Raw genomic sequence first — 60,948 nt, forward strand, 5'->3', positions numbered from 1 at the left:
TAGTACATAAATACGAGAACATTAAAAGTAGAGCTGGTATAGCTACTTTTATAAATCATGAAATGAAGATCGCTCGCACCCAAACCGCGACCTCATAAAGACGAAGGCCCGTGTAGGCATAGTCAGATGTAAAATTAACGTGCCCCTTTTAGTCCGGGAGCAGAGTTCCTGCTCTCGTGTTTTATTATGTCTTGTAAAACTCGTTGAAGCTCTACATTATCTTTCATGGCAAGGTAAGAGCTTTACGACCTAACCTTAGCTCACAATTAGTGCAGTTTAGTTTTAATCTGCAATAACAAGTAATAAGAGACGTATAAATCAGTTTAAGAGCAGCTTTGGAACCTCTGGCAATTTATCAAAAAATAATGTTTTTACGAGTACCTACTACAACGCAAAGGAATGTTTTACAGGCTACAAGTACTCGTAGTATGGCTTAAAAGTTACTAGCAGCTGCAGACCTTTTGGCATTATAAGTCCTGCCTTTTTATAATCAGTGCAATAAAGTTTTAAAAATGTAAAAAAAACATGGAAAGTTTAAAAAATAACGTTAATTACAACTAAATATTTTAACTCTTTTTTACACCACCAATAACACGCAATAAAATTAAAACAAGCAACAGTCGTCCGTCAGCTCTATACAAAGTAAAGTACAGTTGGGCCCATAAAAACCGTTCATTGAAATGGAGATCCGAGCGACACTTTTTTCCGCCGAGTGGGCGCGAGAGGCATGTAATTTCGACGAGTCGATAGTTTATTTTCCCTTAATATCGAATCTCAATCCGGGCTGATTGCAGACTAGCAGTTTTGAAAGCTCGGAAAAAGCGTCCTGAATAATTTTTCCCCTCTGAAATCGAGCGAAAGCGCAATTCAATGTTGCTTTTTCACAGTCAAATGCGAATTTTCTATGTGCGAACATGAATTATTACTTTTCCGAACGTTGTTTTTTATGTTTTGCAAGAGTAATGTTCATTTATTTTTAAAGGCTATGAACAAATCATATTTTGCAGGTTTTTTTTTTGTATTCGCCTTTCTTTTTTGCGTGTTTTTATTATACAGACTAATTTGATCTTATGACTTCATATTAAAATGAATAATGATTTTTTTCTTATTTTCATAGAATTTATTGTCTTGAGAACTTTATTAAATTATTCTTATTTTAACTTTTTATGCCTTTCGAGCTTAACTAATGCACACAACACAGATACATGAGTTTTTCATAATCTAGCACATTTAACAATTGGATAGCAACTTCTTAATTTCGTCAATAAAATATTTTAAACTTTTTTTTTTGTTGTAACAAAGAAGTATTATAAGCTTCATAATGTCTCCTGGCAAAGTTAAAGGCTCGTAAAGATTCATGGTAAAAGATAAGAAGATACTAGCTTTTAACCACCTCTGTGGTCTAGTGGTAAGACCACCTGCTTCAGACGCAGAGGTCCCGGGTTCGATTCCCAGTGGGAGCAGATTTTTCTGTTCGGTTTGGTTGGTGGTAGGGCTTGTTTTAAGTCCGCCTGGCTAGCTACCACCATCTTACCTAAGTCTGTCGCCATAACAACAATGTTAACAGCATTGTTGTGTTCTGGCAGTTAGAGGTAAGATAGCCAGTTCCTCTGTGGTTGAGGATTCCGGGTGAAGCTCGCTTCCACCTTCGGCCTGATCATCACTTACCATCAGGTGAGATTCTGGCCAAGAGCTTTCACGTTGTTGATAAAAAAGATACCTACTAGGTATCATGCCCAATTTTCTAATGGGTCTCCCTGGCATCCCGTTTCAGCTTCCTGAAATAGGACCGCAGTAAGCACCACAATCCTCTATTTCCCCTGGGAAATGCAGCAAGATTTATTGCAGGTGAAAAAATAATACGATATCCGCAGTAGAAATCAGTTTAATCGGTTCCCAGTTGCCAGTTTGGGTCTGAGATTCAATTTAAAGTTGTCCGAGGCAGCTGAATGGATGGGCATTTACGTCTTAATCTTGATAAGCTGAACTGAACTTATTTTGGCTAGCCGCTGGTCTAGTGACTACGGCTTAGGTACTGATAATAAGTTGGTCATGATAATAAAATTTGAATTTGAAGCCACGATAGCCGAACGGTGATGGGGTCGGACTGGCAAACTCGTGATCCGGGGAACACGGGTTCGGTCCCCGCCGCCGCTCGACTATTGTGGTGAGCTCACTCTTGATACAAGCATATTTAGCTTAGTACGAGGGGATAACAGGACTTAATCTTTAAAAAAAAACAGTTAAGCCCAAGATGTTGTGACTGTTGATAGTTTACTCCTTGCCTCGTTTTAAGTTCAAAACAGTCAAAAATCTTGTTCAAGTCAGTATGGAAATTTTAAGCATTAAAAAACAATTATTTTGATTGTATTTATCTTTCCAAGATTGTACCTACCTATACCATTGGAGGAGATTTGTATCACTAGCATTACCATTTACTCGTATAATTAATGTAACTTGAGGTCCTCTTCCAGCCCAGATCGTCCACCTAGTAGGAGGCCTGCCCACGCTACCTCTTCCAGCCCGTGGTCGCCACTCGAGAACTTTCCTGCCCCAACGGCCATCGTCTCTACGAGCTATGTGCCCCGCCCACTGCCACTTGATTTTATCAATTCTGCGAGCTATGTCGGTTGCTTTGATTCTCCTGCGGATCTCCTCATGTCTGATCACGCAGGGAGAGTGGGCAGGCCTCCTACTAGGTGGACCGACGATCTGGTAAAGGTCGCGGGAAGAGCCTGGATGCGGGCAGCGCAGGACCGTTCATTATGGAAAACCTTGGGGGAGGCCTTTGTCCAGTAGTGGACGTCATTTGGCTGAAACGAACGAACGAGGTCCTCAAAGCTAAAGCTTTTATATTTTTATAGAACAAGACTACAGCTTTTGTTATTTTTATATCAACGCCAAGCTTAAAGTGCTGACAGGAAGAAAGTATAAAAATTCAAACTAGACCAGCATAACAAAAATATAGGAAAGTAAATGCAAATTCGCGCAGTCTGCAAAATAGTCGGTTCACTATCAATAGCAGTCTGCGGTCCGAATGCTTCCGCCGACGATTATTATTCACAACTCTCAAGTATTTACACAGTAGAGTTGATGGAACTTCGTTAAAAATATATTGTTACACGCGAGTATATTATCTACGAGAGGTGGTGGTCCTCTTATACTCTGATGGAACCACATGGCTATGAAATTAACAAATACGTGAATTTGAGCCTTCCTCAATCCCCATCCGGCCAGAGGGAGTGAAGGCCAAGTCTTCCATTTGCCTCTGGCAAATTAGAGAGGACTTACCATTATGGAAACTAAACGAACTGATGATGATGTGACGTATGTAAGCTAATTGATTACGAATTTAACTTTACATTGAATGTGAAAATATTACAACAATACTGGTAAAGTTCCAAGATTAAACATAGACGGTCTGTTATGAGCACTAAATAATTCAGCCGCAATATCGTACTAATTGTAAATTATTTCAAACACTGGCACATCCAGCTTTCTAAAACTTTACATCCGTACCCAAGAACAGTCGAAGTTGGGAGACTCCGGATGGTCAGTGCGAACTGCTGACTGTTGGGACAGCAATTAAACAGAGCTATTAGATACAGTTTTTAATTGGACCGCAACTGTACCGCTGCCCGATATTTAACCGGGCAGGAAGTTGCTTTGGTTCATTGAAGGGAAGTCAGTACGAGTAGTTTATTTATTTATTTTAAGTACAACCACAGAATAATAATAAGTACTACGTACAGAAGTTTTACTTCACGAAGGTATTTAAAAAAATGTATGCTCAATGTCATTAACAATATGGTGTAATTTAGCCTGTCTCAAGAGTCAAGCACCATTTTGTTGACAAAAGTCAGTGATCGGCACTGCGCCGAAGCTATAGGGCTGACTTCGGTAAAATGATGTGACGTGAGGTGCCAAACTGCGGAAAATGGCGGAGGAAATACATGATTTAGCATGATAATAATAATAATAAATAATTTATTTCAATAATATAAAACGGTTTACAATAATTAAAATATTGACCAAACTTCCTTTTAGGTAAAAATATACCTGTGCCAGGAAGTGAGGCTCTTCTATATCTGGGTATTGTTACTTATCTAAACACTTGTTTTGGAATAAAATAAAATAAAAACTAAGTTACATTACATAAAACTTTTTTCTAGTTCGGGGGATGAATAATATTAACTACTTATTTACCTCTCAGTGTCTTGAGGCAACTTAAAAAAGTACATTCTGTGTTTTTATTATTATTTAGGCAGTTAAATACTGAACAGTATTTAGCACCATTTTCTTTATTTTCTTCCATCATACACAAGAATACGCGTGTGTGAGTCAATGTTCGCTCGTATGTGAGGCCTTGTCGAATAGTATCCTGTAGGTGGGCCATCGTGCGTGTTTTGTTTTCGATGTAAACTCGCGGAGATGAACAGGCCTGGTACAACCAACAAAGTTAAGATGATACGATTTATTTGCACTAAACTCAAGCACTTTGTTGTCGTTTCAGTAGCTATAGTGCAGGTACCAATCTATGTTAAAATTATGTAGTTTCTGTATCTCAGTAAAATGTTATCAATGAGAGTTTTTTTAATTGCGTTCACGACTTAGCGTCACTGGCGAATTATAATACCTTACTCGACAGTAGTGCTATGGTGATTGTAAATGCGCCAATGTCTTAGCCACAAGCAAGCCTATGACAGGTCAAACGTTTCTATCGACACCATACGCCCATGTCAACATCTGAAAGAGACCACAACAGTACATTACTATAGTAAGCATTGTGTTGTGACGTGGCCTGCGACGTTTATAAGGGACCACAGGCTTTCGAGTTGGCGTTAATGTCTTAGCCACAAGCAAGCATGTCACTAAACCTTACTCAATGGCGCCAACTATAGGGAGCGCAGTAAAATAAAAATACACGGTTCTAACGCGTCATTTATGAATGAGTTACATTCCTACACACGGCTTGACGTTTCGGTTGCTGTACTGCAGCCGTGGTCACTAGCAGACTAGCGTACTCATTCATGTCTTTCTATTTTAGTTAAAATGGAACGCGAAAGTTAAAATCCCTTGCTATCTTTAAATCCTAGTGAGCGCAATAAAGCAAACCCTCATTAAAAGAAAATGTAATTTTCCTACTTCATTCAGGTACTTTCCCACTAAAAGCACCATTACAAAGAGCACATTCGTTGGAAAGCTCAAAGCTTCGTCCGTCAGCCTTGTCACTTATTCAAAGCTAATTTGGAGAGCAAATTGAATCGGGTATCGGTTCCTTGAGCCCTGCTCGAACTGTCTAGTTAGCAGGATAATGGAGTTTGTGTTGTGTCTTTCTAGTGGGTAGTTCAATAACAAACAGTCTGGTGTATTTAAGAATTTTTTAAAGCTCATTTTCGGTTGAAGAGTGGCAATTCTAAATAATGGAACACTTAAGGATCAGATAGTTGAGTTGGACAACAATGTTATTAAAACAAAATAGTTTTAAGAGGTACAGTGAGCCACAGGTCGTGCTACTCATTTTTCATTTTTTTTCAGTCTCATCGAATAGTAACTTTTTGCGGTACGTTCTACTACCGCACGACATAATCAGAAATGGATAGCTGAAACTGTGACCCACTGCACTAACAGTTGCCGGTAGATGGAATTAACCTTTTTAATAAAAACGTATGTGGGCATTTCTACGGGGACGACCGATCGACCTACTGGGGCGAAAAAAGTACCTTTAAAATTGAAGTACGGACTTGAAAAAAATCACACGTATTTATAGGACTCTTGACTTGATGGAGAGCATATTTAGAAGACCGCCAGGTTTTACATCTCGCCTTGAAAAAATCCGAAAGTTCAAAAACGGGCGAAATTTGGCCTAAAATGGTGTGTCCGGTTTCCAGAATTTACTCGTTTTTGCTTCATAACTTTTGAAATAATAACTTCCCCATTATGAAACCCACATTCACAGAACTAGGGATAGTTAATAAAGCTATATAAATGAGTTTCTCTATTGCAAGTCCTTGGGTTTTAATACAGTAACACATTTAAATTTTGTCCGACGTGTGTGCCTCAATTCCGTGATTTTTACTTTTGTGCTCCTATATCACTAACAACGCACAATACGAACACCCACGCCTGATTCCCATAAACTAGCAGTTGCACTCGAGTGGTCGAGCATTATAAAAGAGGGATCAGTCGCTTTGAGGAGCATTTTTCAGAGGTTTGAAATCACTCAGAATTTTTGGTCACTGGTCATTTCTCAAACCGGTGTGCGACATTAATAATGTTCATGAAGTATTTAATGAGATTACTGCTGAATTAATTAAGTATTTAACTGATATCTGCCATTACGTTTGGTAGAAATCGTTGTAATTTATAATATTTTCGAGTAATTTGATGAAATGTGATTTTTCCTCAATTCCGTGGATCTCAATTCCGCGGAATATGGGGCTTCGAATTGAGAAAACACGTACACCGAATTGATATTAAATGAAAATAGATACTTTATTGTGCTATAAATTGTTTGTGTAACTTAAAATAATAATGAAATCAATAGAGCATAATAATAGGGTGAACTACCAATCATTGGACCGTACCAGTCATTGGACAGAAGACAATAAAACTAATTTTTTGAGGTTTCATTAAAAAAATACACTGCTATTGCTATCTTATTAAAATAATTCTTCCAGGTTCTTCCCTCGACCTTCACCAGATCGTCGATCTACCTAGTGGGGGGCTGCTCACTGGTCCGTGGTTTCCACTCGACAACTATTCAGTCCCAACAGACATTATCTGTACGAGCTATGTGCCCCGCACACTGCTACTTGATTTATGCAATTTTACGGGCTATGCCGGTCACTTTGGTTCTCTTGCCGATATTCACATTTCTGATTCTTATTAGGCTCATAGTAAGCGACCAAGTTTCACATCCATACACCATCACTGGCAACACACACTGGTAGAAGACTTTTGTCTTAAGACGCTGCGGTAGTTCAGACGTAATAGCGAAGCTTCCCGATCGATGCTTAGCTGAGTTGAATTCAGCGATAGACCTCTTTCTCAAAGTTGGACCTAACTATCTGGACTCTTGTCCCAGGTATACACAATTGTCAACAACTTCGAGTGTAGTACCTTCAGAGGAGTGGGTGCAACACGGACATTTGACATGATTTTTCTCTTGTCCATGTTTATTTTGAGACCCACTTGTTGAAAGGCTCTACGGAGGCCATGACTCCGATATCATCCCCGATATCGCGACTCCTTGGTCTTCTGTATAATCTGCCGTAGCGTACCTGTGTGTGTACCATAATACTAAAGCCTTTTCGGAAACAAGCTTGTTCGGAAGACTGGAAGTCGTCGAGTCTGCGAGCGAGATGATTCGTAAGGACTCTCGAAAACAGCTTGTAAACACGCCTCATAAGTGAGATGAGTCTATAATGCTATCACCACACTTCTGTGCCATGCCGGAGGCGTTTTTTCTTCGAAAATGACGGAATTGAACTGCTTCTGTAGAGCCTTTAGTACCGGCGAAGCTCAGCTATAATTGTTGTATTTCAGCTATTTGAGTGCCATTTTAATCGTGTACAAACTGACGTCCGATATAATATCTTCGGTATAGTGTCAGGTCAATCTAGCTCTTGGGTTTTGCAATATTTGTTTTATGTTTAAGGTTAAGAATAAAGAAACAAAGAGACCCTGTGTTATGTATTTATTTGTTTTATTTAAATAATATTAAAATAATATATAAAAATTAAGAATTTATTATAGTTCCTTATTAAAAAATTAAACATATTGATTAGGATTTTTGTTTTATTCCATTGGTATTTCAGACACATAAACCCAATATGAACCATCTAACTAATAGACCAGCAATCAGATGTCAAAACGTTTTAAGTATTTATTATATTAATTATTGAAATACATTAGGTATTTCTTCATAATGTCATCAATTCTAAGTTTGCGGAGCGATTTTTATATTTGGAGATTCATTTCTCAATTCCGTGATTCATTTTCTCAATTCGGTGCTCTCTCAATTCGATGCTTAACATTTCTCATAAACCACTTCACAATATTTAGTGACAATGCTATTTTTACATTTAGAATGGAGTAACATTTATTTTTTTGTATTGAAACTACTTAAAAAACTAAATATAAATTTTAGCACCGAATTGAGAAAAAATACACCGTACAGTAGAAATGCCCATGTAAATTACAAAGGAATAGATGGTTCAATCCTTAGCTATTGGTGCCTCATTCCCTTACATAAGCAATCCAATCCGACTATTAATTACGTCACCTCACCCGATGGCGCGTGCCGCAGACGCGATGCGGGGGATCACGGATCACTGGTATAAGCAGTAAAAACTGACTAGTTTGTGTAAGACTAGGGAGATTTACTGGAGATACCAACGAGGGTAAGCAAAACACTGTAAGATTATTTTCAAGAAGTAGGTTCAATTGGTTTCAGTTCAAGTCTATTGACTACTCAATTTTATGGGAGACTCTTTTCTCTTAAAGGTATTGTTTCTCATCTTCTACTTTCTCTTAAAGGTGTTGTTTCTCATCTTCTACCTTTCTCTATCATATCTGGAGAGAGCCAATCAACTTCGAACTCCTACTAGATTTCTTTAAAAACTTTGCTGGAAATCCAGTAAAAGTATAACTTTAGTCGGGGAATAAGCAAAACAGGACCTTCATTGGTTGGGTGGGATGCGGTCAAGCTTGATCCACACAGGAGTTGCAGCAGTGAAAACGAAGGATAGGTATAGCAGTGATGGCCCTTTATCTGACTGACGTCCAAAATCATTCATTACAGTTAAGATCATCGTGTCCCAACCAAATTGAAACAAAAATATTGTGGCTGAGTATACTTGCGGACGGACAGTTTTGTTAATTTCCGAAAACTTTCATTTCTTCACTAATAAGTTTTTAGCTAGACAAAGGCAAATGAGAAAACAAAGTTTAGTGTAGGTAGCTGTGAACTTTGTCTTAATCTTGGGTACAAAAGACCTAATTTTGTATTACCATTTTGCGACAAAAATTAAGACAGCACAAATTCCTAACGCAAAAAAAGCAAATGTAATTTAAGTTCATCTTGAGATAATTGCGAACGCCTTTGTGAATTATTGTGGTTTTCTCCGAAAAAAGTTCTAATTAAATATGATAGAGATTCATCTGTTAACTTACCTGAAATAAATAATATATCTCACGATAAACACTTACCAGTTCTAACGTGCCTATAAGTATACTGTGGTATAACTTAGTACAGTAGAGTATAAGTAATATGACTATACTTAAAAAAGTGACTTCATGCCAATGCCCTGGAAAGCTCTACCAGATCCCAAGAGACTCCGGGGACTATGATAAAGAAACCGGTCGAATACCTACAAGTCGTATTTAAGAATCTTTCCTACGAATTTACTTGTTTTACAATATCTTCATTGAGTAGGTAGTGGTACTACTAGTAAGAGATATTTTCCTTTATTCGTATATTATCAGATTCTTAAAATATTACATTATCGAAATAGCAGATTTTCTCTAATCAACAAGTGGTATCTTGGAATTCCTCCAAAATATAAGTATTTTATTTCATGAATTATTTTCCATCACATCCCTTTTCTTACCGTATCTTCTGCGTTAGTTAGACTAAGAGACTGTTGTTAAGAAAGTTTGACTAAAAACCCTTTCAATTCACAATATTTTTGTCTTTTTGACATATTTCCAATCTACGCTTCAACCCTCTGTCTCACTCAAGCACCGAAAATGAAAAGTTCGTCCACAGTTTTCAAACTATAAAATCACACTCGAAATAGCGAGCGACACAAAAATACACCCCCGTGAGGCGCATATCAGCGCACGCGGTGCACGCCACAAAGCCCGAATTTCGCTCGAAACTTTGTTTCGCATTTTCGGTACGGTTTTCGTTTATTTGTAACTCTTATTGAAGCTGGAAGCTGGGATTAAAACCTGAAAGGTTGTATGTTTTGGTCTAGATGAGGTAAACTTGAAAAGTAGGGAGCTCTTTAAAATCATCATCATTATGAATTAGTAGTGAAAAACACAGACGGGGTTTACAGCCACGATAGCCGAACGGTGAAGGGGTCGGACTGGCCGACTCGTGATCCGAGGAACGCGGGTTCGAATCCCGCTGCCGCTCGACTAATTGTGGTGAGCCGAGCCCACTCGTAACACAAGCATATTTAGCTTACCACGAGGAGGAAAAAAAACATGAGATAGAAATATTGTTGCTAGAATTCGAAGAAAGAAAACACAAGATTTCAGAAACAACCTACAAATAAGTAACTTTTCCTTCCACAGTTTTAACGCTGGTCATAAAATAACTGGCCAGTTAATAACGGTATAAACCAAAGGACCTAATTGCTATTGCTCTCTGGCGGCGTTCGAAAATTGAAAATAAAAAATATGGCGGCGCAATCAGCTCATTCCGCTCAGCCCGCGGGTTCATTACGGTTGCTTCATTTAACGAGTAGTATGCGATATTTTTAAAACAGTTTGATGGAATAATGATTACCTACCACTATGACTATTAAAAATTGTTGACTGAAAATTCATAAAAAATTCACTAAGTGGGTACTTTTTGTTAGTGGGCTTTTAAAGAACGTTTTTCATGCGTCTCAATAAAAAATGCACTAACCCTACCACTGCGTCGGGACAATAATACGGGACGGTGCTTAGAAGAAGCATCAAAAGAGCCAAGTCAACAGTAACCATCAACCTTGCCTTTGATAGTAACGTTGTAACCGCTACCAGTGACTATTATTATGCAAAGGGTATAAGGCGAAACTCGCTGACCACAAATGTTAGCAGGGTTTCAAGACCTCAGAGACCGAATCATCATTAGTCTGATTCCACTGCTAGACATTAAGCATTCCTCATTTACAATGACAGCTTTTTGTTGGAAAATAGCCTCTATTGCCTAGCACCTATTAGACACACATTAGAAAGCGACCACACTCGGTCGACTAACGCCCGGTTCACACATGTCTCCGTTTTACTGTTCCGTTTTATCGTGTACGTTTTTTGTATGTATTACTGTATACAGAATACTGTGTCATGTGTGAAGTCGCTCATACGCCATCGACGAAAAAAAACGTACACGATAAAACGGAACAGTAAAAGGGAAACATGTGTGAACCGGGCGTAAAAGTCTGTAGCCTGTGACGTGTCTTTTATAATTACACAAGATGATGATGATGTGACGTCACGTAGATACTCTGGCCGCGATCTTTAGCAACCTTACGCATTACAAGAGCCTTGTTATTATGAGAAAAACACTCCCTGCACACGCAGACTGCAGATTATAGAGCAAAACAACATAAAGCTTCAGAACAAGCAGACAAAATAAAAAACAATAACAAGTCAAGATCAGGCCCTTTCATTAACCCGTCTGGTTCAACATAACGACACACTCGTCTATTCATTTCCATGCCGCTTTGTTGCCGGGTCCTGATTGAACTCTTTGAACCCCACAAAGCAAAACCGATAATGCGCAGTTCTTTCTCGTCATGCGAATGCAGGGTAGGTTGACAGGTTATTAAGTTTGGACTCGGATGCGGATTTGGCGATGAATAAAGGATCGGTTGATGAATATTCAAAGAGGCACTAACAAACATAACAGATTCAGCTAACATGCTGTTAAGGTCAGTTAACATTATAGTACCGGCTCGAAGGACTAAAAACATGGTTGATGGGCCTTAATGTTGTGTATTTCGTGCGTTAATTTCACACATTCCTACGAGTAAATTTCGGAGTCTCAAAAAATCGAAAATTCTCTTCTTGGGATTAGATGTACCTAGCAGCTTATGAAGAAGTTTTGTCAAGTAGTCACTAGAAGTGCTCAGTATAAAAATACGGAGGAACAATTTATTTTGCTGCCAAAAGGTTTGAAATCAGATGCAATCTATCTAACAATCTTCAGACAATGACATTAATTTGTATGCCTGTGTCCTTGCTGATGTAATCTGTAATATATCAGCTCTTCTACTAAAATGTGACGTCATCATTTTTATAGATTTTATCTGGCATTCATAATGAGATTTTTTGCCGGTTATTTTCTGCAGCGAACGCGAACAAATGACTCGCATGCAAGCTCTCGGAATTTAGATCGGGACTTTGCCCAAATGGATGAAGGTTGGGTAGGCTCACTAGCTTTTTTCTCCTCAAAGGGCACAGGAACTTAGAAAACAAACTGAGAAAGACATTGTTTATTGCCTTAAATATTTTAAAAGTATTTTTAAATCCTGGTCTACTTTGTCCAAGAAATGTTCTTTTTTAGGTGTTTTATATTTCCAAAATTCTTTATTTTCCTTAGTCGAATTTATTTTTAAGTCACTCTTAACAAGGGAATTCAAAGCCAACATACTAGGTAGCTCTCATAGCAAATGGCCTCAGAAATAGAATGAAGAGGGGCTTACTTCTTACAGACGCTTTGGATTCGATCTAAGAAAATACTTCGCATATTGCGAAGAGGGTTCCACTTAAACCGTTACATGATGAATTTGAAAGAATTATTATTCTGAAAGATTCTTGATATAAATAATATAAGTAGTAGACATAAATAACTATTTCAAACAATAAACGAGAGATATTTTGTATCTTAAGGTAATAAATCGAGGTTTTGACTTCAAGGACTCTATCTACCAAGTCACACCAAGTCGTCATCTACGCAATCGCTATCCACCAGTCGTCATCTACGCAACCGCTATCTACCAGTCGCCACCCACCCACGCCGATCACGTGCCCACATCTCCATCTATAGCCATTCCTCAATTGTCTCGGCTAAGGTTCGCCCTTCAAGCAATTCCGCTTTGTGAATTTTTCATTGCATTACAGTTGGGGCAATAAAAGTCTTGGATATTTTATTATCTCGCTGTAACGCCGATGAGCCTAATAAAAGGTACCACTTCAATTACCGTACCATTTCATTTGAGGTTATTTATGATTTATTCAGGTTTTGGAAAAGCGTTAATTCGTTTTCCAGATTACTTGCGGATCTGAATAATGTATCATTCATAAATGCTGTTCAGTGATTAAAGGAAGATTTTATCTTTGTCACTTAAAAATTTAACCATTTGTTCCATAAGGACACGATGATATTATTATAAATGCGAAAGTAACTCTGTCTGTCTGTCTCTCTTTCACGCCAAAACCATTGAACCGATTTTGATTAAATGGCAATGCCAGATTTTGTATGGAAAGTGGCGTCTTTTTTTTTCGCGCGGCCATCGACCAAACTTTGTTTTTTGATTACAAAATAGTGTAATAAACCAAACTTACTATGGCATGTCTACCTCTAAACTCAGTCTGAACTGAGTTACGAGCATTAGAAGTTTGATTATTTTCATACTAGATTTGCTTTTTGTGCGCAAGTTTTGTAAGAAATTGCAACAAAATATTGCGCTATTTTTTTATTGCGCTGATTCTGCTCCATACTGATGTCTGGAGCCTTTGATGGATGATATTGTTTGTTTACACATACAATCTCACTATTTTGTTGCAATTTCTTACAAAACTTTCCGCGCAAAAAGCAAATCTAGTATGAAAATCATCAAACTTCTAATGCTCGTAACTCAGTTCAGACTGAGTTTAGAGGTAGACATGCCATAGTAAGTTTGGTTTATTACACTATTTTGTAATCAAAAAACAAAGTTTGGTCGATAGCCGCGCGAAAAAAAAAGAACGCCAATTTCCGGCATTGTCTTTTGGCATAGAAATAGTTTGAGTTCCGGGAAAGGACATAGGATAGTTTTTATCATATCATACAGTGTGAGTCACGTTAAAGTGTACATATGAAAATATATGAAACTAGACCTATTTTTATCGACAAAAAAGAGGTCAAATTTTTTTTGAGATTTTTTTAAATTTTTTTATAGAACTTTTTTTCTTCCAATTACTTATTGTAAAGAAAACGAAATAACTTTTAAACTAAGCGGTATATCCTAATAAAATAAAAACAGTAATAATGCTAAATAACAGGCGATACTAAAAAAATACATAAAATATACAAAAAATCTCAAAAAAAATTTGACCTCTTTTTTGTCGATAAAAATAGGTCTAGTTTCATATATTTTCATAATATGTACACTTTAACGTGACTCACACTGTATGATATGATAAAAACTATCCTATGTCCTTTCCCGGAACTCAAACTATTTCTATGCCAAAAGACAATGCCGGAAATTGGCGTCTTTTTTTTTCGCGCGGCTATCGACCAAACTTTGTTTTTTGATTACAAAATAGTGTAATAAACCAAACTTACTACGGCATGTCTACCTCTAAACTCAGTCTGAACTGAGTTACGAGCATTAGAAGTTTGATGATTTTCATACTAGATTTGCTTTTTGCGCGGAAAGTTTTGTAAGAAATTGCAACAAAATATTGCGCTATTTTTTTATTGCGCTGATTCTGCTCCATACTGATGTCTGGAGCCTTTGATGGATGATATTGTTTGTTTACACATACAATCTCACTATTTTGTTGCAATTTCTTACAAAACTTTCCGCGCAAAAAGCAAATCTAGTATGAAAATCATCAAACTTCTAATGCTCGTAACTCAGTTCAGACTGAGTTTAGAGGTAGACATGCCATAGTAAGTTTGGTTTATTACACTATTTTGTAATCAAAAAACAAAGTTTGGTCGATAGCCGCGCGAAAAAAAAAGACGCCAATTTCCGGCATTGTCTTTTGGCATAGAAATAGTTTGAGTTCCGGGAAAGGACATAGGATAGTTTTTATCATATCATACAGTGTGAGTCACGTTAAAGTGTACATATGAAAATATATGAAACTAGACCTATTTTTATCGACAAAAAAGAGGTCAAATTTTTTTTGAGATTTTTTTAAATTTTTTTATAGAACTTTTTTTCTTCCAATTACTTATTGTAAAGAAAACGAAATAACTTTTAAACTAAGCGGTATATCCTAATAAAATAAAAACAGTAATAATGCTAAATAACAGGCGATACTAAAAAAATACATAAAATATACAAAAAATCCCAACAAATAATTAAAAAGGATACTTTTTGAAAAAAATCTGCTTTTAAATTCGTGTTTTTTTGGTTATTTTATAAATTTCTCCAAAAAATGCCCCTATAACCGGTGGTTTTTATTACTTTGTATTATTCTCTATCGTATTATCTTTGTAAAACCAAAAATCGCATGCCTCTATCCCTATCACAACATTTGCTATGATCGTTTGAACAAAGGCCTGCCACAACATTATTTTCCGCTACAGGTAGAGACAATTTTAATTTTAACTAAAATGCTTATTTTACTTCGAAATCTTTTGTTTTTATTTGAAATCTAACTTGTTTTTATCAAAATTACAAATCTAGAGCCATTTTCAGTTTCGTTGTTAACGAAGCGTTGAATGACGCGCCCGGAGAGGCTTAGTTCAAACGATTATTGCAAACGTTGTGATAGGGATAGAGATATGCGATTATTGGTTTTATGAAGGTAATACGATAGAGAATAATACAAAGTAATAAAAACCACCGGTTATAGGGGCATTTGTTGGAGAAATTTATCAAATAACCAAAAAAACACGAATTTAAAAGCAGATTTTTTTCAAAATGTATCATTTTTTATTATTTTGTTGGCATTTTTTGTGCATTTTATGGATTTTTTTAGGATCGCCTGTTATTAAGCATTATTACTGTTTTTATTTTATCAGGATATACCGCTAAGTTTAAAAGTTATTACGTTTTCTTTACAATAAGTAATTGGAAGAAAAAAAATTCGATAAAAATTTTTTAAAAAATCTCAAACATTTTTGACCTCTTTTTTGTCGATAAAAATAGGTCTAGTTTCATCTATTTTCATATGTACACTTTAACGTGACTCACACTGTATAAAGTTTTTCTGTGACAGACAAAATTACACGCGGGCGAAGCCGCGGGCGGAAAGCTAGTTTATAATATTTATTTAATGTTTTGGACTATTGTAGAGCAAGAAAGAATACAGTTAAGTTTAAGTCAAGTAAGATAGAATCACTATGTCCATGAACGACCTACCTACCTACCTAGTTTTTACAGAAAATCTTCATTTTAAATCCCCCATTTTAATTCCTTTACAGCATGAAAAGAGATAAAAGTAAGCCGTGTTAGACAGTCTCTTAAGAGTTAAATGACTAACGACAAAGTTTCCTAGAACTTGTAGATGCTTCGAATCTTCCTACTTTGTGGGTGTTTGCTACTTACTAGGTTGTGGAGACGATATTAGTTTGAACACTACATCGACTATAGTTTACAGGATATTAGAATCAAAGTAGATCATAATAAGTTATAGTACTGATACTACATCTTGATCCTTGATCCCATGTAACGGCAGCTACTCTAGGTCTAGAGCCAGGGTCTACTTTTTGGATGCCAATAAGCAACTGGTAAAGGAATTCTACGTAGCTTATAAAAATTATCTGTTTTACTAACTTGTTATATAACGTGTCGACATTGTTCGCGCACGTTTACCAACAAGATTGACTACTGTAGCCATGTGAGGGCACATGATAGGGCAGCCCAGCGTAGCCCTCTTATTGCGGACTAAGGGAATTTTGTCGTAGTTACCGTAGCCGAAAGCGGCTTGGGAGTATATAATACATACCAAGAGTTGTAATGCATAAAAAACATATTAAGTGCCAACCACCACCCTGGTGGCAAGCTTGAAGGGGATGGATGGGAATAAAGGATATAATAAACCTTCCATCACTGTTTTTGTGTCAGGAATTTTCTACCTTCATAACCCACGTTACTTTTATTTCAAAACTAACTAATTATGCAAACTAAGTAAGTATCTAATGTTCTTGCAACATCGTCTTCCATTCTCCGCAAACAATAATTAAACTTTAAAAACTTGTCCACGTTTGAAGTTGGTGCGGAATTAAACAAGACACTCGTTACAACCTAAGACCCTATTCTGTTCTACTATCTTTACGCATTTCATTATCTCCTTTCCTCTCGCTCTAATAGTAGAGGTGTTTTATGTGAGAGAGGCGAATAGAGTCAATGTGGAAATGTTTTTGAAGAGTAGACCCTCTTCGCTAGGCGGGCGGGATTGAGTGCAATCCACCGCAAGCATCTGTGACAGAGTCTTACTACTTATGTGTTAGGATAGAACACACAGGTAAGATATGCAAAAAATAAAATTCATGAGCTAATAAGCTGAGAAAGAAGATTAATAAATAACTATGTTAATCCAACCAACTCTGAAAAACCTGAAACAGCGTTAGAAATGCATGTGTTTGTATCTATTGACTACGGGTACCTATACTAGTAAATGATTGAAAAATAAACCTTTTTGTTCAATTAATTCACGCCCGTGCTCGCAACTTACGCCTGTATTCACAAACGATGCTTAAATAAAGCAACAAATCGAACGCACAGCGTTGAATAGAGCTCTATGATTGGTTCGTGTGTGAGCCTGTGCGTCCACGCGCACTGTGAGACCTCATAGTGATGTTTGTGAATACGATCATTAGACAATATTTAATTTAGGTAATAGAAGTTTTCAGTATTATTGACTGTTCATTGCAGCTGCAGCAAGGCCAAGTCTACAGAAAGCTCCCAGTACTAAGACAAATTAATATGAAAAAGTATAAAATATTTCAAGAAAACCTTTTTCATCTCACTCTAGTGAGTACCGATCCTAACACATTCGTTAGTGCGGCGCACTTTAATCTCGTAGGATGAGTATTTACATGGGTAATAAGACGAACAGTCGACTGCGGTGAACGAATTACAGACACGAACCTCTTATGTAGCTAGTTAAGTAAACAGAATACATAGTTTTTCTATTACTGGCACAGACAGCTTGGATTTACCTATAGGCTTTTAAAAAGAACGCACTTTTTTGCTAGCGATGTAATCTTGCAATACAAATAAGCGCTTTAAGATGCAGCTTTTTAGTGCTTTAAGGCTGACGTTTAACAGAAGCTTGGTTTTAAGGATTTCGCCTTAACCAACCGAATGTCGAGATTATTTAAAATGGTAAGAAATTGTGCCTCGTTCCGATCATAAGGCATACTGTTACACCTTGAAAATGTTGGCTAAACTGCTGTATTGCCATCCTAACCTGCAGAGTCAGCATTTTCACGATGCAGCGAGCCTGAACCTCCAGTTCGGAGGCGCAGTTCAGACCGGGCATCCATCCAGTAAGGACCTCTAACTTTCGGGCATTCAAAATAGAGTCAGTTCGGATATTCAAAGTAAAATTCTGTGTTTAAAGTAAACGTATTTCAGTTAATAAAAAATAATTATTTTTTAAAAAGACATTTTAATATCCCGTCATAACATTGGTGTCAGCGAGAAGGGATGTAAAAGTACATCTCAAGGACGTCTCCAAGTGTGCAAAAATAATCAGCAGTGCCACGCATCCAACATCGTCATCACCCGAACTATCATAGCCCAGTGTCCGTCATCATCATCATCGTCGTCATCATCGTCGTCATCCCGGTTTGGACTCATCATCATCCAGAGGCCGGAAGTATCCCGGTTCATCCAAAGCCGAAATTATCCCGGCTCTCCAGTGGTCGCGCATCGCTCTTCTATATCCCGCTGTATCCTGCTCTGCAAGTCGTGTCTACGTGTCCAGTGTCAACGAGTTCAACTACAGTGTTCCAGTTCCAAGGTCAACACTTCGAATCCCGTTTAGTGCATCGTAAAATGAAGTGCATCATCCTGTGAGTTAAAACAACTTTTTATTTACTTCGGTTCAAGATCTAATTCAGTGATAAATTCAACAACATCCAGTGAATAATTTTTAGAAAAATAACTATATCATAGCATTAACATTATTCATTAGAGTAACAACATATTAAATTAAACTTTGTACTTAATTAATAGCTGTTCCTGTAAGTAAGTGTTAGTCAAAACAAGCGTCGCCTCGTCCGGCGCCCACGCATTCACATACCTTCGTTATCGCTGTACTCGCCGCTCGCAGTGTCTTCAAACCAGGTGGCTAAATTAAACAATATTTTTATACAGGGTCTCTTCGTAAATTTATTTTGTTTGTGTGTCGGTTTTTATTACAGATTTTCCTCGTGAATTTTACGTAATCATTCAATTATTGTGCTCTTATATTATTTTTTGTCGTGTTTATTGTTTTCAGCAAGTTAAAATATTTCATAAATAATATTCATCAATTCAGTAATACATTAAATTAAAAATGCCGCCAAAACCAGAAACCGAAACGTCAGAGGAGAAATTAGACATATCAGTTTTGTTCAAATTTATTAAACCATTCGACGGAAAACGCGAAAATCTAAATTCATTTCTAAGTAACTGCAATAATGCCAACTCTCTCGCACATTCAACACAAAAGCCGATTTTATTTAAATATATATTGAGCCAGCTCGAAGGCAAGGCTGAGGTAGCTTGCTCTATAAAAGACTTCGACAGTTGGGACCAGCTCAATGAATTCCTGAAAACCCAATTCGGAGAAAAGAAGCACTACACTCACCTCCTTGCTGAATTACAGGAATGTAGGCAGTCAAATTCTGAGCCCGTTAATCAATTCGGGTTACGGATTGAAACTTGCCTTTCAAAATTATTAACAGAAATCACACTATCCAATAAAAAATCAAAAGAATTAGTCGGAAAAATCGCTGCAATGGAAGATTTAGCTCTCCATACCTTCCTTCTGGGATTAACACCCAAAATCTCAAATATTATCAGAATGAAAGAACCCGCAACATTAAATGAAGCCGTAAACCTAGCCATTTCAGAAGAAAAGATCCAAAAATTGATGACCCGCCATAATCCTGCTCCTGTGGCCGGGCCATCACCGCGTCCCCGATTTAACAATACGGGAAATAATTTATTTAGACCCACAATAAATAATATTCAAAATCCCAATCAAAATCCTAACCAAAACCCAAATTTCTGCAGATATTGCAAAAACCAAGGTCACACAATTGAAAACTGTCGAAGGAGAGAATACAATAACAACCGCTTCAAGTTTTCTCAAAATCCGACGCAAAATTCCAGTCGTCCAAGCTTTAATCAGAACCAGAGATCTAGAACGTCTCAACCAGCACGCGTTCATTGCGTTGAAAATTCCGAATATCCTGATCCTGAAATTCAACCCTATATTTATGAGGACACAACAATTCAACAGCCCGAAGACGATGACCAAATCCCAACAAATCATTTAAACGAGTAGTGGGCTCACGCAGGTGTCTCGTGCAGCCCAAATTTACGACCTTAGCGCGACCCTATTCTATCAATGGCACCATCAATCATACAAAAATCCAGGACCACACGGGTAACCAGCCCCAAGCAAGTGTCCAATCCTACAAAATCCAGGACCACACGGGTAACCAGCCCCAAGCAAGTGTCCAATTCTCCAAAATCCAGGACCACACGGGTAACCAGCCCCAAGCAAGTGTCCAATTCTCCAAAATCCAGGACCACACGGGTAACCAGCCCCAAACAAGTGTCCATTCAAATATCAAAACAGAAAAATATATACCCACAATTCCTAAATCCTGTAAGGATACAAACAAAGAAGTCTACGAAATCCTAACTGATCCTACAAAAAAATCGTTACCACATGTGCTAATCCAAACATCAGTATCTGATATACCTCTATGTCTACTAGTTGACTCAGGTTCTTCCATCAGTCTTTTGAAAAGAACTTCAATTCTAAATCGACCCAAAATAATCAGAGAACCTATTCAGATCAAAGGAATTGATCCTGTAGAAAAACCAACTCCAACTCTTGGACATCTAAATTTAACCCTTTATTTGTCTGATAAAATCCCTTGTAATTATATTAATTACAAATTCCACATAGTTAAAGATATTCACCTCCCCTACGATGGAATCATTGGAAACGATTTCCTCAGCAATTTAAAATGTAATATTAATTACAACAAAAATATCCTTATGATCAATCAATTCAATTTGAATCTTTACTTCAATGACCCCGTGTACGTGATTCCACCACGATCAGAAACCGTCATTGAATGTTCCGTATTAAATCCAGATGTAAAAGAAGGACTTGTTCTTGACCAACATATTTCTGACCAATTGTTTGTTGCAAATTGTGTAACAAAAGTAAAACAAAATCACAGAATCAATATTTCAATTTTGAATACATCCGAAAACCCAACAACCGTTAACTCGAACCTGAAACTAAAACTTACTCCCTTGGAAGAACCTATCAAAGACAATGTCGAACCAATTAATTCTCAATTCTCTAATTCCTATGACTGTTTCGAACGGACTCAAAAAGTTCTACAACTCCTCCGTACATCTCATATGAATAAAGAAGAAACTGAAGCTCTTCATGAAATCTGCTCTACGTATTCAGATATTTTTCATCTTCCTAACGAAAAACTTACCTATACTGACGCTATAAAACATGATATCACGACAACTTCTCAAAATCCTATTCACGTCAAATCGTACAGATTCCCAGAATGTCACAAATCAGAAGTTGATACTCAAATCAATAAGATGCTCAATGATGGAATCATCAAACCTTCCAATTCTCCATGGTCATCCCCTATATGGGTGGTCCCCAAAAAGCTCGATGCATCCGGACAACGCAAATGGCGGGTCGTTGTCGATTATAGAAAATTGAACGATATTACCATTGGTGATACATATCCCCTACCTCAAATTAATGAAATATTAGATCAACTTGGAAATAGCAAATATTTCTCAACCTTAGACCTAGCCTCAGGTTTCCATCAAATTAAATTAAATGAAAACGATGCGCCCAAAACAGCATTCAATATTCCTCAAGGGCATTACGAGTTCACCAGAATGCCCTTCGGCCTCAAAAACGCACCTTCAACCTTTCAGCGATTAATGAATACCGCCCTATCCGGACTCAATGGTATACAATGCTTTGTTTACCTTGATGATATTGTCATTTATTCGCCAGATTTAAATTCACACGTAAATAATTTAGCGTCAGTATTCCACAAACTTCGGAAATTCAATTTAAAACTACAACCAGATAAGTGTGAGTTCCTCAGAAAGGAAGTCACTTATCTTGGTCATGTAATAACAAATGAAGGTGTCAAACCGAATCCAGACAAAATTAAAGCAGTTACTGAATTCCCCATTCCTGAATCCCCAAAAGATGTCAAATCCTTCCTCGGGCTCGTTTCTTATTATAGAAGATTTATTCCAGAATTTTCAAAGATTGCCAAACCACTTACTTCTTTATTAAAGAAAGACGAACCTTTTATATGGGAAAATCCTCAACAACTTGCTTTCGATGAACTGAAGCAAAAACTTACCACTGCTCCTATCTTATCCTATCCAGATTTTAGTCAGCCATTTAACCTTACCTGTGATGCATCCAACCACGCGATCTCCGCAATCCTGTCCCAAGGTCCCATTGGAAAGGATCAACCAGTAGCATATGCGTCTCGAACCTTGAACAAAGCGGAATGTAATTACAGTGTAACGGAGAAAGAATGTTTAGCAATCGTGTGGGGAACTAAAGTTTTCCGTCCATACTTATATGGGCACCGTTTCAAAATTTTAACGGATCACAAGCCTCTCAAATGGCTCTTCAATTGTAAAGATCCTGGATCAAAATTAGTCCGATGGCGACTTAAACTCGAAGAGTTTGATTATGAGATCGAATATAAAAAGGGTAGAGTTAACAGTAACGCTGATGCGTTATCCCGCTATCCAGTAAATCCTGTACAACATTCAACTGAGCCACAGAATTTTCACAACGATGATCCTCCTGCTTCTTCCAGTAATCGAGATCCTCCACTTAATGATCCAGCACCATCCCAAGATCCCTTGCTCGACATTAATCTTGATGATTTCGGACTACTTGAAATCAGCCCTCATAGTGATGATCTCAACGTTGATTTCGACGTCTTAGAAATTCCCTCTCCACAACCTGATACCTTACCTGTCGAAACACCAGGTCCTGCCGCTCGTCCACCACCATCAGCCAATACCGGTTCTCCCGTCTCGTCACCTTCTCACGCTACCGCACCTGAAACAGAAAATATAAATATTAATGAACATAATGTACAAAACAGTAACTACAGTCAATTTCTTAAAGCAATTGGAGATAAAAATAAATCTTTTGACACAAACATTTTGGAACATAATGAAAGTTTAACTAAAAGTAACTGTTCAATAATACTTATCCCCACTTCATTGGATTTAGATGACTCAAATCCGTATGTGCAAGAAATCTTATCCAAAGTAGATGATCCAAACTCCTATGTTGCAGCTGAAAAAGAACTTTTTAGATATCAAAAATCCCTTGTAATAATAAAATATATTATTTCATTTTCACAAAAGTACATTACTTTGACGAAGCAACTTACCCCGATATATTCCGAACATTAGAAAATGTAAAAACTGAACTACTATCCGAGGCTCATGTTTCACAATTCGCTATATCAGATTTCAAAAATGCGTTTGAAAAACATTCTTTTGTCAAAATTTATAATATGCTAACATACCTTTTTAACAACACTTCTGTCTCTGTAAATATATACCATAACAACATTATTTATCCAACACCCAGTGAGATCTCAAAGATCATGAAAGAGAACCATGATATTCCTATTGCCGGACACCTTGGTACTGAAAGAATGCTCAATAGAATTAGAGAAAGATATTATTGGAAAAACATGAAATCAGACATAGAACACTACGTAAAAAACTGCTCAGCCTGTCAATCCAACAAAGCCTTAAGACAGATTAATCGTGCACCCATGCAAATAACAACAACATCCACACGTCCTTTTGAACGGGTTAGTCTCGATATAGTAGGTCCCTTACCTGAAGCTGGACTTAACAAGTTAAGATACATACTCACTCTACAGGACGATTTAACAAAATTCTCTATAGCATACCCCATTTCCAACGCAACAGCTGAAGAAACCTGCGAATGTCTAGTTCATTTCATATCACTTTTTGGAATTCCAAAGTCTATATTAACTGATCAGGGCACAAACTTTACTGCAGAACTTTTCAAGAAAACGTGTGAATTTCTGAAAATAAAACAAATTTGGTCAGCTCCATACCATCCACAAACACAAGGTGCTCTAGAGCGGAGCCACAGTACCCTCAAAGAGTACCTTAAATCATATGTTAATGATAATGAAACCAATTGGCATAGATTTGTTTATACAGCCATGCTCTCTTACAATAGTGCAGTTCACTCTACAACTAAGTTTACACCATATGAATTAGTTTTTGGGCACAAACCCTTCATTCCAGATTCAGTATATGATCTACGAGAAGACCTCACATACCCTGAATATATTAAAACACTTCATCACCGACTTAAGGTTTCCCGCCAAAAAGCAATAGAAAATATAACATCCTCCAAAGAAAGATCTAAAACATATTATGATCAACATGTCCGTGCAGTAAAGTACAAAATTGGTGATTTTGTTTACCTTAAAAATCACCCCCGGCTAGGCAAAGCCTTAGCCCCGATATGGAAAGGGCCGTATAAGGTCGTAAAAATACACGGAGGAAACACCTTATCGATACTTATCAATCGTCGACATGTGAAGCATCACTACGACGAACTGAAGCTTGCAAACCCAAGCTTAGTTAGTTAGGACTGCCCTTAAGGCATTTTATTTTAATATAAGAATTAGTCTTAACTAATTCTCTCCTTCTATTATATAATTATAACATGTAGTTTTATATTATATTACAGAACGGTTTCAATCAGCCTCACCATTGTCGCTTCAGATATAGTGCAACAGATAGACGAGAATCCAGGAATTTACTTCGACCCAATTGGAACAGTTAGAATCACCAGTGATGACCTTCACGTTTTGGTTCCGGTAGACATAGCATATATAAAACCTCACATAGACAATATAAATTCCATCCTGGGAACTGCTAGGTATCTTTGCCAACAAAATGATTATATTTCAGATATTGAATGTAACAGTTTATTACAACCCCTGGTTTCAAGACTCAGTGACATAAAACGAGATTATAGTTCTATCTCACATTTGATTTCAAATCGCGATAAAAGATCAGCCTGGTTCGCCGGAATTGGAACCGCTTTTAAACAAATAATCGGTACAATGGACGAAGACGACGCTATTAAATATGGTAACGCCATTCAAACCCTTCAACGTAATGATAAAAAACTTGCATCATTACTTAAGGACAACATCTTAATGACTAGTACGGCACTTTTGCACTACAATGAAACCATAACAGCCATTACCGTAAATGAAGCACGTTTGAATGACGCTATTGAAAATTTGTCAGCTAGTGTTAAGAACCTATCTGTAGTTTCTAATAAGTTAATAATAGAATCCAAAATGGATATAGTCTGTAATGAACTATACTCAAGTTTACTTACTTTATCATTCAAAATTGACGATTTGGTTAATGCAATAATGTTTACTAAAAGCCACTCTCTTCATCCATCTATTCTTACACCAAAACAATTTTACGATGAATTAATAAATAGTGTCAGAAATTTACCGAAATACCAAGAGTTGCCCATAAGTCTAAGTTTGGAAACTGTTCATAATTTAATAGATGTTTCAAAATTAAATTGTTATTACACTATAAATAAAATTGTTTTTGTAATTAAAATACCATTAGTTCATGGAATTGAGTATAATCTGTATAAACCTTTACCGATACCAGTACCACATAATAAAGAAAATCCAGATACATTTGCCATGATTGTGCCTTTCTGTAATTATGTAGCTGTAAGTAGAGATAAGTTAACATATGTATGTAGCAGAGATATTGGGGAATGCGCTAAACCAAATAACCAAGTTTATATATGCGGCAATCTAAACGTTTTGTCTGTACAACATACACCTATTTGTGAAACTGAAATGTTATTAAAAGTAGTAAATAAATTGCCGCAACAATGTAAATCAAAGTTAATTTATGGTCAAATAGACATCTGGCAAGAATTGAAGGGCAACCGATGGATATTTGTTGAAAGTGAACCTACTAAACTTACCGTAGAGTGTGGTTCCCAAGTTACAGAGACTAAATTATCAGGTACAGGCATCCTTAATTTACAATCTGGATGTATTGCCTTTTGCAAGAATAGAGAATTAATTGCTAAATCTAATTTAAATTTTACAATAAATATAAAATATTCAGATTTTAATTTAATTAAAGATAACTGTTGCAATGTAGAAAAGCTTAAATTGTTACAAGAAAAAACGAAACCTCTTAAATTAACTGATGTTAAATTGAAAAAACTTTTAACTGTCGATAATAACCAGATAGTAACAGATGTTGATAAAATTTTAAATGAACCTAGCCCATTAATTGAATATGATTCGCATTACCCCATTCTCACTTATTGTGTAACTATTGTAATCTTTATAATTTTAATTTTTATATTTTATAAAAAGCTTATTAGTAAATGCCCGAAATTTAGTTACAAGGTTGAAAATAACTCTAATAGTAATGATAATGATTCAGAAAATGCTCAAGAATTAGCAGAAATACCTGCTCCAAGAATTAGAATACTATCCTGAAACTTCGCAAATAGCGTAAGTTTCATCTTAAACGGGGGGCTGTTACACCTTGAAAATGTTGGCTAAACTGCTGTATTGCCATCCTAACCTGCAGAGTCAGCATTTTCACGATGCAGCGAGCCTGAACCTCCAGTTCGGAGGCGCAGTTCAGACCGGGCATCCATCCAGTAAGGACCTCTAACTTTCGGGCATTCAAAATAGAGTCAGTTCGGATATTCAAAGTAAAATTCTGTGTTTAAAGTAAACGTATTTCAGTTAATAAAAAATAATTATTTTTTAAAAAGACATTTTAATATCCCGTCATAACAATACGAAACGTTAAGAGATAAGTTTGTTTAAAGCCTTAAGTGAAAATCTTATCAACATTCTGCTTATCGGCAGCAAAATCAGTTTACGTCATAAAATAAACCCAAAAACAATTACCTGTACAACGTAAACGCGCTTAACAGGCAAACCGCCGATTGTGTTGTGCAGAACGCGGGATAAATGGGACCCAACGCAATTTGTTCAGTGGAGTATGCTCCACGACTGTTCCCAGTTACGGAACTGCGGGTGGCGTGTTGTCACACCGTAGTGTAACACTATTTCTCAAATTCGCTTATTTATGCTCGGACTGCATTCGTAAGGAAAATTTGGATATTCAATAATCTTTTTTCAAGCCTCTTTCTCTTTTCCACCGCTGCATCTCCTATACCTAAAGCCAAGCCAAGCTAGACTGCCAATAAACCCCACCCATGAAGGCTAGGTCGACCTCTGGGAAAAATTAAAGTATCAATAGCCCCGCAACAAAATCAAGCAGAAGAAAATATAAATAGGTCCTCCTATAATTTCAAACGTAAAAAGCATATTTAATTATTTCTTTGCAAATTAATTATGCAGTTTTTTTTCTCTTTTCTCTTTGGTGCACTTTTTAGAGTCAAGTATTTTTTTTACCCGACTGCTCCAGAAGGAAGCTCTGGTTCATTTTTTACACTACTATTTTCGTTAATAACTAATTTCTTTTTCAGTTTGTCTTTACCATCATTTCCATATTTTTTATCGTCACAAAAATTGTGATTCTAATATTCAAGATGGTTACACCACTGTATGCACCAAAGACACAAAATACAGTGCATTTTACAGCATTTTCGCGGAGTTTACCAAAACGATACAAATATTTCTTTGTCCCATTGTTCAGATATCACACTAGAGCTTTGCCAAACAGATTTTATGACGGCCAACGTCGTTATTTTAGGTTTAGTAAAATCCCTAAAATACGTAGGTACTAAGCATAAGGATTATTTCTGATAAAACAATTTGATTGAATTAATGGCATATACTTAAAACATTGTCTAGATTATGTAGAATTTTAGAGTGATTTTAGTTTGATTGTGATTCTGATTAAGCACATTATACACAGTAGATCATAATAAATATACTGTGCATTATTATACCCGTAATTTGCACTTAGGTATTTGACGACTGTACTATTGGGACGTGTAAAAGTATTTCCCTACTTACAGAAAATAAACGAATTTTATTGATGTTACTAAAAACATTCCGCAAATGGCTAGTCTTGCGTTTTAGAATACCTAGGTTTTAATTAATTATTTCTTAGAGATATTATACCTAACATCATACACCGAATAACTTTGACTAACTTATTAATCTTCATTCAGACCCAATCTCAAGACTCGTCTAATCCGGGAGAAGGCACTCATAACCAAATTAACTTACTGTTTAATTAAACAGAAAATATCTAATGGCAAATAAGGAATTACCACGTTGTGGTGCAAGTCAATAGATGTTCACTACATAATTAACTTTTAAAAAAAATAAAACCGACTTCAAATGCGTGAACACAAAAAAAAACTAAAAATTTAAAATATTGCGTATAAAAAAGTTCATCCCCAATTTTCCACCCTTGGGGGTGAAATATTTTCTTCAAATTCGCATGAAACCACCCTTTTGATAATACCTATTCAACAAAAAAATAATCGTTCAAATTGATTTATAATCGGCGGAGATATTGCGTATAAAAAAGTTCATCCCCAATTTTCCACCCTTGGGGGTTGTTTTTTCTATTATTAAAGGATAATGCCAGGGTCTGGACCAAGCGTTGCCCAGAATCAACCCATAGTGCATTTTGATCCTCAGGCCTGTACTAATGTGTAAACCGAAGCGCACTGAAATCTATCCCTGGAGTTAAGAGAAAAAAAGAGTTTTGTTTTGAATTATTTACATACAAAATATCATCGATGTATACGTACTACGCATAAGATTTCGCGATTGTGGCATTAAATAACACTCGCTATGTTGAACTTAACCATATTGCATCCGTACACGTTACTTTAGTGCGATTTAGACATTCTTTATAAACGATCTACCGCTGTTTTAATTGTTTGGTAAGTTGGCCGTAATTCATTATTTCCAAAAATGAAGCAAGAAGTTTTAGTTCTCTATCCTTGCAAAAAATCCATTTATTGGTGTATTACAATCGATAATTGAAGTTATTGTAAGCTAAAACTTCTTGCTCCATTTTGGAAATAATTAATTTCTGTCAACTAACCAAACTACTGCAACAGCGCTTGATCGCTTGTAAAGAATGTCGAAGTCATATTAAAATAAGGTGTACGGATGCAGTATGGTTAAGTTCAACATATCGAGTGTTATTTAATGGCAAAATCGCGAAACCTTATGCGTAGTACGTATACATCGATGATATTTTGTATGTAAATAATTCAAAACAAAACTCTTTTTTTCTCTTAACTCCAGGGATAGATTTCAATGCGCTCCGGTTTACAAATTAATATTGGCCTGAGGAACAAAATGCACTATGATTTCATTCTGGGCAGCACTTGGTCCAACTTCCATACATGGATTGGCACTGTCCTTTAAATGGGACCACCCTTGAGGTATTACCTATACGCCGAAAAAAGATTTGTTCAAATCGGTTCATAATTGGCGGCGTAACAAACATAGAAAAAAAAAAACATACGGGTCGAATTGAGAACCTCCTCCTTTTTTGAAGTCGGTTGAAAAGTAGTTAAATAAGTATGCTTCTTTTTTTAAATTTAGATTATTTCTTTAGATATTTGCTCGTTGTAGCCCTTGTCTATAATGAACTATGTTAGGTCCATAGAGTGCAACTTTTAATGCCCGTTACTTTTGAATTTACACGAGACCAACCAACCAACTTGGCTTCATTGAAATCACACTACCTAGTATAATAATATGTGTTACCTAGCAGTAAGATTAATTTTCGATCCAATGCCACAATAAGTTTGGCGAACACCTAAATCCATAAATACCATTTTCATTTCAGGTAAAATCCCCTTTTAAATTAAAATAATAATATCATCTTCTCTCTCATAACTTGAGCCCAGTCATACTTCGTCTGCTTCACCATCGGACTTAATTCGAGCCTCATTGCTGGCAAATTAATAAGAAGACTGCAACGACTCTTCAAATATAGGGAAACTCTATTAACATCTTGATTAGATCTTGGGAACTCCAGTGTAGAGAATTTATAATCTTACAATTCCCAAGGAGGTATTTTATTAAATTGGTGTAAAGTAAATTCTGATGCAGCTTACTAATATTATGAATGCGAATTTTAGTTTTACACATTATGCTATGTCGATTTTTGTAAGGAGAACCCAACTTTCTTATGTTAGCAATTTAAAACTCATTTTACTGGACATACGAGTAAAAATGTTTTTGTTGTGTAAAATGAGCGCGCGCGCTTGTAGGGTTTTTCTGTGATGAATCAAAATCTACGCACAGTACCTATAAAATCTACGCAGTAATAATATTGCTGCCACTAAAAGCGACAAAATCTCTTATTTTGCCTTAGTCCAACACTCCAAACTAACCACTGAGGTACTTACTCAAGCAATTATACCTACAACAAATCTAAAACTTCATAAAAAAGATCTTACTGCTATAAATATCCTCATTTAAAAAACTCACTGGCACTTCTAAGAACTCTCGCTTTAACAAACAGTATCAACCAAATTGGAACGTTTCATAACCGTTCCAATTGTCGGAACAGCTAGTCTATATTTATCCGCTTTAATTTCAGCGGGCAAAAAAATAAATATTTCCACCCAAATTGCCGATGTAAAGGCACCTATAAAGAGGCTTTCTCATCTCTGGAGCGTATAAAAAGGCGATAATAGCAAGATATTATTTGGGTAAGACATTCAAACGCAAATTATACTAAATTGTTTTACCTCGAGGAAGTGAATTAGATTCATAAAACCAAACCCTTGGGCGTTACAATAACTTAACACTTGGAAGAAATATTAGTTACATTACAATTTGTAGGTTTTTCAAACAATCAGGGTGATATTTTTAATTATTAAGGACAAAGAATATACCATCTGCTTCTAAAAGTCCACCGCTGGGCATAGATTACCTGCGTAGAACACCATAGTGAACTTCTGGGCCGTTTAACTTCAACGACTCAACGCAACCCAAACTAGCATCAATGTACGAAGCGTGTATTTATACTTATTATCTAACTTACTTCTTACTTCTATGTGAATAGTCACGCCATTCAAAAGAATCTGCTTATCTGTGCCTATAATTTGGAATAAAAAACCGGCCAAGTGCGAGTCGGGCTCGCACACCGAGGGTTCCGCCGTACAAACGTAGCGGTTTACAATTTATGACGTATTAAATCAAATTACTTACTTGATTCCGTTGCGAGTAGTGGCGAATTTCAAAATATGCGGTATGATTATTTTTTATTTATTTATTTTTCCTATATTTGCATTATAGGTAGGTCTACCTCAGCGTTTTGAATTTTTGCGTTGATTTAGAATTTCTCACAGTTTAGAGGCAATTAGATTTAAGAAGTGTTTGATATGAATTTCAACTTTAATATCTCTACGCGTTCATGTGAAAAAGGGTAGGTAGTAAGTTTATAATTATTAAAAAAATATTTTATGTCATGTAAGCAAAAATAATATTTTAAATTTTATATAACTTCAAATTTATCATTTTCGCAATTTTTCCTTTATCTGTACTATATAACGTTGCTTCGTGCCGAATTTCAAGATTCTGAGTTCACAGGAAGTACCTTGTAGGTTTTGATTCCCTAGCGTGTGACGGAAATTCGTCTAAGGTGTCGGTATAAACTGCTGTATCTTTTGATCGCGTTAACTTAGAAGTTTGATTTTTTTACTTCTTAAAGGGACAATACTGTACCCCCAGTGAAAAGGGAGTTAAGTCGAAAATGGTGATTTTTGGGAAATCGCATTTGAAGTTAAAAAAAATCCTGCTTCATCGCTATTAGAGATAACTTGGTGAAATATTTTTTAGGTGAAAGGTAATGTTAGATATAATTAGGCAGTGTGCCAGTTTGGGAAATATAGCATGTGGTTTTTTCGTAATTATATAAAAACACAGTTATATCACCATGCACGACAACTTTACATTCGTGTAAAGTGATGTAATGGGACATAAATCATTTTACACCACACTGAATTGACCACACGCTAACAAGTGTAAAGTGATACACTTTCCGCCATTGCTGTTGATAATTTTTTGTTTCTTCAATTTTAGAAAAAGTTGTAAAACAAACATAAGTAATTACACTATAAGGAATCATTATTTCAGGTTATTTAGGGTAAATCGTCGAAAAATTTTTACTTATATCAATATACACCAATTTTGTGGTGAGAAAAAAAATGTGTAAACTGATCTAACTAACATAACAGCGATCTAAGTATCCAAATAACTATGTGTAAAGTGATATAAGTGGCGATTGTAAAGGAATAAGGCTAGAATTTGAGACTGAATTCTAATTATTTACTCCTTAAATGTTTATTCTGATCTGAAACTACTATTTTATTAATTATTACACCATATACCATGAATTATATCGGCCTAAATCACATACATTATCTCCTATTTTAAAGTAAGTATAGCTGAAGCAATTGTGTAATAAAGACCAGAAACAACAATGGTTTCACATCAACTAATTAGACAGAAGACAGAGAAAAATTTGTTTTCTACAATTACCCTATTAGGAATCAAACTCTGGACCAGAGATGATGATGTCAAGCTATATTGATTGCCTTTTGGCTACAGAAGGATAATATAAAAGTAAAGTCATAAAATGCATTTGTTTTCAACAAAGAGGCTTTTAAAAAGCCCTTTAACACGTCCTAGTATTACTTGAACCCTACTTTTATTTTGGGACATAAATGGGCCAGTGCTAAGAAGAAGCAGCGCAAGAAATTTAGCCACCCTTGTCAGCCTCTTCTTAAATCATAAATAACTTGAAAAAATCGAACTGCCTAAGGCGGGAATCTTCTTAAATCAATAGAGACATGAATTAACAAGACATGTTATACTTGCGAGCTAAGCAGATAAAGTCCAGCCACACATGCCATTTACATAATTATTTACTTTATACATAGTATCCATTATAAGGCCTTTCGTAGTTTTGCAGGGCAATCGAATATTGCACTTAGCCTTTTGATTAAACCATTGTGCGCTATTTGTAGTTTATCTTCCTGTTTCAACCACTCCAGAACCCCCAAGTAGCAGCAGCCTACCTAGGTCGCTACAGGCCTTCTGCAGCGGCCCTGGTGATTGGAGAATTTGAGCCTGTTGGTCTGCTACGCTTGTGTACTCCTTGTGCACGTGCTGCGGTTTTTCTTCTGCCTCCATGCATCTTCTGCACAGTAGACTATCCATCCATATCCGGCTGTCTGTAACAGCTATATTGTGTAGGTGTTTGTTTAACATACCTGTTATTACACTTAGGACCTTGCGGATGTTGTCCCTGTTTATCCACAACTGCATCTTTTGTTTGCCTGCATCTTTCACAATCTTTCCATTCTGTGTGGTGTTATTTTTCTATTTTGGAGCGCAGCCAGGTCTTGATCTGTGCTTATGGTATCGGCATTATAATTGTTCTGGACCAAATACCGTCGTGTACGATCCCCTTCTGGCCAGTTCATCTGCTGCGTCGTTGCTCAAGGAGTTACTGTGCCCTTTGATCCACAGGAGTGCAGGATAACGTCATTTGCGTCTGCAATGACTTAGGAGCGCGTCATGGCATTCCATAAAAGTATTATAATGTAGTATATTAAGTTGCTTTGTATTGCTTTCACTATCTGAGATTATTTTTATATTCAGACCTCGGATGTCTATGGTTGCAACCGCCTGTGCTGCTCTGATTGCATTCTGCTTGGAAAATTGTATTGTGTTTATCTAGTGATGTTGATATTCTTAGTATATTTAGGTAATTCGAGAAGACACCAGCTCCCGTACCTTTTTGGGTTTTGGAGCCGTCAGTGTATATCCTAACTTCATTGATTCCAGAGCAATCTTGCGTTTCCGCTGTAAGCTGGATATTATATCTCCAGTCGAAGATGTGAACACAGGGAATTCTGTCGATGGGTGCCTCGGTGAGAGGTATTACTTTTATTAGGGTTTTGTGCAGGATCGTGGAATGTCCTGTCTCCTTGTTTTGCTTCTATATGCCGTTCTTACCTTTAAGTCTTAGAGCGGCTGCTTGCACTTCCTCCTGAATGAAGAGGTCTAAAGATCTAAGATTCAGAAGGTACTCAAGTGATGTCGATGGAGTGGTTCTCATACAACTAGTGGCCGCTATGCTTACTAGGCGTTGCAGGCTTTGGAGTTTTGATATTGCTGTGGATAGTTGTGTTCTGTGCGACCACACAAGTGATCCATAATAATATGTGTAAGAGGGCTATATTATTATAACCAACGTGTAGAGCCAAAGTGTTATTTTTGGGTTGAGACCTCATCTACTACCAATGAGTCTCTTGCACTGATGGAATAGGTACTATACAGGTCATTTTTATTTTGTTTTCGAAATGACTCGCCCAGGTCAATTTGTTGTCAAAGGTGATGAGTTTTGTTTGTAAAGAGTTCTGGTAGTTGGAGCTCTTGTAAATTCGATAATGCACTTATTAAGTACTTTTATTTACAACGTTAGGCACTATGAATTCAATTATATGTTTTACTATAGTCTATCCAATATAGCTTGATTAGAATGACGGCTGTCAATAGAATGTGACTAGTGCTGGGTATGTTTCGTACGGTTCATATAGATGTATCGATAAGTTTTCGAAAAAATGATATAAAAAAATGCACCCAATTTTTCTTCATATCTTTATTCATAAAAATGACAATTATGATTTAAATTTAAAGACAGTAAAATTTAAAATTCATGTCAAGGGTGTACAACCTAAGTCGTAGTCATTATCATCAGTGTTCTTCAGTGGTTTTTTCCTCTCGCTAGAGGGCGGTGGGCATCTCTTCTAGAGCAACGGTGCTATGAATACCCAAAAAATTACCGGTGATTGATTTCCGATGTTTGATTATTTAAGAATGAAATGTTTTTTGGTTTTTAATAGTAAACATTTAGAAAAACGTATAACTTGACTTAAATATGTTAAAAAATTAGTTAGAAAAAAAATTTGTTAAATATGTTAAAAAGTTAGTTTTAATTTAATATGACATTTGTCGATATGTCCCAACACTAACATTTTTGTAACTCGAGATAACCTTGTAGAGACGTCGTTAATGCTCTAGCTTGATTTTTATAATTTCGAATTACTACTTATTGGTGTAATTTAACGCTGCATTTACACGAAATTAACATTTTTATTGGAAGCACTGTCGTCGAAAATATTGTTTGTAGGTCAGACGTGAATTATTTCTTGTCCGCCAATATTTAGCTCTCATTGATCGCTACTACAAAGTTATGTCGTTACTTTTGATGGCAGCTGTCATTCTAATCAAGCTATATTGGATAGACTATAGTAGATGTTCAACATTATTTATTAAAACTATTAAATAAAATTCTTTGATTTATAAACTACGACATTATTTTTTCCTTTAATCTGACGTTTGGGCTAAGTTATATCATTTTACACCAAATAATTAACCAAATTATTAGTTGCGATTTTCAAATGTTTTTGATCTAAGTAACTTATAACATTTTACACATGTACGAAACTTTTGTGGTTAATGGTATTAGTCTAATTGAATCATTATACACAAAATAAATAATCTTTTGTCTTTTACTTTTTGTGCTATAAATTAAGTTACATTATTTTTCACCAACCAACAATACATAGTTTTTTTTTGTGTATATTAATATGACTCATCTTATATTGTTAATCACAAACTCAATCTGAACAACTTCAATCGTGTAAAAAGTAGTAACACGAGTCATACCTCTTGACACAATAAAAAAGTGAAAGGAGCCTCCGGTACACTTTGTTAAAAGTAGACATGTATCAATTTACACGAAAGAAAACTCAAAATTGGTTCACAAAGCCTTACTTGTATCATTTGACACAAACTTATTTTCTTTTCTAAACGTCGTAGAAACATACCGATTAGATACAAAAATAGCTAATTTTTCAGAGATTCACATTATGTTATAAAGTCAATTTTGATCTAAGTCGAGTTAGATCCCTTTTCACTGGGGGTACAGAATAGATCTAGGTATTTGGTATAAATTTCAATTTGATACCTTTATTTGTTCGTGAGAAATAAGGTAGTAAGTTTCATTTTATTAAAATATTTTTATTATATTATATAACTAAAAAAATGTAATTTTCGCAATTTTTCCTATATTTGCATTATATGACAATGCTTTATGCCAAATTTCAAGATTCTGAGTTTACGGGAAGTATCCTGTAGGTTTTGATTCCTTTGCGAGTGTCGAAAATTTGTTGAAAATATCGACATAATCGGCTGTATCTTTTGATTGGCTTGGCTTAGAAGTTTGATATTTTCACAGCTTAAAGGGACAAGACCTGAGTATTTCATGTGAATTTCAGCTTGATACGTTCACGCGTTCTTGAGATAAAGGGTCTTGACAGACGGACGGACGGACGGACAGACGGACAACAAAGTGATCCTATAAGGGTTCCGTTTTTTCCTTTTGAGGTACGGAACCCTAAAAAGCTACCCAAAATAAAACCAAAATTGAATAATCTAAACGTTTTTACTCTTCATAAGTTCCTTCTTTAGCTGCTTAGCTTTAGCGTACAATTCGTGCCTCACTTCAGGATACGCTTCTAACAGGTCTTGCCAGGTGTTGAGTCGAAGGAAGACCAGATCCACTACCTGGTGGGATATGACGTCATTGGATATAACATGCATAGCAGTTTGAACAGCAGGACTTGGCTGAGTTGCACCACCTTAACTTTGACAGACGTCAAGAATCTGTCAAACTGCACAAAAACACCGGTTAAAGTTAAAGTTACGGTTAAAGTTAAGTGCAACTCAGCCGTAGTTAATAGAAAGAAAGAGCAGCAGAGTACAGTTTAGCAAATTTTATGTATTTATATGTATTCTTTTGTGAACAAATAAAAAAAAGCTAGAAGAACTCTGAAAACCGGTCAAATCTAATAAAATAAAGCATTAAAAAAAATCTACATCTGCACAAGTTATGTGAACATTATAAGAACTTACAGTTCTCGTATAGTAGCTGAACTGGTAGGGAACGTTCGGGAACATTCCAGGAATCAGTCCGAAGTAACCATTGGTGCTTAGCAGTGACATAAATTTCTTCTCTCCGCTGAAATTACAAGAATTTGAATTTTAGTTATAACAAAGGCGCTATCAAAGCAAAATTGAATCTATTACAAAGTAAGCTACCGTGAGCTCACTTTATTACGAAATCTATAAGTTTACGATCCTAATAAATTATAAATTACGAAAGTTTGTATGTTTGTTACTTTCACACAAAAACTACTAAACGGATCTTGGTGAACTTTACAGTATTGTTGTTACCATAATAATAATGATATATCTATTTATAACGATCTGGGACAAGCTAAAATTCACGCGGGCGAAGCTGTGGGCAAAAGCTGGTCTTGAATAAGATACCAACAAAAATGAAAGATAGGTACGTTACTTTGAATCAGTGTACCACTTCTCTACTTCTCCTTCGTGTATAAAATACATACACGGAAAAATATCGCCCTCTTGAACCATACATTTACCTGAAAAAAAAAACAATTTTATTTTTAAACTCTTTTAAATATCCCAAGCCCATAGATTTTCACAATAATTAACTTTGACACCAAGCAATAAAAAATTGAAATAACATGCAGATCAGGGAAATAATAATTCATTCTCTGTTTTGGTAGATTCTATTTATTTCTTATCTACAACAATTACAATGTATCTTAGAGCAGACCATAACCCGCTAAGGTGGACCGGTGGACCTGTTCTACCAGGGCCGCGAGGAGAAAACCTCTATAAAAAAACAACTGGAGAAGGATATTCGGAGTTCCTAGAAACCAGAATGGATCGCTTGAGAGCGAGCTGAAGCATGAAAATTATACATACTTCAATGATGGCTGACTCTATACATAAAAGAAATAAAACATAAACATTGACCAACCAGGGAATAAAACGACCCTCTGGAACCTGGCCACCAGTTGCCTTGAGAAGTAATGAGGCATGTTCTTGAAGAGAGAGGGCATCTTCAGGTGATGCATGTACAAGGCGCTGAGCAAATCCTCGCGGAGGCACTGGGGCGCTTGATGGGCTAACTCGGGGAGCCAGTTACCTATTAGATAGTGATAAATTAGCCGAATATTTACCCGATTGCGCCAAAAGGAGGGTCATTTGAACCACTGTTTACAGAAACTCTGTTTAAAACCGGGATAAAAATAAATATTTTCCCTGAAGAACAGAATTTAATCGAATCTATTTTGGATTGAGAATGCATATATCGTCAGTTGCAGGTTCACTTGGGGTAACTGACAAAATACAGTTTTTCAGTAGAGCCGTTTAAAGTTTTTTTTCGTCTTAAATCGGACATAACTTTTTTCCTATTTAACCTTTTTTGGATCTGTTTTTACAGAAATGCTTAGAATTCTACGCGGTTTTAGATTAAATAAAAAGAATTATCTAATATGTCTTAGTTAAGGAAATAAATTGCAGTTACACCAATGTATTTTTGTACTTTTGACAGTTACACTAATTTTACACCATACTTTTGGAAAAAACATAGGTCAAATTGGTGTAAGTACTGCCCAAATTAAAATAATTTGATGTTTTTGCTGGGTTTTGTTTACTTAGTTGCTGTATAATTTATGTAAAAGTATTAAAAAATAAGAGCATTCATGAAAAAAATAACATTTTGTCGTTTTCTTTGTTTTTTTTTTAATTTTATTAGAAGTAACTTTTATTTTATTCATTAAAAAATGTTAAAAAAGCCATGGGAATCAAGAAAATATGTGTATTTAATTTTTTTAAGACAGGAATATTGAAATAACTAAAATATTACTGTAAAAGTAAGTAATTTCAATATTTTTTTAAGCTTTGACTTACCAATACCGTATTTAGCTCTACAGGGCTACTTAAACTGAAAACAAAATGGATTTAATTTCCCACCTCTTTATAGCAATGTTGAATTAAGGTCATGAGTACTACAACAGTAAAAGTAACAGAGTAACAACAGGTTAATGTTAGCAACGCGCAGTGACGCCTAGTTGGCTGGATAGTTGCTCAATATCAATTTTTTTTTGTTGAGCTAACTTTAACTTCTTTAACTGATACTGCTGGTATAATAATAATGTAATATGCCTTAAAACTTTCTAAATTCCTATTTTATTTCATGTTATAAACCTTAGCAAATCAGTGTAATTGCAAAGTTTTGTAGCAAAATTTTTACATTATTACAGATAATACACCAATTCAACCTGGTAAAATTATTACAATGTCAGTTACACCAAAATTGTGAAGGAAATCTGAAAAGTTCACACCTGAAAATGTCCGTGTAATTGTAATTTTTTTAAAGCTAGAATTTTTTTACGTATACCATTCGAAAAAGCAGAAAAAACTAAGAAAAACTGTATATTTAACTCAAAAACCGTATTTTGTCAGTTACCCCAAGTGAACCTGCAACTGACGATATTGTCTCTTATCGCTCCATAATACCTAAGTGAGAAGCCACACGGTGCGGTGCGGCGCCGCACTGCAAACATCACTGTACACATTCTTTTGCCGCATCACAGTACACATGTGGTATGCGGCGCCGCAATACGGCACCGTCTCGCTCAATCGAAGTGCGGGGTGCCTGCGGTGCGGCACCGGAACGCACCGTTTGGCATATCATTGATTTTTATATGCAGGACGCCGCAGCGATATCGCTCGGGTGCCGCGCCGCCGCCGCAACCGCACCGCACCGTGTGGCTTCTCTAACAAGTCACAATAATTTTACTAAGTCGATTATTGAAAAATGTTGCTTTAAAGAGCTAAAAACGAAATAACTTCTTGAGAAGGTACACAGGACGATTACGTTAAAATCTAGAATATATCAATTAAACAGACCTATTTAAAAAAACACTACCAACCTCTTTGCCTTTCCCACAGTTGTCTAGTATACTCTTGGATGTTCCTCAACAAGGTTGGAGACAGACCACTATGATGGAGGTAAGTGCTCAAATTGTTCACACCATAGTCGTACTGGTAAAGTTCTCGAAACTTCGTGTAAACGGCGGTTATGGCCAGGCTTACGAGCCACAAATCCATAAGCAGAATAAAGGAGTTAATGAACACCTTGTAGTATGTCTCTTTTATTGTTAGAACCACCACCTATAATAGAGTAATATGATGTTTCAGTAGTGGCATTTATACGAAAAAATCTATATAAATAAAACTCAAAGGTGACTGAGTGACTGACTGACATAGTGATCTATCAACGCACAGCCCAAACCACTGGACGGATCGGGATGAAATTTAGCATGCAGGTAGATGATATGGCGTAGGCATCCGCTAAGAAAGGATTTTACGAAACTCCACCCCTAAGGAGGTAAAACGGGATCCACGCGTACGAAGTAGCGGGCGGCCGCTTGTACTCTTGAGACTCAAAAGCTATTATGCCCAAAAAGCAAATAAGATAATAAATAAGAGAAACAATGATTAAGGCTGAGTTGCACCACCTAACTTTGAGCGTACCTTTAACAGTTAACCGGTGTATTTTGTATGGATTTCGACAGATTTTTGATGTTTGTCAAAGTTAAAGGAATGAATGATGATGAAGAAAGGATGGTGCAACCCAGCCTAAATATTCTTCGTTAGATAAAGTTATACATTCTCTTGAAAGGTACCTCTGAAATCGATTCGCTACAGCTCGATTTTGACCATAGCAACTTCGTTACTTAGGCTGAGTTGCACCACCTATCTTTAACAGACACTATAACGATAACCGGTGTGTTTTGTATGGAGTTTGACAGATTTCTGACGTTTGTAAAAGTCAAAGTAAGATGGTGCAACCCAGCCTTACTACTTAATACTTAAAAGTAACTAACCGTATCCAAAACCGTGTGAGTTTGCAGTAGAGTGACATACATGAAGGCCACCACATAGTCGTGCTGCCATCGGCGAGGCACGACAAACGATATCTTATACGCGTTGTTCACTTTGAAGTACATCGACATCCGTGAACATCCTGTAGGTGAAGAAATAAGTGTTTGAACAAGAATACATTTTACTGTAGATAGATCCACTCACAAGGAGACCGACGACCTCATAAAAGTAGCAGGAAAGTGCTGGATGCAAGCCGCTACCAACTACCAACCGGGAGATGTGAAAATCAATTTGAAGAGGCCTATGTTCAGCAGCGGACATCCTGTGGTTGAAATGGTGATGAATCATTATCATTGATGATGATGAATTCCTTAAAAATTAAGGTATCAGAATATCTTCAAGGCCCTCCAAACAGAAGACAACATCGCTCGTCACCAATCTGCTTGTGACCACGATTGCAACAACACAGATGAAAAGTCAAACTGTCATCATCATTATCGGTTCATTTAGTCTCCACTGCATGAGGGTACCCTTTCCAATATACCGGTGGCAGGTGAAGGATTTGGCATAAGCCTCCAAAACTACATAAGATGCACTGCGTAATAAATGTCGCATTTGAGTCCCTTCACTCACAGTTTTAATTTGTTTGATAAAATCTTATAAAGTTATCACCGTCATGTCTTTGTTTCACTGATATCCATTCATCGCGGTCTATGCTCGCATTGTAAGAAGGGGGCAGCTCCAAAATCGGCACCGGAAATGGCTCACCAGGGCCTGAAGAAAATAATTATGACACAGTAAATAATTGATAATTTAGTGCCTTTGTGATGCGCATTTCAGCATGCGTGCGGGTTTCATTATTTCATACATGTTTTTCCTATTATTCGGGAGTGCGGGCACACAATACGAAATCTTTGTCCTGCGTGTACGGTGCAACCTGCAACGTGATATGACGTGCCGAAATCCGCAACACAGAAAAAAGAGACTTAATTATTCTATACACCGACTCGTAACATTAAATACAAAGAAAACAAATAGCAAAATACAATGAAACTCTCCACGATATCTTACTACATTGTTTAAAATTTAATAAAGTCACCTCTACGACAAGCCACGTAAATCCAGCCGCACACCATAGCGTGAATCAAGAGAATCACGATAATGAACTTCATTAGAATCGGAGTCACTTTACTCTGAAACAAATACGCATCACAGAGCCAAACAATAAGAATTAGAAACTACATATTCTTGTGCACAAAGTTATTTTAAAATTTATTTATTTAAACACTTTATTGCACACAAAATTCAAAAGACAACATAATTGCCATATGGCCTTATCTTCCAGTCAACCTTTGGGCTAAACAGAAATATAGAGTAGGCGTATTATAGCATGGCGATTTGCATTCATTGGGTTTTGACTTGCTACATCGATTATAAACCAAGGGTTTCTCTGACTTATCTCACCATTACACCAATGATTCTGAAGTACCTTCTTAAAATGCTATTTAGCCCTAAAACCTAATTAGTTTTCAATTAAATCAGATATTTTGTTAAGTGATTCGTGGCATAAATTGTCTGATTCGTCGTGTATTTCTCATTTGAGGAACTACACCAGTTACAGTGTAACTGAAATTGTCTGTAAAATGTTTCCCAAAACCTTACCACAAACGGAAACAGCCTTTTTCTCCAGTTCAAGACTTCATGGAGCAAGTCGTAAATATAAAAAGGCCACAAAACAGCTGCTAAGCAAATTACTGTTCTCGTAACTGCTTTCGTTTATTTTAGTGGCACCTAAAGCTTGCCTAATAAAATAACGAGAGTTTTTGAATTTATTTTCGAAACTGGGAAAAATCTTTTATTTAAATGCATTATTTGAGAGCTGCCAGACATAGCGTCTGCGGTCAGTGCATAAGAATTATAAATGAGAATTCGTACGTTTCTCTCGGTTTATTTTCGGCTTTTGTTTAGCATTCTGCATAATGAAATTGGTGTAGAATTATTGACTTCTATAAAAATGTGCGGAGACCGGTACTTTTGGAAGGCGTTCATGGGGATACAGATCCGAATCAGATCAGAACGATAATGTGTTGGGATGTTGGAACCATCAGACATTTCTTCAGACGCCCTCAAAACCCATACCATTATCACACAATAAGACCATTTCAATTTTGAAATTTCATAAGTCTTGAATCAATTATTATTATTATTAAAAGCTCACCTTAAAACTGGTGCAGAAATGGACATGAAACTCATACAGCAGCCGAAGTCTCAGCAGCCTGGCAAGTTGGTAGGCCCAGTTGCCGTTGGCCAGGGTTACCATGGGCACGATCAGAGATATGGCATCGACGTAGAACCCCCAGTACAGTAGCAACCGATGTGCTAGACGCCTCTTGACGAGAGCATCGCCGACTACCACTAGCTCTACCTGTAATTCTCGGGAAATATTAAAAACTATTTTAAAAAACGCTATCTGTTGTTCATGTTGTAGAGACTCAGAATCGGCGGTCTGTAATCAACTAAGTAGTTATTCTAAAATTATACATACAGGTATAACTATACCATAAACGGATAAAAGGCCAAATGAGATGGGATTTTCAAATGGCGAATCACTACCAAGATAAATGAAGAACATTGATAACGAATGTACAGGAAAAACAGAGAGTAAATAATTTTTTGACAACTAATAAAACATACCGTAAAGAACTCCGAAATAATATGAGCGAGGTGCAGTATATCAATCGCTGAGAGACTCCAGTAGATGTCCCGCCGTATGTCTTCAGGCACAAAACTGAGCAGGAAAACCAGTACAGCCGAGACAAAGGGAGATATCATCCACGCAAGGAACAACCATCTTGTGTACCAGTTCCTGCCGCGAGCTTCTACCGGCTCTTTCATGAACTGCAAGAAATTGAAGTTAAGGGAACTCTTTCCCATTATTGGCCGCCGTAATTCTAGAAGAGACTCTAGATACGAGGAACGCTGGTTCCAGCCCTGGTCACTGGACTATTGTAGTGAGCCCACTCGTAGGACAGACTCCATAATGTACAAAAATCATCATGCGTAACATCGGGAAGTCGTCCCAAAACCATTCCATTATCACAATAAGACCGTTTAAATTTTGAGATTTCGCAAATCTTGATTCACTTAACTACTCTTGAATTTTATGAATAAAACGAGTGTTATAATAATGAAATATTTAAAGGGGATTAAAACAACATAAAACAAAATGATTTACGAGGAAACATCTTGCAAAACAAACCATGAAATGAAAACGAACCATCCATTTCGTTATATTGAAACATTTTAACTGCATCGTTACGTTCGTACTTGGCACTTTATATTTTTATAGACGTTTACTTACTGGTAACTTTATCGTTTTGCGTCCTCGCAAGATGTACTCTATGGTGTTGTGAGGATTCTCGTGAACTTGTTTTTTGACTGCCATAAAGTCGTATTTTGATTGCCGGTTTCGAGCTATGTTTATTCTTATCTAGAAGAAAATCAATTATTTATGCATTAGGAATTTGTACCAAGAAACCATATTTCTCCAAAATACTATGCAGAAATAAATGTCGTGCAAAAGATTTGCAACAACTCTCGAGCCTGAACTGATGTATAAATTTTTTTCGAATCTAAAGTTAAATCCTCAGCATGTTGGCACCTAAAGGATCTCCTAAAATACTACATACCTTAACAGCCGTACTGCGGCAAATTTTTAGATTTATACACATAGTCGTTACCTGATCAGTGATAGTATCTTGGAACTGGCCGATAGTCATCTGCAAGACATCAGCATACCCGTTGGCAACCGCTGATACCCGAACAGGACGCGGTTCCGTACCGTCCAGCTGACCGAATATACAGCCCTGTTCAAATTGTAAAAACAAACAAAAATGATCTCAAATATTTAAATCTAAATCGCTATTATAAAAACCCGTTATGAGAAAGCAAATAGAATATGCATTAAGTCAAAGTGGATAAACAACAGTGGTAAAAAGAAGCAGCGCAAGAAATACATTCACGATTGACTGAGCCTATTTCAAAGATTAACTTTGTCATCTTTGTATTGTAAGGATGTATCATCAGAAATGGTCGCTGTTCAGACTGGTCGGTGGTGTTGAACTAGTAAGATGGTCTTATAACCTGTGAAATCAGTAAAATCAGCACTTATAAATAAACGAGTACTTAAATACTTATTTGATACAATTTCTGTAAATTATTCTAATGCTTACTTTAGTCAGCTCAGCCAACGTCTTCCCATCCTTGCTGATGGTGACCTTTCCTCTATGCACCACAAAGACGTAAGGCAGCAGATCCATCTCCCTCATAATCTCCTCGCCTGGTCGCAGGTACGTTTGCAGGCCAGCGCTGGACAGCTGCCTTTCCAGGGGTTCACCTCCCCGGAGTAACGTGTCTAAGGCTTTAAAGGTTCTAGAAAGAATATATTTTTATAACGACGTACCTATGTAGTACTATAACAGCAGTGGTATTTACATGAAAGTTCGCTATATTAACTAAAGAACATCCAGCTTGAGGAGTTTGTTAAAATTCAACGTCTACATATTGCCTATCGACAGATAGGATATTCTCGTAAGACAGGGAAAGATGAAACTAAAAAAAAATACGTACTTTTTAAATAAATAGTAGCTCAAGTCTTGTCTGAACACTACATGACCGATGCGTTCATTCATCAGATGGTGTATATTTATGCCTTTATTTCTGCAACAAAATTGAAGGAGTAAAATTACTACAAAGGTTGGTGTCCATCAGGGAACCAAATCGAGTCCCATTTTAGTCCTAAGATATCAAGGTTCCATTAGCGTGGAGCACGGAGCTCTGAGACGAAGCGAAATTTATGAAGTAAAGGAATTCGGCGACCCAATTTACGTGAGACTTTAAATATTAGTCAAGGCACTCTAAAATACTAGAGGTAGAAACCATTTTCACGTTTATCCTCTGGTTCTGGAGCTAAGGGCTAAAAATTGCAATAGTAAAGGATTGCTAGCATCTTCTAAAAAAAAATAATTAACTTGATATTTAATTTTATAGTATTGACAGACGTCCTGGTTCTAGGCCTGAGATGGTTATCTCAGTGTGCATGAGAGAGATACGAAATAATGTCAAGGAGGACGAAATTGCATCTAATTAAGCCTAGGCGCAGACAGACATAGTGATCTATTTACATGTCATCATCCATCTGTCAATTTACTTTTAATAATCATAAAATAAATCACCTTATCCAGTAATATCCAAAATGGGCAACAGCATTATCAATAAGCTTCTGATCAACCCTCTCAGCACTTAGGAACTTCTGCAACTGACTGATACCGTGTTGGTAGAGTTTGTTCCCCCTCGCTGCCAGTATCAGAAGGGTTAACGAGTAACACATGACGTACCTGCAACGGAGTTATTTAGTATCGCACTAGTATAGTAGATGTGTCATTTGTCAGACGGGCCTTATGTGGGCTTTTGATATTACAGGCATAGCGCCTAACTGAATAGCGTGGTGCAGGAACTTTCGTCAAAAGTCAGTGAGATATATGATATGTGGTTTAGACACTATCGCAGAACATACTCAGTATGTGCTAATCCTAATGCCCCTATAGAATCGGTATCTCCATCATCATCATCAATCTATCCTTCAAATAAGGCCTGCATTTACCATACCCACTGTGCTCTTCATCGGCATCATAACAGACGTTATATGCAGCCTTTACAGTCTGTAGCCCTATCAGTAATTATGGCGGCTGTCCACATAACTTCTACCATACGAACAAAGATAAGTATCCGCCTGCAATCTACTTCAAAATATTTACGTCTATAAACGTTGTAAAGAGTGAGACTCACCAAAAGACAATGCCAAGGGTTACCAGTACGAGACCAACGCCGAGATTGCTCCGGTCTATATGGAACTTGCCGAGGTTCATCCTCATGAGAGCGCTCTGCGCCAGGTTCAGACTCTGAGCGAACAGCTGAAATTAAAAATTAAATTCAATCAAAGTTTTAATGCAAAAACTTGTAGTAGCTTTGAATGGGACAATGAAGTTGGAATAATATTTATGTTTGTTTTGGAATTCAGAAGAGTTTAAGTTTGGTTTAATATCAATAAATGTCACAAAATGACGTATGTTCCTGAATTAATTAAGACCTGCTGCGATTAATAACTGCTGCTACTGCTAATAAACGCAGCAGATGACACGCCAAGTATTTATGATGTGATAATGGCCTTAAAATGACCATAAGTTTCAGTCAAAAACTAAAAATCTTTATCTCTTTTACTGTAGATCTTGTGTATTTTTATGACCAACTTACAAATATTTTATCATGCAAAAGTATACTCTACCATAAAGGAATACGGTCCTCACCGTGTGCAGCTGGTCCACTGTAGGATTTTCATCCAGCACCATGTAAGACGGTAGCCAGCACTCGTTGATGCGCTTCATAGACATGAGGTTGCCTTGGTCGTCAAACGTGAAGTCGATGCAGTGGTTCATGAGGTAGTGGCTCCCACCTAGCATCACCAGAGCTATCATCAACTGCCACTTTATTATCTGGAAACAACTTTTAGAATTGGTTTTGGCCAATAAAACATTGATAACGTAAAACAAATACGATGCATGAAAGATACGTTTTTTAATCTAGAACTCAACTTGGCTGCCAGTACTTACTGGCCCATTCATCAACTGTCATTTCAATATGTTTTTGGTCAAAATATCTGCGGTTTTCGATGTTTTTACATTTTCATATTGTTTAAAATACAATATTAAAGTGTAAACGCATCGAAAATTTTATTGTGGATATTTATTCTAAAACTGAATTAAATTTGACAGTTGAAATCCGGATTTGGACAAGGATTGATTATGGGAAACGGGCGTAAGTGATAGTAAATCAGGAACATAACATAATTTTGCACTATTATACCTAAATGAGAGTCAAGTCCAAAACTTGGAAAGTTGCAAGAATTGTCTCTACTAGCTTAGTTCGTTCGTTCGTTCGTTTCAGCCGAAAGACGTCCACTGCTGGACAAAGGCCTCCCACAAGGATTTCCACAAAGACCGGTCCTGCACCGCTCGCATCCAGGCACCTCCCGCGAACTTCACCAGATCGTCGGTCCACCTAGTGGGAGGCCTGCCCACTCTACGTCTTCCGGCTTCCGGTCTTCCGAGCCGGAATACTAGCTTAGTATTCGTGCTAAAATTTGGTCTAGACTGGGCATGTTTTATTATGCTTCCGCTTATCATCGTATTTCCAAACACCTATACCTAATGGTTGTGTAACAAACAAAACATAAATAAATACAAACCAAAATATACACGGTATTCAAAGACGGCAGATCAGCTATATGGTTGAAGAACTCCATCAAAATATACAGATGTGCGAACTTGCAGAATGTATTCATGAACATGGCCTGGGTTTCGGTTATTTCATACGTGAGGATGATCTTAAAGAACTCTGACCAGGGAACTGCACCGACCACGTCCAGGAAAAAGCCCCTGGTCAAGTAATGTCGAATACACATGCGAGTGTCGTATATGAGAATCCCTTTTTCGTTGTAGTAAGACACCTGAAAGCAAAGACTAATGTATTGAATGTACCTATGTTGTGTTTTTGGCTAAAGAATACTGAGGAGAGTTGTGACATTGTCGATGTTTTAGAACTTATTAACTACTAGCGAGCTCGTAACAGTGGGCGTTTTTTAATTCAAGCCTCGAGCTACCAGATGCGCGCTGTTGCTAGATGAATAAGGTTTCCAAAAATCGACAATGTCACAACACAACTCTCCTCTGTTACAATTTATTCCTCTTGGTCTCCCCTACCTAGTGCAACAATTAACGAGAAATAGATAAAAAAATACTTATTAAAAACTAAACTCCCTCTCTCTCTCCGTCGTTTTTCAATATAAATTAAATATTTAATAAATAATAATATCAACACATTATTTATGTGTTAGAACAATTCCTATAACACGCCAATGATACATGCTACTTAGATAATATAATAGTTAACCACAGGTGAACTAACTCTAAAGTCTCCAGGCAGACTTCACATCAAAGGGATGGCTATAGCTAGACCTAGATAGTCTGCCTAGTGAAACGATAGCCTAAAGGACGTAGCACACTTATCAACCCGGAGAGGGATCGTATCAACTCGAGGCGGGCAGTATTCGTATGAAACTCCATACTGCAACGCACACTGATCCACACTGTAACAAACGCTCGCCTCGCGGTTGATAGCGCGCGAATGGCGATGAGAGCTAGCGAAAGGCGACACGGTGTTGATCCCTTTCCGAGTTGATAAGTCTGCTATGACCTTTAATCTTGAATATACTCCTGACTAGACAAATTTATCGAGTTAAGTATTCAGACAGCGTTCTCCAAACTGACTATAAGTATTTTAGCTTCGGGGATGATAGTAATACTTGATAAAATTAACGTCTTGAACATCGGTTTAGTAACTATTACTGAACTGAGCACACTAGACTAATAGAATCTCAATTTGACACGTATTTTTGGGATTTTGTATGAGTATGTAGGTCAATTTGATTTTATTATTTATCTTAGCACTAGTATTATATTATCTGTGTCTTAGCTCACAGAATCCATTTTAGTTTTTCATCGATAACAATCTTTTACTGGCATATTAGGCACTAGCTTTTGCCCGCGGCTTCACCCGCGTGAAATTTACTTTGTCACAGATCGTCATAAATTATAGCCTATATGTTATTCTGGGTTATAAACAATAATACTGTAAAGTTTCATCAAAATCCGTTCAGTAGTTTTTTGCGTGAAAGAGTAAGAGACTTCCAGACATCCACACAAACTTTCGCATTTATAATATTAGTAAGATTATTATAATTATTAATTAAAATGCCTTGATACTTTTATCAAGGAAAGATAGAAAGATAGTTGACTTGATTAAGAATGTAGATCATTTATACTTACAAACATCTTCAATACAATATCAACAAAAGCAATGGCGTCGCAAAATGCACTTGTGATCATTAATTGTCTTCTATATGGCGCTCCACTGCCACCTGAAAGATGACGATAAACGACTATCATCTGAACGTTTATCAGCTCAGAGTTGCACAGCGTGCTATGGCTATGCTCGGTGTTTCTTTACGAGATCGAATCAGAAATGAAGAGATCCATAAACGAACTAAAGCTGACATAGCCCCACGGATTAGCAAGCTGAAGTGGCAATGGGCAGGGCACATAGTACGCAGAACTGACGGCCGATGGGGCAGCAAGGTTCTGCATTGAAGGCCGCGTACCAGAAAACGCAGCGTGGGACGTCCACCCACAAGGTGGACCGACGACCTGATAAAGGTAGCAGGAAGGCGCTGGATGCAGGCCGCTACCAACCGTGCGATGTGGAAGTCATTGGGGGAGGCCTATGTTCAGCAGTGGACGTCCTATAGATAAAATGATGATTATGATGATCTGAACATAATGTAGGTACCCATACAGCTACATGCCAGATGAAAGTAAAAATTACCTTGTAACGAAGTACTTGCAATTGACACTATGACTATAAAAGCTCGGAACATCATCCAATAATACATCCAGCTGCAATAAAAACATTTTCTTATGTAAGAACTCATAGAGCGATAACACTTAGATATTATTAGTATATGTAGGTGTGTGTTGCCAGTGATGGTATATGGATCTGAGACGTGGTCCCTTACTATGGGCCTCATAAGAAGGCTCAAGGTCACCCAAAGAGCGATGGAGCGTGCTATGCTCGGAGTTTCCCTGCGCGATCGAATCAGGAATGAGGAGATCCGTAGGAGAACCAGAGTGACTGACATAACCCGCAGAATCGCTAAAATCAAGTGGCAGTGTCGTCACCCTGTATTTATTTAAACCCCACTACGTGACTCTACGCAACTTATCTACTTACTCAGAATCGGGATCCAGCCAGCTGTCAAAATCGAAAGCCGTCAAAGGCGTCCACTCATCACTTTCAACAACAGATTTTCGTCTATCCGTGTTTGGTAGCGACGACGCTCTAGCAAGGAATATTCTTTTGCGAAGTTTCTTTTGATACTGCCAATTAAAAAAGGGAGTAAGAAAGGAAATTTAAGTCCTAATATCAATGGTGAGAATATGCAATGGTCATAATATTTTGTGAATCACTATCTGTCACATTCATAAGATCAAAAAATAATCATTTAGCGATAAGTACATAATCGAAATATATGATGTATGTTTTCTATATGTATAAAGACTTCTTACGTCTCTATGCTTTTTCACATACGCTTCGAACATTTCTTCAAATAAGGGCCCAAATTCTTTAATGCAATTCTGAAAGTAGCTCCACTCGTTCGGATATCGTTTGATAATATTGAAGAAATCTTGTATCAGAATGTATATCAACTGGAAAATCATGTCGAGTGTTTATTGAAATAATATTAGAAGAAACTCATGTACAAATAAGGCCCAGAACACACGGTGAAACGCAATTGCAACGAAACTGCAACTTCTAGTTACTTTTGAGTTGCCATCACACATGACGCGACCAGTTTGAAACCGGTTTGAAATGGTCGCGTCATGTGTGGTCAACGGAATCTATGGCAGAAACTTAGATGCAACTCAAAGGTAACTAGAAGTTGCAGTTTCGTTTCAATTGCGTTTCACCATGTGTTCTGGGCCTAACTGTTTCAAGTTTAAAAATTACTTACCTCGCATTCTGTACAAGAGGCGTAAGTCCTTAGAGAAGGTTTACGTAACAAAACTGCACTCACAGAAACCATCTTACCAGGTTCGTAATATGATCTTAGCAGTTCACCTTTTTCATTGTGATACTCGCATTTTATATGACCCTAAAATACAAAAATGTATTGTGGTGTATTATTCTTTGGAACCAAACTTGTTATAATGCTATAGGCAAATTAGCTCCAGAGAGGTCAGAAACATAAATTCTGACCTCTCCATGATCTTTTGAGAGGTATGTCTTCAAGACAGGAAGGAATAGAACTTGACTCTGAAATAGGTACACGTTGCCGATAAGATACAATATCTTACTTGCACAATCCAAGTGACATTTCTACATTGCACCCCAAAAAGGAACAAAGTAGCGTTTTTGGGCATAATCAAATATTTCGCAGCATAAGCTAACTCCCTCACCAACAACGGGTCTGCTCCTGCAAACGCTTGGGAGTTGCTTATGATCCGTTCAGCCACCTCACCATGCACCTTCCAGTAGATATCAAATGGTTCATTCTTCATTATATGAGGATGCATAACGTCAGCCCCATGGTAATATTTCCATTGACACACCAAATATCTATCCAGACGTTTCATAAGAGCATGATGAATTTTGTGGTGATTGTAATATGACTTCAAATTCGTCACAAACCATTGATAGTTCGTAACCTCTCTAAACTTCAGATACAAATAAGCAATGAACCTCGCTTTTGTTATCATGTATATTATAAATCCGATGTAATTTATCACGGCACCAAAGTAAATGTCAGTCAAAGATAACGGAGGAAATTCAAAAAATAATAGTTCATAAGCATACCCGATAGCTACTCCCAAAAACTGACTTTCAAGGTCGCATTTCACCGTTCGGTTTCCTTCATTGCAATACTTTTCACCAAAGAAATAAGATGTTGTCATTTCGGGTATGTATCTATCCGCGACGTATATCACGTAGGCAATAATGTAGAAATAACAAAAATTCGTCAATATAACTTTATAGCAAACGTTAAGAAGCAATTCTCTGTCTAAGCTCCACTCATTTACATAGTCACTGGCGAACAATATGTATACTTTGAGAAGGCGATTGAATTGGAATATGTAATAGTATTCTGGCTTACCAGCCAAAATCGCCAAAACTTCAATCCACACAGTGGCAAAAATATCCATAACGAATCGGGCACTTTTGCATCGAGTGAACATAACAGCAGCGAAATTATCAGACAAGTTGTCTCTCTTGGTCGAAGTCAGAAGGGAAATGCCAATATCTGCAATATAAACAAAGTCAACCCAGCACTTTACAAACATAAACGATTTTAGAACTTTCTTCCGCGTGATATTTGGTGGGTACATGATCAATGCAAGAAACACCGTGAACATAACAATATTCTTCCAGACTCGAACAAAAGTGGAGTTAGGTGTTAATATCCAAGGGAAATTCGTATTATTAAATAAACTCTTTTTGTGTAGCTGAATTTCGCTACATAAAACAAGTTGTCCGATATATTTAGCACAATGATATACGGCTTCTTCTGGGGGCAGTTCGCATCGACCTCCGGTTTTCTTCTTCCAACTGGCAACTGTATCTGATATTTCCCACCAGCGCCTCTTAATCCACGCTATACCCTCGTCTTCCGCTCTATCAAGTCCCCTCACGTGTTGTTTACACGTATAAAGCGTGCGTGCATGTTTTATTCTATCTTTGACTGATTCTAAAATATTCTTTCGGTCTGCTGGGAATTTCTGCAAAGCTTTTAATAAATCATATCTAGATACCATGAAAACTTCGCAATACGTTACGCAACGCACAACTAAATTCCTTTTCAGAGGTGGTACCAAGAAACTGACATCTCCAAAAATTGTGCCGTCGCTCAAAGAAAGCAAAGGTGTCACACCATCGTCAGCTGATACCAGTTCTACAATACCAGATTTTAAATAGTACAGGTTGGTGTGGCAATGAGGTCCAGCAAAGAATTTCTCCCCAGGTAGCTTATAGTCCAGGCTAATACATTCACAAAGCCATCTTTTGAAGGGTGTGGATGTTTTTCTTAGTGTGGGGCTATGATAAAACACAGGCCAAACTAAATCTTGCCTGATATCAAGCCGCAAGTATCTAGGTAATTCGCCAATGATTTCAGGAATGCTGGTGATCCCTCTTCTTTTCCTCCACATTAGACTATAGAAACTGCTCACATTTTGATAAGCTACAGGTGAAGGGTTTCGCCTTTTGGTTTCTTCTGTAATTTTTTTCACGGTTGGTTGAAATGTGCATATTCTTCGCAAATTCAAAATAGATTCTGCGAACATCTTCGGCATTACCACAAAAATGTCTACAACGTAGCTGATGATCATAAAACTGCTGACTAAGCAGAATTCCAAAATAGTAGAAGGTTTAGTTTCGTCAAATAAGCAATTAACAACAAATCCCATAACAAATGATGTTCCATACACATACGTTGTAAATCCTTCGTCGGTTTCGTTCATCTGTGAAAAAGTATCAGCTAATTTTAATCTACACAAAGCTTGTCTGGTAGTTTTGCAGATGATATAAGGTACAAAACGACATTTACTGTAATGCTCAATTCTTACCTTGTGAACCACATATTTTCTCCAGTCGTAAATTTTGTTTCTACAATTGGCACAAAGACCGTGCACCGTTAGTAACACAAGAAAACACCCCACGCAGTTGACGCATATCATTATAAATATTGTGAATCCAATCGTCAATTTTATTATCGAATGGGTTGAAACCACGGAGAAATGTTCCACTACTCGGTATATGCTGTAAAATTAAACAACTTGCAACAGTGCCGAAATATCGGAAACTCAAAATTAAGGTACAATGGTAATAATCCCGTCAGTAATAATAATTAAGTAAAATCAAAGATATGATTTTTTTAAGAATCAAATTATTTGGTCTCAATTCGTTTTAAATAAAGACTTGTCAGGTGTGAAATAAAATCTTTAAGCGCTCTCTTAAAAAAACTTACACAATAAATTCAGAGAAGGCCAATATGTTTGGCCACAGCTGAACTGGTGGGCAAAGGTCGTAAGTTGACAGAGTATAAAACGGTACCAGAGCGATCACATCAAGTAACAACAGAAAAGCTGATTTAGGTAGGTGCTCCCTTCTCATAGCCTTGTCCGTTACTTGCCTGGAAACATTGAAAACCTAATATTATTTTGGCTATAAATACAAAATAAACATAGACTATTTATTATATCTTTATCCATCATTTAAGGGAATAGCAAAAGATATTCCAATACTTTTAACAGTAGGTACTTATCCATTTTTTAATTCTACATTAAACTGACCTATTATTTAAAAAATCTAATAAATACCTGTGCACAATATGAAAGAAAGTATCAGCAAAGTATATTATATCGCAGAAGTACCAGTAAAAGTACTTAACAAAAGTCAGGTAAATATATTGATCCATTATTGGGGAACAGTGAGTAATGGAGTAGACCGACCGAACTGGACCCTGAAATAAATAATGTTCCGTGTAGTCTTACCTACTGCTTGTTTGTCAAATGCGCAAGAGTTCAAAACATATTATGCATGCGCTACTTTAGTACAGCATATCTAAGAAAAGGGACGTCAATTCGGCTTTGGTCAAGTAAAGAGTAAAGATAAATAATGATTGCTTAGAGATTAATTAATTGAGTTAAAGTACTGAAATGACGATGCGGTGCACTGAAATATGGTTTTACATCTCGTACTTATCGGTTTTTCCGATCATAATCAATGAATGATTAATTGATCTATGATACAATAGTTAGACTGTATTCTGGTTTAGGCCTAGGTGCAGACCACCGACTTTTAGTTGGTCGATAGTTGGGCCCGATTCTAATTTGTATGAAAAATCGGCCGATACCAAATCGGTGTAATGTGCGCACTTTCATACATGCCCATTGCCCATACTGATCAACTGCCCGACTAAACTATCGGCCAACTCAAAATCGGTGGTCTGCACCTAGGCTTAAACAATTCTGTACTTTTTCTGTTACACATTATTCTAGGTCAAGCAAGTTAATCATGTTTAATCATAGTTCATAGTCATCATCAAAGATTAGTTCTATACCCATTTCCCTATTGAAGGTCACATGGCCTGAAGCGTGATACAGATTACACGTGGAGCATGTTGGAGCAGATGGTATATCATATTAAAACATAACACAATTATATTAATTGACTCGCCTAACAATCTATCCATCCCATAATTGTGTGTTAATTCACTAACTAAATTTAAACAAATTAGTGATCCAAAACTACAAAATACAACCCGGTCGAGCTAACTGCGCACCTGGCAACCGTGACGTCACATCGACGCTCTAGTATGGACGGAGTGAATGTAGGTGAGCGGGTAAGGGAGTGGAAGAGTCGTATTCCAGCGAGATGCGCAGTTTGCTCGACCGCGCAGTATCCATGTGCAAGACAAGGCAGGTATTTGACCGCAATCGCACCTGGTGTTAAGTGAGATGCAGTCTAGGATGGTACATAATCTGCCCTGTACTACCCGTTCGCGCTAAGTTTGCCGGTCCGTGGAATGCGCGTCCCCTCCCCCAACCGCGATTAAACGCAATTAATGTGTCTTATTTTACGCAAATACACAATTTTTATCAATAATAATAAATAAAAATATTTTAAATACAGTTTGATAAAGTTAAAGACACTTTCCTTGAGTGACGTCATATCACCAGCGGCAAACTTAAAGCGAACGGATAGTAAGTGCCTATTTACTCTCGCCTTAAAAAGGCCCGGATTATAGTGTTCAAGAAAGACAGCAGCAGGCAGCGAATACCAGTCCCTAGCTGTTCACATTATAAAAGAGTTATCGAAACATTTAGTGCGAGCGGTGGGTCTAGACAAAGTGCAAATTATAATCGCAAACCAGTCGAAAAGTGGTCGAAAAGCCCCTTTTTTGTATGGGGTTTTGACGGATTCGATTTTCGATTCGATCAAAAAGTGCGTTTTGTCTAGGGGGGCTGGTGGAATGTCGACAATGTACAACATTTTCTTACCAAAATACTCTTGGCTATCACGCTGACCAGCACAAACATCTTGAAGACTGGGTTGAAAGGCAGGAAGATCACGTCACTCCAACAAATCTGCGACTCCTCATCATCTTCATCATCATCGTCATCGTGTTCTGTATTACTATGCGTATGCGTGGCCATGATTATACGTTAAACACAATCTAAAATATTATTTAAATACGCTAGAATAAAATAATTAATTATTTAATCTCACAATTTTTTTATTATCCATTAAAAATTGACATTAAGAATGACAAGTAAACACATACAACCAACATACAACGGCTTTCTTTTCTGCCAGAATGCAAGAAGTTCTAACATATTTTCACTCAACTGCAGAAATATTTTCTAAGCTTCCTGGATGAATAAATAAATAAGCCCCTAGATTTATTTGTATGCAATAATAATATGATGTAACTTTCTACAATACAGATCAAATAAATGATAGACCTACTTCTTACTAATAACATTTGAATTCGATTCAAGATCGCTTCCTAGTTAAGCTAGTTATAATACCATCAATATACTTTGCCTAAAGATAAACATTGTCTAACTAAAATTTTATAGCTAGCCCTTTTTAAGAATTTTGTATAAAGTAGGTACCTATATTTTTACTACAATCTCTATAAATAAAATCAGATGCTAAAAGGTAATAATAAAACGAAACACAAATTATTTTAAACCTTTATTTTAAAGTGAGGAAATTGCAAATGACCATATTCATTTTATAGGGGAAAAGCCAGAAAAAAGTTAATTAAGTTCCTTTCGGCGCGTAAAGCAGTTTTCGCCTTTTGTTCCTCAAACCAATTAAGCTTTGAGAAAAATGAAACCGATTTCTTGAGAGACGTTTCGTTTAAATATTTTGAACCAGTAAATCTGCATTTTGAAAATCTTGATAACTATTTATATAAGAAAAGATGCATTTGAGCACATCATTTTAGATACACGATGATAGGATTTACATAGTGTGAGCAGGCCTCCCACTAGGTGGACCGACGATCTGGTGAAGGTGGTGGAAGAAGGCGGGAGGTGCCTGGATGCGGGCGGCGCAGGACCGGTCTTTGTGGAAAACCTTGGGGTAGGCCTTTGTCCAGCAGTGGACGTCTTTCGGCTGAAACGAATGAGAATTTACGTACTATATAACTTATTTAAGTATTCATTACTAAGATCCTTGATCAAAAACATAACTCTCTTTCTTGAGCAGTCGGGTAAAAAGCATGATTAAACTGTTGGCTGAGCTTGGAAGCAATAAATGAATATTTCAATTACTTAGTATAAATATTATTATGGAATTGTATTTCCTAATACAAACAATGTGCAAAACATTAATCAATCATCATTATTATATTTTCATGACCGCATTTGTAATTTAGGTAGAAAATTATTACAATAAACACGCTACCTAATCTAGATTTTGAAATGAATATTTAATGTTCTAAATTAGATGAAACTTGATTTGGGACATATTTTTTATTTGTAAATATTTAGTCTATGTAGGTTCATTATTTGTATTATTCTTAATTAATCAGCAACATCCAATAAAGGGTTTTAAAAATAATGATGAAACACATTTTCATTATAATCAAATCTAATGCTCTTTTTAACCGACTGCGCCAGACTTAACGCCAGATTATTCAAATTCTCATTCAAAAACTTGAGTTTCACTAGAGTATAATTATGTACTAATTTACATTGCAAGATGACGATATTAGATAAGTAAGCAAACTTGAATTTCCTAGTATTTTCTTAATATTATTTAAGTACTCGTGTTTGAATATGCTGTTCATCCAAGACTTGAGCGTGGTTGAACTAACACTATTCACTCCATCATGCCCTCGCATCTGAACTAACTTTACACGATCCACCGAAACTATCCGAAAACAGGAATGCATTCTTAACAAGGGTTCTGTACCCTGAGCACGAAAAGCTCTCATAATCAATAGCAATCGTATTCCTTATACAACCTTAGCTGTTTTGTTTTTCATGACAAAAGAACCCTGCTATAATTCTAATTTTATTCGTGCTCCGGGCACTAGCTAAAGCGTGATTTGCTAAACGCGCGTCAGACAGAGCTCTCGTAATGAGCACTAATGCTTCTCTCATTTAATTAAGATAATGTGCCCTTTTGAGGCAACAGTAAAAGGGATGCGGGCGAATGCGTTTTTCAAATTCTCTTGCTCATTCTGTGTGCAGGCTTTTGGGATATGTTTGTAACTTTCCGCTTTTTAAAAAGAACTAGTGCTTAAAAAGAACTTGTATTTCGAAACCACAAAGTTCGTGAACTCTACCTTTATTTTTTACTTAAAGACACAGTGAAACATTTTCTAAAACTAAACAGCTTCGCTACTTAGATTATCAAAAGCAAAAACAAAATTTACAATCACAATTATTTACTTTAACGTGGAATCTAGAAGCACTTCGTGGACTTGCAAATGTTCGGGAGTATTCAAAATAAGCTTCACTAATTTAGCAACGTCTCGAATCTTCAATTTCGGCTCATCCGGAGAATGTTCGGCTTCACTTTCAATACTGCCACATGCAATATTGGTTACTTTAATATTTGCTTCCAAATATCTGAATTCATGTCTCAGTATTTCATTCACAGAAGTGATAGCCGCCTTCGAAGCTATGAATACGTTTTTCTTAGAATCTTCTGGAATTTGATAAGCACATAAATCATTGATGTTTATAATATGACCTCTGGTTTTTCTCTCAATCATGGAACCAGCAGCCAGTCTTGTGCATGCTATCAGAGCGTTAATGTTGATGTCAACCACTTTTTTGAAGTCTCCCAAGTCTCCTGTACTTACTAAACAATCCGCATTACAATATGCATTGTTCACTAACACGTCCACTCCATCATAAGCTTCAATTATAGTATCGAAAGTTTCTCTCAGTTGTTTTAAATTGGTTATATCGCATTCACACAAGACAACTTTACCGTCTATAGTTGTATTTGATAAGTCAGTTAGTTTCTTCTTTGTCTTATTTACGATGTCGTCACTTTTACCGAATCCAATGGCTATCATCCCGGACTTCGCCAATCGCTCTAAAACGTTAATACCAACTTCGTCACTACAATCAGTAACCACGACTACTTTGTTAGCCCAACACTTCATACTGCTGTGTACTCGTATACGTAGCTCTTGCTTGCTAGGATAAACGTAACGTTCTAAAACTGTTCGTAGCTCTATCGCTAATATACTTAGAACTATGGTACGTCATCGTTATTTAAGATCAATATCACGAGAAGATCAAGATCCTGCAAGTGTTTTATAAAGTGTTTGTGATCGGTTGTCTTGGATGAAAGATAATTTATTTCAAATTATATCATAGGGTTGTATTTAATTGCTTACAAAAAAAAAAGATTGAACAATAAATAAGTATTTTATCAAGAAAATATTAACAATTTATTAAAATTGATATTACCTATCTCAATACTTTGTAACCTAAAAACAATCATCGGTATCGTAAAACGTAGCAGTTACCGTGGTCGTTTTACGATCCCGTAGAGTTTTGATCTCAAGATTTATAGATACCAATGGATAAAACGTTTTATTGCTTCCAATCAAATAAAACATCTTGCAATTTAGTTTCAGGATTACAAGCTTCGGGATAATAAAAATATGTTCAGCTTTACGGAAAATACAATGTTTTGTTGTTCTCCTTCAATATCTTACTATACTTATTGTGTGATTTATTATCGACGTGTAAGTTTCGTGTAACTTGTTTAATAAATTAATAGATTTCATGCAATGCATGAAAAATTACTTCATTGACCTGAATACTCCGCGGTGCAGACAATATCATTAAAACCACGTTAGAGACATCTTTAGTCGTTAAATGCGGGTTCTTATTGAAGAACTCTTCATTAAGAAATTCAATCCCCGCCGTCTTAAATATTCCAGTCCGGACAATGCCCGGAGAAACGCTGGTAACCTTGATCTTACGGTTCAGGTGTTTGAATTCATTTTTGAGTAGCGTGTTCAAAACGGTCATAGTCCTTTTTGAAGCGATGTACATATTGATCTTTGGTTCAGCAAACGGAGGCATGTAGTGTCCACATATACTATTGATATTGATTATCTGACCAGCTGTGTCTTTCTTAGTCATCGATTCGATCGCGAACTTTGTGCAAGCAATCAACCCGTAAATGTTAACATCAGTCACTTTCTGCAGATCTTCTATGTTCCCAGTGCTTATCAAGCCTTCTTTTCCGATCGCTGCATTGTTTACCAACACATCAACTCCACCATAAGCAGCTACTATTCCCTCAAATGCGATCTTCAAATCTTCGTCATTCGATATGTCACACTGGCAAGGAATTAATTGCCCTTCAACTTTGCCCCAACTTTCTAGTTTGTCAAACATTTGGTTTACTCTCTCTTTGGACGGCTCGAATCCAATAACAATCATTCC

The 60,948-nt window shown here is 36.7% G+C and overlaps 1 protein-coding gene across 1 annotated transcript; it reads right to left on the bottom strand.

Moving 5' to 3' along the window:
- Positions 1-36,454: 36,454 nt before the first annotated feature.
- Positions 36,455-56,684, bottom strand: LOC135075413 (uncharacterized). Its single transcript, XM_063969857.1, has 28 exons — positions 56,515-56,684; positions 54,832-54,974; positions 54,480-54,644; positions 54,079-54,271; positions 51,814-53,973; positions 51,471-51,611; positions 51,025-51,165; positions 50,690-50,835; positions 50,285-50,355; positions 49,729-49,820; positions 48,090-48,350; positions 47,152-47,337; positions 46,634-46,758; positions 46,021-46,182; positions 45,416-45,505; positions 45,019-45,217; positions 44,527-44,652; positions 44,148-44,276; positions 43,481-43,684; positions 43,005-43,211; positions 41,886-41,979; positions 41,459-41,560; positions 40,789-40,928; positions 39,832-40,072; positions 37,872-38,039; positions 37,380-37,467; positions 36,935-37,040; positions 36,455-36,586 (listed from the first exon to the last, which is right to left on the bottom strand). Exons 1-28 carry the CDS (start codon positions 56,668-56,670, stop codon positions 36,455-36,457), a joined length of 6,168 nt encoding a protein of 2,055 aa, XP_063825927.1. The 5' UTR covers positions 56,671-56,684.
- Between the last annotated feature and the right edge of the window lie 4,264 nt (positions 56,685-60,948).

Source organism: Ostrinia nubilalis, chromosome 10 (assembly GCF_963855985.1).
Source record: "Ostrinia nubilalis chromosome 10, ilOstNubi1.1, whole genome shotgun sequence".
NCBI lineage: Eukaryota > Metazoa > Arthropoda > Insecta > Lepidoptera > Crambidae > Ostrinia > Ostrinia nubilalis.

Coding starts and splice junctions, on each gene's coding strand:
- LOC135075413 (XM_063969857.1), bottom strand. CDS start 56,670: ATGGCCACGCATACGCATAGTAATACAGAACACGATGACGATGATGAT. Junction 50,836..51,024: donor ATGTGAAAAAGCATAGAGAC/GTAAGAAGTCTT, acceptor TTTAATTGGCAG/TATCAAAAGAAACTTCGCAA. Junction 44,277..44,526: donor AAGATACTATCACTGATCAG/GTAACGACTATG, acceptor ATTTTCTTCTAG/ATAAGAATAAACATAGCTCG.